Source organism: Hippocampus guttulatus, chromosome 3, assembly GCF_054856545.1.
Source record: "Hippocampus guttulatus isolate MCC_2025c chromosome 3, RoL_Hgut_1.0, whole genome shotgun sequence".
Classification (NCBI taxonomy): domain Eukaryota; kingdom Metazoa; phylum Chordata; class Actinopteri; order Syngnathiformes; family Syngnathidae; genus Hippocampus; species Hippocampus guttulatus.
The window spans coordinates 4,987,311-5,047,449 of NC_141263.1; the positions used below are offsets into that span (position 1 = coordinate 4,987,311).

Below are 60,139 nucleotides of genomic sequence, written 5' to 3' on the forward strand. Positions count from 1 at the left end.
GTTTTTTTCGCTAACTAACTCTCTCGTCTCCTCGTTTGTCTTGTTTGCGTGCTGCTCAGTGTGCTGCTGTGCGTGTCTCTTCTCTAACCCCTCCCCCTTCTCTAAACTGCAACGTGTGCATGTGTGTGTGTGTGTGTGTGTGTGTGTGTGTGTGTGTGTGTGTGTGTGTGTGTGTGTGTAAAACCCACCCCTTCCTCTTCTACCACGGATCTTGACCAATCACGTGCGGCTTTAACCGAAGGGGTGAAAAAAAACAGGAGAAAAAAAAAGTCGGCTCCTATTCGGACCGGCTCCCAATGAGGAGCCGGCCCCCATCGTTCACTTCAAAGAGCTGGCTCGTTCGCGAACGACACATCACTACTGTGCGTAGCTGAGGAGACGTGTCTGTGGGTGTGTGCGTAACACTAACCGCATCGCTTCTACAAAAAATAATAATAATAATAATAAGAAAGGTAACATTATAAAATATACGTTTGATCTACAACTGTTCTATTTGACAAGATATTTGCACTTTTGGATTATTTTGTAGCTTTGTGACCGTTAAATGTTCAGAAAATAATTTTCACCCGATACCGGAACAGCTCAAAACCACGTGATCAACTTCCGATCAGGTGATCGGACCGAGACATCCCAACTGCATATGCAGTGATTCTCAACCTTTTCTGAGCCAAGGGGCATATTTTAAATTCGAAAATCGCAGGACACACCACCAAACAAAATTGTCACAAAAAGAGGATACATGTCAATTTCATACTTTTTGCCATCCCATCGAATAGAAGATCATTGATTTTTTCTTTCTGTTACTATAGATTCCTGGTATAGGTAGATAAGATAACCTTGAATCGTCTCAAAATGGAGAAATTCCCACTTCACAGCAGCAAAGTTATGAGAGGAAAAAGTAGAAGAACAAAATTAATTGGAGCTGCTGGAAAGGCAGCCACTCTCGCCATGCTTGAAGTCAGTAGATGGACAAAGATACATTATTTGTTATAAAGAAATATATTTCTCACCAATTAAGTGAAATTTGATAGAGTTCCCGCGGCACACCGTTAGGGCTCTCATGGAACATTATTGTGCTCACTGGTCCGGAATCAATGATCTATATTACACACAGTAGCATCATCTTTCTATGTAATTGAATCTCCCTTCCATAGTCTTACGTAAATGTCATTTCCAGGCAACACAGTGTATGAATAGTTAGTACAGTTGTCACATGGCAAGAAAGCTCAGTGTGAGTATCTGTGACACAAATTCACATAGTGTACTGTCACTTTTATATGTGAACGCACAGTTATGTAACACTGTGCTTGATGTGTGGAATCCAGGGAGATTTTCATATATCACAATACACCTCTGTGTAGATGTGTCTGCCTGTGTGGTTTTATAAAATCTGTACAATATGATATGAACATCAACTGTGTTTCCGCCAAAGCAAAACAAGTTTCAAATGGCCATTGCTATTCTATAAGAGTGAAAACATTTGGAATGAAAGCAAAGTAGATAATATCTCCCTTCACAGGCTCACGTATGTTTTTTTTTTTGTAAATCTTTATCATACCAAACTGTTTAAAAAAATGTACACCATAATCAATAATCACAAGGCATACATATTTCAAACATTTTATTGTTTTTTTCCACATTAACAACTTCTTAAACCAAAGCGTAAGAAAGAGCATGCTCGGGCATGCAATGATGTCACAACATAATGATGCCACTGGGTGCGAAGTATAAAATAGAATAGTAGAGAGTTTGTATTCATACCATTCATAAACTCATGACATTTCAGTCTCCACTGAGAGTTAAAAGCTAACGTTTATTTTACACTGCTCTCCATGTCTCGTAGCCTTGTGTTACTAAATAAAAGAGACGAGAAGGAGAGACTTTACAAAGTGACACCAGATTTAGCAGGCTGAACAAACATGCGGAAAAGTCTCATCCGGCCCAAAACATGTCAGGAAGTGACACTGTAGAAACCCCACCTTCCCATTTTGAATGGTTCAAAGGGTGAATAAGGGACAGAGTCAAGTCAAAACAGTGCATGCCATTCCTGGTTTAAGTGGGGAGTGTGTGAGTTGTGTTGAAGGTTATTAGTATCCTCATAGCCTGGCATCATGATGCGGTTTATCGCAATTTACATTACGATTAATTTGAGAGGGAAACTGAATTAATATGAGGCACTCTGCATTCTCTCTGGCTCGCAAAATGTGTCAAATAGGAGTAATAATGACACATACACATATCATAGTATAATTAGCGGTCGTAACATAACAGTCTGGAAGCTGTACAAAGGGATAAGGCTGAATTCTTCTCTCTATGTCAGCAGTTAAATGTGTCATATGTTGGGTTGCCGTGCGAATGTGTGTCAATGTACAAGGAGTGCTGACATAAAAATTTCTCTTTGCCAACAAAGTTCCTTGAGTATAAATTTGGTGTTGGTGATATACAAAAGTTCACAAATCATACAAGAATGCTTTTTTTTTTCCCAGACCCAAACATTTGGTTTTGTGGAGTGTGGCGACCTCAAACAAGTGAAACAGGTAGTGATAGGATGGAGTCCAAACAAATGAAGACAGAATATTGATGTTAAAGGGATTGACAATGCATTTCAACACCCCACGCGGCCTCATGCAAAGGTTTCAAGTGGGTTTGAAATAAATTATATATATATATATATATATATATACTGTATATATATATTTAAAAATGGCTGAGCCCTTTAAATGGATCTACTCTTGCAGCATAGTTCTGTATGTAGCGCATAGTGCGAACAGGTGAATGAAATTGATCGATGGGAAAAGGTTGAAAGACAAAATGTTTATTTTTATGTGCAGTGCAAAAATGTAGTGTGACTTTCATGTTCTTGGTTACCATGTAAAATGATAACCTGTTTCATATTTTTTAAGTGGTGGGAAATAGGGGCGGCCCGGTGGTCGACTGGTCAGCGCGTAGACCTCACGTTACAGAGGTGGAGGGTTCGATTCCGGCTCCGGCCTTCCTGTGTAGACATGTTGGCCCCGTGCCTGCGTGGGTTTTCTCTCGGTACTCTGGTTTCCTCCCACATTCCAAAAACATGCACGGCAGGTGAATTGAACACTCTAATTTGTCCCGAGGTGTGAGTGTGAGCGTGGATGGTTGTTCGTTTCTGTGTGCCCTGCGATTGGCTGGCAACCGACTCAGGGTGTCCCCCGCCTACTGCCCGAAGACAGCTGGGATAGGCTCCAGCATGCCCCGCAACCCTTGAGCGGATCAGAAAATGGATGGATGGATGGATGGGTGGAAAATGGACCAAATCTACCCGTGACCGTCCTTTAAACCGTATGCAATGGACACCCATGCATATGTGTCCTTAAATGCCACAATCATGTAAAGCTGCGATCTTCACTTTATTGTGAATCTTATTCAATCATATTTTAATGGTTGCAAGCTCAAAATAAGAGATTAAAAGGAATGGCGTTCATGCAGAAACTGAAACAGGCCTCTTCACTAAGGTTCTGTGTCCGTCATTCAGGCTGTGGGCTACAGTGGAATAAGCAGAATGCCCATCTCAATAAGTAATAATATAATATACTGCAGTCATCGATAAGTCTTAGTAGATCATACGTGTTTTAGCTTAAATAAAGAAATGGATGAAAAGAATTGCTACTCCAATATTGAGTAAAATGACCAAAACCACCAGAATGGAGCTGGAGCCCTAGAAAATGGGAGGATGAAAAGAAACAAAATTAGTCCAGTTCTCTTTGAGGAATGCTTGTACAAAGTCATTTTCTTTGCTTCTTTAGCTTTTAATAATGTCTTCATTAAAAAGGCATAGTTTTGTCTTTCCTGTGCTGTGAAGAAATGGTTGCAAAACCAAGATAGAGCTGGACTTACTGAGTTTGATTTGAGGCTGAGAAGTTCTCCTTCCTGCTCCAGAGTGATGGGCTGAGACTGAAACGGTGGGGAGAGGGTGAGGTCCCTTTGCAGCGGCCAGTCCTCGAGCTCCGCCCCCGCACTCAAATTGTCCAGCATCTGGACAGAGTCCACGGATCCCTCTCGAACTGGTCTCAGGCCTCGGGATCGCAGCCTGTTGTTTTTTGGGGCTGGCGATTCCGGAGCCAGGCCTCGAGATAGCTGCGATTCCGGACACTGAAGCCTCATGTCTACTGTGTATTCATTTATCCTTTCCTCATCCTGCTCCGTGAGGCGTGAATGGACGGGGCTCCACCGAAGGGTGCTTTCAGCAGTCCAACCCTCGGTCAGGCCATCTTGCCTTTGGTCAGTTACAGCATGCTCATTAAGCTTGTGGTTGGGGGGATTGTGCTGCTTTCGGCGGTGGTTGGAGAAGACATGCTCTCGAAAGTTGTAACTGGAGGCAACGTGGTCACTGGGGTTGTGATTGGAGGCAACATAATCCTGGGAGGTGTGATTGGAGGAATCATGCTCAGAAGTCTTGTGATTGGACATGTTATGTTCCAAAGCTTTGTGATTGGACAAAACGTGAACGTGCCTGTAGTTGGAAGAGGCATGCTCACAGGCCTTGTGATTGGTAGACGAATGATCCCAGGTTTTATGATTGGATGATGCGTGTTCCCTTGACTTGTGAGCGGAAGTGGCATGCTTAGAGGACTTTTGGTTGGACACGGAATGCTCCCATTCTCTGTGGGAAGAAGTGTGCTCCCGGACCTTGAAATTGGAACTTGGTTTCTCACGGAGCTTGTGGTTGGTCAATGGTATTGGATCGTGACCGTTAATCTGGCCCTCCTGTTCTTCTAGTAAAGAGGGCGTGGTCGAGCGGCTGCTACATCCTCGATCCGGGTACGTGTCATCCGCCCAGTTTTGAGCACCCCCTTTCGGCAGGTCCATACCCCGTGACTCCACCAGCACCTGGATCTCTGACCCGCCCTGATCGTCCACGGCGCTCTGTCTCATGAAGCAAGCATTTCTGGGACGATGTACATGATTGGGTGGACTGCCGGTTGGGCAGATGGGGACACTCAGCACAGGGCTGAGATCGGGTGTTATTACCGGCGGTGTTGTGTCCGGAGTACACAGCTCTGGACTGTCTGTCCCGGTGGAGATGACCTCGTGGTCTTTGTCCTTGACATTCTGGTGCTGGGGCTTTTGACATTCGAGCCCTGGGAAAACAGTTGGACAGGTAATACTGTAACACCAATGAAGTGAACTGGCACAAACCCACAGTGAACTCATTAGATGGCAAGTGTGTGCAAGACTATGGAGCCGTGTTAATAGCATGCTGTGTGACAAAAGAAAAGTAGCAAACAAACTGAATACTGGACAAGCAGTCGCAGTTAGCTTCAGTCTTCAAAAGTATTCTCCTTATCTTAAGTCAACAGTCTCAAACTTGACTCTTAAACTGGACTGTGATTTTAAACTTGACCGGCAAATTGGTGCCGTTGTTAAATCCAGCTTCTCTCATCTTAGGCAGCTGGCTAAAGTAAAACCTCTCCTTTCGCATGAGCACCTTGAGACAGTAATTCATGCTTTCCTCACATCCCGGCTCGATTACTGTAATGCACTTTACTTTGGAGTCAGCCAAACCTCCATTAAGCATCTCCAGCTGGTCCAGAATGTTGCCGCTTGCCTCTTGACTGGCACTCGTAAGAGGGGGCACATAACTCCTACTCTGGCATCCCTTCACTGGCTCCCTATGCATTTTAGAGTTCTTTTTAAGATCCTATTATTTGTTTTAAAATCTTTAAATGACCTCGCGCCACCTTACCTCTCTGAGCCCCTCCGCCCCTAGACACCGCCTCAGGTCTGCGGACCAGACATTATTAGAAGTACCAAGAACTAAGCGGAGGCTCAGAGGGGATCGAGCCTTTTCCATTGCTGGTCCCTCTCTCTGGAATGACCTGCCACTGAACATTCGGCAAGACTCCTCGCTGCCCATCTTTAAAACCCACCTCAAAACTCACTTATATTCTTTGGCATTTGACTCAGCATGACCCAAATTATGATCTTAGTTATACTGTTTGGTGCTCTCTACCGTCTTTGATACTGATTTGTTGCTTTATTGTTGTATATATGATAGTTGCTCCAGGTACAGCACTTTGTATATAGCGATGGCTGTTTTAAAGTGCTCTTGAGTTGAGTTAAGTTGAGTATTGTATTCCACGGCAGAAAAGTTACAAAAGTATCTCGTTGGCTTTTTCTCTTTCTAACAAACTTGTCGATACTGTATCCTAACTTGTCATATTATTAGGTACATCAGCATGATCTTAGTGCAAGAGCTGCCCTTTAACACTATGTTTACTATTGTGCTTGTAACCTGTAGTGCTGTAGAAGTGTGTAATACCTTATTTAGGGAGAAATTGTTTACATGGAAAATGCCGCAGAAGTCAGACAAAATGGCACTATAACATGATTTGAATTAGTGGAGCCGCATAGTGCTTCTTAAAATGCAGCTACAACGATATGCCCATGTTTAAATGTAATAATAATAATAATAATAATAATAGATTTTATTTATAAGCGCCTTTCAAGACACCCAAGGACACTTTACAATAACAAAAAACACAAAACAATACGGGTTGAGCAGCGGCAGCCAAAACGCGCCAGCGTTCACTCAACCCGAAAGTCAGAAAGAAACAAGGGAGGGAGAGGGGGAGAAAAAAAAACCACGCTCGAACTACCCTCATTTGAGGATAATTTGAGTGAGGCAAAAAACTCCTGCACAAGCATATGACAGTTACAACAGGTCACAAGACATAAACAATGAAGACGGTGAAACAAGGGAATGTATGAGGGAGGGGGTGATGGTGGGGGACTAGCTTCCGTGCGTACTTTCATCAGGGGAAGGTCGAGATAGCAGATGTTGTTTTGGTAGCAGGCTGCCCAAGAATTTAAGACAGTCTTGAGTCCATGGCTTATGTCTCTAAGACACTTATGACAGATTTCATGGACATAAAACAATATTCAAGGTGATTCCGTACTTGATTGACAACTCACCATTGCCGTAGATGTGAAAGGAGGGTGAGAGCTCTTTGGCAGCTATACGTGAGAGTCGACATTCTTCCATGGCCTTCTGTGCAACTTTCTCAGCCGCCTCTGCCTTTCCACGAGCGTGGCTCATTCTGGTCACAACAGTAAGAAACATTTCACTCATAGAGTTCTGAGAGAAAATAGAAAGACGTTCTGTCTTTTACAAACTGAAAATGGACCGTGAAGTAGTATTTCATACTCTGATTATCCATTTACAGTGACAGTCTTTCTTCAGTGATCTATTACCGTTGGCACTGTGACAATACTTCCTCTGATAGATTACATCAGATTGTATTTGTGGAATCTATTTTTTTAATCAATGAACTTATTCACTTTTTTTGGCAGTACAATAACTCTGTGGGGTTACAATATGGAAGGGTTGGATATGTACTATATTTTAGTACATGTACAGCCCTACATCCATGGACATATAGCTATGGAAAAAATTAAGAGCCGAAATGTTTTCATCAATTTCTTCCATTCATCCATCCATCCATTTTCCACCGCTTATCTGGGGTCGAGTCGCGGGGGCAACAGCTTTAGGAGGGAATCCCAGACTTCCCTCTCCCCAGCCACTTCTTCTAGCTCTTCTCGGGGGATCCCGAGACGTTCCCAGGCCAGCTGGGTGACATAGTCTCTCTAGCTTGTCCTGGGTCCTCCCCGGGGCCTCCTACCGGTGGGATATGCCCGGAACACCTCACCAGGGAGGCGTTCAGGAGGCATCCTAATCAGATGCCCGAGCCACCTCATCTGGCTCCTGTCGATGTGGAGGAGAAGTGGCTCGACTCTGAGCCCCTCCCGAATGACCAAGCTTCTCATCTTATCTTGAAGGGAGAGCCCGGACACCCTGTAGAGGAAACTCATTTTGGCCGCTTGTATCCGGGATCTCGTTCTTTCGGTCATGACCCATAGCTCGTGACCATAGATGAGGGTTGGAACGTAGATCCACCGGTAAATTGAGAGCTTGGCCCTTTGGCTCATCTCCTTCTTTACAATGACAGACCGATACAAAGTCGGAATCACAGCAGACACTGCACCGATCCGCCTGTCGATCTCTCGCTCCCTCCTGCCCTCATTCATGAACAAGACCCCAAGATACTTAAACTCCTCCACTTGGGGCAAGATCTCCTCCCCGACCTGGAGAGGATACTCCACCCTTTTCCGACTGAGGACCATTGTTTTAGATTTGGAGGTGCTGATTTTCATCCTAACCGCTTCACACTCGGCTGTGAAGCGCTCCAGTGAGAGTTGGAGAGCCCTGTTTGAAGGAGCCAACAGCACCACATCATCTGCAAAAAGCAGGGATGCAATACTGAGGCCACCAAAACGGCCCCCCTCAACGCTTCGGCTGCGCCTAGAAATTCTGTCCATAAAGGTTATGAACAGAATCGGCGACAAAGGGCAACCTTGGCGGAGTCCTACCCTCACTGGAAACGATTCCGACTTACTGCCGGCAATGCGAACCAAACTCTGATATCGGTGGTATAGTGACCGAACAGCCCGTATCAGGGGGTTCGGTACCCCATACTCCCGAAGCACCTCCCACAGAACTCCACGAGGGACATGGTCGAACGCCTTCTCCAAGTCCACAAAACACATGTAGACTGGTTGGGCGAGTTCCCATGTACCCTCGAGGACACTGCTAAGGGTGTAGAGCTGGTCCACTGTTCCACGGCCGGGACGAAAACCACACTGTTCCTCCTCAATCTGAGGCTCGACTTCCCGACAGACCCTCCTCTCCAGCACCCCTGAATAGACCTTACCAGAGAGGCTGAGGAGTGTGATCCCTCTGTAGTTGGAGCACACCCTTCGGTCCACCTTTTTAAAAAGAGGGACCACCACCCCGGTCTGCCAATCCAGAGGCACTCTCCCCGATGACCACGCGATGTTGCAGAGGCGTGTCAACCAGGACAGCCCCACAACATCCAGAGCCTTGAGGAACTCCGGGCGGATCTCATCCACCCCTGGAGCCTTGCCACCAAGAAGCTTTTTGACCACATCGGTGACTTCAACCACAGAGATAGGAGAGCTCACCTCAGAGTCCTCAGACTCTGCTTCCTCCAAGGAAGGCGTGGTGGTGGAGTTGAGGAGGTCTTCGAAATACCCGGGATGTTGGGAGTACCGAGTCGAGGTCAGCTTGTTCATATTAATGTCTGGTGCCACTAAAAGTGTAACAAGTAACAATCTGACACAAAGGAAAACATGGAATGCCTAAAGCACCATTTCTGGCAGTACAATGCCAAGAAGTATTTATTCAAAAAATTGAGTACCGGTAAGTGATTATGGGTTCTCATCAAGACAACATTCAGGAAATAACTCTTCATTTCAACTCTTAGAAGCTGTTTTTGTTGTCATTAATATATTGGTCCAAACATACCTTGAGTTTTACCAGGTATTTAAAATGAATGGGAAACTGAAGAAACGAGGGTGATCTTTTGATTTTTGACATGGCTGTAAATACAGTAAATGTTATATTACCTTGACATGGCAATCTCAGCTTTCTGCTTGGCAATTTCCGCAGCCTTTTCTGCAGCTTCAACAGCTCGGTCCACCTTCTCTCGGATTTTACTGGCTCTCAGCGGAATCAGGTTCTTGCGCTTGCCGCTCACCAACATGTTCTGTTTGTACTTTCCCTCCTCCTTGGTGCCATCAGGAAAGGTAGTGCATCCGTATCCATGTCTTTTGTTCCCTGCCCATTCACCTGCGTAGTGAAGACCATCCGAGCGTCGACCCACCCCCCAGCCAGCCCTGTGGTCGCTCCGCCACTCACCTGCATACATTTCTGTGACAGTTGCATCCACAGGAGTACCCTGTTCATTCTCACTAGCATTGGAGTGGATGTCGGACGCAGCCGAGCTAACCGTACTCATGCCGGCCTCGCTGCAGAAGGAACTTTGCTTACTCAGCTGACTGGCAAGGGAGCTTTTGGATTCTGAGCGTCGTAGTTTCAGGCCGCTTAGGATGGATTGTCGAAAGCGACCTTTCCTCTTTCTCTGGCGCTCGGCTTCACTTGGAGCAGTTAGAGCAAACCCTCCTCGGCCCACAGGGCTGCCAGCCAGCCCAGCCACCACCCCGTCCGTGGGCGTATTGGCCACACCGTCCTCAAGCACAGCTGGGGGGCCGTGACTGTGCTCAGAACGGAGGGAGTTTATGGACGTTCGCAGAGGGAAAAGGATGACGGCCGCCATGCCGTATGGCACACTCTGCCGCACACCGTAGCCATGACGCATCCCAGCCAGCCACTGGCCCTGGTAGGTTCCTGGCCCAGGCAGAGACATGAATCAGAAGTCAGACAAGTATGGCTTTTATGACTTCATAACTGTCATTATGCCATGGAACAGGATCACCGATTGGTCAAAACTTAGTGTCAATTTGTGGAACAATTTCAGAGACATTTCATAAATTAAGAACATCATCCATCGATGCAGCTCAGTGGTAAAACCATATATGGGTACGCCGTTGGCAGACAAAGTCACTTACAAATGGGCTGTATAAAACATTTACATTCAAAGGCCCACTGTGAAGTAATTTCAGAAAATTCCAAATGAAATATTTTGAAGTCACAAGTAATTAGATAAAATACATTAAGTAAAGCATGAAAAAATATTCATTCATCCATTTTCCGATCCGCTTAATCCAGGGGTGGCCAACCAGTCAGAGATGAAGAGCCAATTTTTTTACTGGTAAATATCTATCTATCTATCTATCTATCTATCTATCTATCTATCTATACAGTATATTAGAGCTGTCAGTTTAGCGTGTTTTTATCGGCATTAATTTTTAATAAAAATTTAACGTGATTAAATTTTTTCTCGCGAGATTAACGCGGCACACGTCACAGCGGATTTTATGTTGCTCTATAAATAAACCAGAAACAAAACAAGCGCGCTGCAGAAGTCCACGCCCATGTCTGTTTTGCCAGCCACGGCAGCGCGAAACACCGAAAACGGATACTGAAAAAGTTTATGAATGGAAAGTTTACTTTTAAAAAGTTGCCAGATTGTTCCACTGACAAGACCAAAGTTACCTGTATGTTTTGCAGTCGTAAACTGAGCTATCATCATAGTACGTCGAGTCTGAAATACCACTTAATGGCCAAGCACACAGTTGATGTGAGGACTGCGCCCCCTCGTCTCAGACAGACAGCTATGGATCATTTCAAAACCAAGAAAATGGATGACACGACGAAGAACAAATTTGCTGAAGCCATCGTTAAATGTATGGCTACTGCATGCAAGCTAGTCAACATTGTTCACAGCTCGACTCAAGCTGAAATCATTCGCATTGCGTCTAACGACTCCACGACGGATTGCCAGCGAGAGCCTCCATTACAAGCTGTGTACAGAGATTGTACGTAGCGGAGAAGGCTAATGTACACCAAGCGGGAGAAGACACTGTTTTGGGAGAGAAATAAGAGACGAGGTTGATGAGCCTCTGGTGAATAAAGAGCAGGTAGCCTGTTGAGTACTATGTATGCCACTGACGCAATTGTTACTTGTTTGGAACTATTTTGTGTGGAAGGTTACCATGTTCCGTGTCCATATAAATAAAGGGGGTGGTGCTTCTCTGTGTTTGTCTGACAGTGACGGTGACTGTGAGCTGAGGCACGTCGAGAGTTCAGCGGGGCAGTTGTAGCGAACACACTGAAAATAAAATGTCTCCAGTATTGTGTTGTGCCTCGAAACAAGTGTAGTCATCCGAAATGATGTCTACACAAAACCATAGAGAGATTTCCGCGCAAGAAGGACCAACAGAATCAACATAGCCTGACTGCTGTGTTCAAAACAAACTTGAGAAAAACGAAATATGCAACCATGGCTTAAATCCACTATAGGCTGAGTACTAGTTTACCTTAGATGTGCACTTTATAATTTTATATTGCTCTATTTTGAGCAATATAAAATTGGTGCTCATCTCGGAGCACCAGATGACAGGTGACAGCCACACTGGCGTATTGTTTATCTGTTTAAATGTGTATCCAGCAGCACTAGTGAAAGTAGCAGCGCTGGGTTGTTTAAATATGTGGTTTACACATGTATTCAAGCTGGTGCGGGGCACCGTGGGTACGGTCACGTTGTCGCTATAGTCCGGGTGCTCCGAAGCTGTTGGTCTTCAAATGTGACAGACCTAACTATTTAGCACGGAGGTAGTGCTAACACATACAGTACAGCATCCATATTAAACTCGGGCGGGCCGCACTAACATTAAACTTTCATATCAAGGCGGGGGCCTCAAACTAGCGTCCTGTGGGCCACATTTGGCCCACGGATCGCGAGTTCCATAAGACATGTTTGCAGGTGCAAAGATGTCAAATGCCGGTCCAGAAAGTAAAAGCGCCGCCATTGTTTGGCTTTGGCTACAGGTGCTTCGACTCAACCGGCAGGTAACGTGCTAAAGCCAAACCGAGGCACGGTTCTTGTCCAGATGCCGCTTCCTTGATGTTGTCTCTACTCATAGATCCTGTGTACTATTCCACATGGGTGGAGGAATTATCATTTGTCGATTATAACTATTATTATGATGATGATTATTATTCCATCCATCCATTTTCTAAAAAAGACTCTAAATTGTCGCTAGGTTTGAATGTGAGCGCGGATGGTTGTTTGTCTATGTGTGACCTGCGACTGACTGGCAATCAGTTCAGGGATGCGCAAAGACAGCTGGGATCGGCTCCAGCACGCCTGCAACCCTCGTGAGGATAAATGGCTTGGATAATGGCTGAATGGATATTAATAGCATGGGACTTTCTGCTGCTAGCTGGGCCGGGCTCGCAACTAATTAATTGTTTCTACCATCAGCGATGAATACTTTCTTATAAACGTGATTTTTTTTATCCACGACTCTTTGAGCGGCGACGCGGTGCTCGACTGGTTAGCACGTCCGCTTCACTGTGCAGAGGTGCAGATTTCAGTTACGGCTCCGGCCTGCCTGTGTGGAGTTTCCGTGTTCTCCCCCTTGCCTACGTGCGTTTTCTCCGGGTTGTCCAGTTTCCTCCCACATTCCAAAAGGCAGGCAGGTTGATTGGGCACTCCAAATTGTCCCGAGGTGTCAGTATGAGTGTGAATGGTTGTTCGTCTACGTGTGCCCTGCGATTGGCTATCGCTTACTGCCCGAAGACAACTGGAATTGGCTCTAGTTACCCCAAAATGTACAGTCCCCTGGATGCAGGAGCAAACATGGTCGGATGGAAAGTATGGACTGTGTAATCAGTAATGTAGTTGATCAAGTGGACCGGATTGAAATTGGAGAGTGAACAAGGACTCTCTTTACCTAACAGTATTAAGTGAATGAAATCAATTGATTTATGATCATTATACAAGTAATCAATTGCAGCCCATCTTTTACATTTTTTCCTCATGCAGCTTTTAGTCAGCAGACTTGGCCCTCCTTTTTACCCCGACGTAATCAGAGGCACGTACCACTGCAAGCATGGCCGCAGTGAAAACATGGACTGCTTTTTTTCATCATATTTACATGCGTAAAGATGGGAAAGGTGAGTATTTATTTAATTTCATTTTCTAAATACATTGTATTGAAGATTTTTCAAGGTTTGTATGTAAAAAATGTCAGTTAAGAACATTCTAGGGAGCATTCACCCCCCCCCCCCCCCAAAAAAATAGGCCTAACTATGCCACTGATTCGGCTCATAATGTAGCTGCTGTGTGCCTGTTAAATTGACAAAGCACTGCAGTAAAGGGGCACTAAAAGCGAATATGTTGTATTGAATCCAGAGCGAGAGATGGAAGAAAAGGAGGGTCTGTGGTCTTGTTTTCTCAGAGGAAGGCTATTCGGTTAGATCTGTGCATAATTAGTATGTAGTGTGTAATTGGGACACAGAACGTGTCCCAATTACATTATATCTTGCATTAATTCCCAATTAGGCCACACAAACAGGAAATAATGCCGAAAAGTATATTTTAAGAATGCAAAGATCATCGGAGGATATCAATTAAAAACAGCACTTCAATAATGGTCACTGTACTTTCCTCAAAAGAATTGTTGCTGTCAAACCATTTGGGACCTAAAAAAGAAACATGCCTTGATCCAAAGGAATTCAAGAACAAATGAGAAATAAAATGATCGAAATCTATCAATCTAAGAGTTTTCAAAGTCATAGTCACACTCAATATTCCTAATAGCAAAAGTGCTACACAAATTCGATTGGTTATGATGATGATGATGATTATTATTATTATTATCATTTTCACAGGAGTGATCAGCCAACCAAAATTACTCCAAAAATCCACCAATGATGTTTCAAGGATCTTTTGGCCACAGTTAAGGTAAGTGTTCCTTAATTAACCATAAGGAAGATGAAAAAAACACTGCTGACAAAACACCCCAAAACACTCACCTCACATTTAGCCCCCTCAAAAGAAACTGATTCGTAAAGACTTTTGATGAAACATTCTGTGAACTGAAGTGAAAAACATTGAAATTATTAAGTGTGAATCTTATGATATTGAGCATAAAAATAACACATATGATTAAAAAAAATCAAACGTAGTGATGGCAGTGTAATGGAATGGGGCTGCTATGCTCTTTCATAATCTGGATGACTTCCTGCGATTAATGGAACAATTAATTCTGTCGCTTAAAAAAAAGGATTTAATTGGATCGGATATCAAAATGGGTGTGATCATCTGCATTATTCAAGTGTAAATTTGCAAATGCCATACAGTACAGTGAATTATGAAGGGGGCAATTTTTTTTCATTGCAGTTAGCGTAACATTTTTTTGCAAAGGTTTTTGAGGGGCTGCATCCAATTTTTCAAGTGCACAGCGCACCCACTTAATAAATTGTGGCACTCCATGAACTAAAGCCAGTAGTTGAGGAACCACTGTAATCATTATGTCACATCATGAATACTCTGTCTGTCACATATTTTAAGGTATTTAGAACTAATGGACACATTTTTTGGAACGACTGCAAGTGGAGGGCATGCTCCATACCACGTACCACTTGGTGGATAGACAGACAGTGAATCTTGACAAAATCAGTTGTAAAGTAACCCCCCCCCCCCCCCGTCCCACACACACAACCCCCCCGCGCAATTAAAAAAAAACACCCCACAAACACACAATAAATGTATTGCTGGCATTTGCATTTGTTCACAAAATGAATATTGTATAGTTCAGATAAAGCTGCTTCAACGGCTTCACCCACACTTGTGGTTGTAATTGGCCATGGTGTAAAAGTAGTGAGGGCAGTTTCCAGTACAGTGTTTTGGTTTTTCAGTTATTTCAGCTGCATGAGAGGAGTAAAATTATAAATAGAGTATGATGCAGGGCATTGCAGTTCAGTGCAAGCATGCAATGATTAGAATTCTGTTTGATTAATGACCGTCTAAAATTGGTATTTTTCCCAGAAGTGCAAACACACATGGAAAATATATAGGAAAGTATGCAAAGATGCTACGAATGTGTAATTTCAGTCCATAAAGCTCCTTGCCAATGTATTTGTTAGTGTCTACCATCTGGGGTAATTGGCTAAATTGTCCGCAATATGACCAGGAGCTGTCTGTGGTTCTGAAAGCAAGCAAGCTTGTGCTGTGTGGGCCCAGGAGGCTTCCAATTTATGTCCGTTTTGGCTCTCCTGTGTGTTATGTGCCTGGATTTACTGGCTTGGAGAAAATGTGTCAGCTCGTGCATGCTGAATTCCTCTGTCGGCGGTCCTCCACGTGAGCGGAAGACCAGGGCAGGCGTGTTATGTGACGCAGTGTTTTTTTTCTGCCCCCTTGCATTCAGCGTCTAGTTTATATTTTCAGTGTTAGAGCTTTTCGTAACAGTAACTTAACAACACCTTCTTTGTAATGCACAAGGCTGTGTTCCCTCCGTCTCCATCACTTACTGAACTCCAACATTCTCCTTTGCTTGTCATGTGCTGCATCACACATTAAGGGGCTCAAGTTAGAAGTAAGCAAGGAAACGGCTGATGGCAGGGTGGGCGCCAAACAGCCAATTAGACATATGTATGAGCGCCACGCCATGTTCTCTAGTGACATTCTGACCTGATGTCTTGGCGTCACCATGGCGACTTCATAGCACAGAGGGTGTAATACTGAGCAAATATGGAGTGTGTTGACTGTCTTTTTTAAAAAATCAGTTTTAAAATTAATGATACAGACACAGCCCCCCTGATGTCTGTTGTGAATGTGACCCGCATTATGTTTATGTTACCGCACTGGAGAAGTCGTGCACTTTACACCAGGCTCAGCAACTGGTACCATTTCCATCCACCCATTCTCGATATTGCGCATGAGCTGGAGCCCAGCCCAGTCAAGTTTGGGCGAGAGTCAGCAGTTAATCATTGGGCACGTATAGACAAACAAGTTTGCATCCACACAATGTATAGTCTTCAAGCATTTTATCATGCATGTTTGTGGTGTACCGAAGGACACCCAAGCAAACATGGGGAGAACACACAAATTCGCATGGGTAGGCCGGAGGGACGATTTAAAGCCCAAACCTAAGAACTGTGCAAACGATGTGCTCAGCGCTACACCACGCTCAACATGTTCAACTCGCCGCCTGAAAATTCATTTTTAAATCACCAATTGGTAGTTTGTGGCAGTAGCGGTTTCAAAGAGACGAAAATCAGAATGACGAGGAGACTCTGAATCAGTTTTACCTCCATCAGAATAGGTTTCAGTTCCGTATCCATCCTGGAGGCCGTTGCTCCACGTTCCCTCATAGCGGGCGCCACTGGCTGTGCTCTCCAGCTGTCCGTAGCGACCTTTAAACCCTTGCGTCCACTCCCCTCGATAATCCCAGCGGCCCTTGCTCTCCACTCCAATTCCATGCCGCTTGCCTTGCGCCCAGGTGCCCTGATAGTTGTTCCCACTGGGCCACGTGTACACACCCAGGACCTCAAAGCCATGACTCCATGCCCCTGCATACTCACCCTGACCCTGTGGCCCCGTACAGACCCCTCTACCGTGGGCTTTTCCCTGCTCCCACCCCCCACAGTACGACCCCCCATCATCAAAGTCAAACCTGCCTCCAGTGGACATGCATGAAACAGGTTTAGGCAAATCCTTAGAATGTCAGGAAAAAGAAACGCAAGGGCCTGGTTTACTCAGAAGCAGCTAGTCGGGAGGAGGCCTTGCTCGGATCAAGTCGCAGGGAGGCACAGGCCCCTTACCTCCTTCCCTCCAAATGTGAAATCCAGTTTCCTGTTAGGAATGACAGGAAGGCCTTACGCGCATCATCTATGATGCAGAAGAAATCTAAGCTTCACTGATGGGGCTGGAATGATGAAAACGGTTGTTGTACATGCTCGTTCCCATGGGCAAGCAGGCTAACGGTGCTCCTCATCCTCATCATCCGATGCCTCCTCCACCCATGGCGCAGTTGGGGAGCTCACCGGCCCATCGCCTCGATCGTGTGGCGAGGCGCTCCAGACAAGCGAGGGCTAGGCTTTTCCACCAGTCCCGCAGGCCTACAGACTAACGACAGCAGCAGCAGCAGCAATGGATCTCGGCTCAGTTAGCCATTAGAGCATCCCAACATCCCTCCTGTACCGGCAGACATGGAGACATGAAGCTGAGATCCAAACGCGCTGGTACGTCATTCAGAAAAATTGTAGGAAAGCAGAAAGTTGAAGCGATTTCTTTCTAGCATGGACCAGAAAACAAACATTTCAGGCTACAGACCGAGTCTTTGAATCGTTATAGCAGAGAGGCCAAAGCGAAGTGGAGTGTGATTATCTCCCGTTTCCTTCCTGTCTCCACTCTGCACAGGAGGCTCTCTCCTTAGGGTGTCAAGAGATGCAGAAAAGAAATATTCCACTCCATTGTCCTCTCCATCCCAGCATCCCCCTTAAGGCAGAAATATGTTGTATCCCTCAATTCCACCAGGTCATCTGGCCCTCTCTTGATTTTTGGCCTCTCGCTATTTTCCTCCATCTAGCTCTCGTCTCTCTTCTATCTACTCATTACAGGACTGTTCCACCCCAGCCGATACCCCTCCCCCACACGCACACATACGCACTCCTTCCCTCCGCTCTTAAAGAGATAGAGACAGAAGGATGGTGCCAATAGCAGCATGTCTGGAGCTCTTTGCTCCATCCCTTTGGGGATACAGTCTGCTTTTCCTGATTATCCAGCCTCATTTCACGCTCTCCCGCTGCTCCCCTCAGACTAAAATCTGGTCGTCAGCAAAATGATTCCCCAATAAGCGGTGGTTGGTAAGGTAATTGATCTCGGACTAGTATCTCCTCACCTAAATATTGCCAGCCTTTTTTAAACTAGAGGATGACAGTGTCATCCTCAGTGGGCTTTATCAAGGGGAAGTCAACCCTAAAATGTTTGTGACCTTAATAAGTTCTATGCAACGCCGCTCGTCTAAAAACAGCATTCTGATTAATATTGTGTTTGTGGAATATGAGTTGAGCAGCAAAATCCACCCATTTTTGTCCATCTCAGCGCGTGGCCATTTGGCTCTTGTTGTCAACTCAAAATGACATCACAGGTAACATCAAAAGCAATCCATTCAAGACAGAACAAGAGGAGGATTTTATTTTATTTGTATATTTTGTGTTCGGCTCCATGGCGTGGTATCTCGGGCTCGCTGCACAGCGGGAGGTCCAGGTGGAAGCGGGCGTTCCGCCGGAGAACCACTTGCAGGACGGAGGAACCGTCCACCCAAACACCAGCACGAGGCCGGCGGCCCTCCGAGGGCATGTCGCAGCTGCCGCCTGACATGTTGGTGATGGAGACTGGGACGACTGACTGACAGGTGGGTCACGCTAGTTGGACTTAGTCACGCTTAGTGCGGGTTAATGCAATTATGCATGAAGGTACATCAATATCTATTGTAGCTGTAAAGAAGTCAAAGTATATTTTTAAATAAATAAATTATGTGAATAATAAATACATAAATAAATAAAGGTAGCTAGATCATTTGTACTTGGTCATTATATAAGTGGCTTGCATGCTTAAAAAAGTGGATACCCTTTCTATAGAGTGGGGGTCGGTAACCCGCGGCTCCAGAGCAGCATACGGCTCTTTAGCGCCGCCCTAGTGGCTCTCCGAAGCTTTTTCGAAAATGTTTGAAAATGGAAAAAGATGGGGGAGAGAAATCTATATATGTATCTCTATATATTTTTTATATGATTTACATAGGAGGAAAAACATGACACAAACATTCTTAATGTTTTCTAATGCTGTAAAAATGTGTCGAATAAAATTTAAATTTCAACATTTCTGTCAACAAAGATTTGCGTTATAGCCTGCGACACAAGTTTGTATGAGCAGGGCGGGATGCCAGGCAGGTGGCTGTTGCAGAAAACCCCCCAAAATAAAACGGCCTTTCATGTACAATTCACCGAGGGTACTGGCAAAGAATGGGAATCTGGAGGGCCGATAAAAGCATTTTAAAACGGTACACGTGAACTAAATAGTTAACACGTTGCAAAAGTGTGCCAAATGCCTCCGCGTCTGGCTCTCCCAGCTGTCGTTGGGCAGTCGGCGGGGGACACCCTGAACCGGTTCCAGCCAATCGCAGGACACAAACAGACGAACAACAATTCGCGGTCACACTCACACCTCGGGACAATTTAGAGTGTTCCATTAACCTGCCATGCATGTTTTTGGAATGTGGGAGGAAACCGGAGTACCCTAAGAAAACCCATGCATGCATGGGGAACATGCAAATGCCACACAGGAAGTCCAGAGCCGGAATCGAACCCTGCACCTCCGCACTGTGAGGCCGATGTGCTGACCAGTCGAGCACTGAGCCACCCTAGTTATTAATCAACAAATAAATAAATAAAATTGATCTCATGCCATGTCAATTTGCGGCCGTGCTGGATCCTATCCCAGTTGACTCCAGGTGAGAGACGGTGTACACACCCTGTTGGGCATAATGTAAGATGCCTCCAGATGTCCACATTGATTTTGGTGAAAATTAATTTATCACAATTTTCAGAATTTTCTCTAATGAGAGTCAAAATGTAACGTGACCTGTTAAGATGTTTTTGATTGAAAAGATTTTTTCCCCCCTCCAGCAAATTCGACCTCTTAAATGCTGCAAATTCAACAAAGGGTTTTTGCGTTCTTTACAACCTATAAAATGTCTAGAAACACTGCTGTGCACTATGTGGAAAAGTGCATTTTAACATTAAATATATTTTCTTTTAAAAAAAATGTTTATTTTCTATTATTTGATGACTTGAAAATGATGCTGAGTGCCATTTGCAGACTATTATTAAAAATCTGAGGAATAAACATCACTTGCACCATCATTTGCAACACGATGTAGACCCATCCATCCATTTACAACACCACTTATCCAGGCGCGAGACAAATAACTAAACACAATGGACAAAAAAACCCAAATACCTAAACACAACATAAATGAACTAATCACAACAGACACATCAAATGAAAAATAGCAAAAACAAATTCACCTGTTTATTTTGCTGTTGTTCTTTTAATTTGCCATTGTGCTTAGTTAATTGTTGTTGTTTTTAAATTTGCTGTTGTGTTATGTTCATTTATTTTATTTTTCGTGGTGCTTAGTTAATTGTTGTTGTTTTTAAATTTGCTGTTGTGTTATGTTCATTTATTTTATTTTTCGTGGTGCTTAGTTATTTGCTCATTGATTTGATGTCATAGTTCTAATTTACTCTTATGTCAAGTTATTTATTTTCTTTTTCCATTTGCGTTTTCCACTTCAGGGCCACTGTGTTCGTCAGCATCCCAATGACCCTGAACATGGTTAAGTGGTAGAAAAGGATGGCGTTTGTACGATTATCCCTTGTGAGCATCCAGTTTTTATAGTTACCACTAGGTGGTACTGTGACCACCTCCAGAAAATGTTTTGTGGAAAGTTGAACACGAGACCATCATGTCGAGGTCATGTGGTGACCCGCCCACAAGCTCACAAAAAAAATGCAAAGGTTTGGCCATTCTGCGTTGTCCTAAAAACGATGAGAAACACTGACCCAAATATTACCCAATGTACAATAATACTGTTCTAATACTGGGCGTGTGAAATTGTATTCATCTATTAGCAACAGTATGGGGGTGTGTTAGTGCCCATCAACTGGTCACTCTCACATCTGTGAAGGCACCATTGATGCTGAAGGGTCCATACGGGTATTGGACCAATATCTACTTCCAGCCAGGCAACATCTTTTTGGAGGTATCCCTGCTTATTTCAGCAAGATAGCACCAGGCCACATTCTTTCTACACGTATGACGACAGCGTGGCTTTCGGGTAAGCGAGTGCATGTACCAGACTGGTCTGCCAGCAGTCCAGACATGTCTTGCATTGAAAATGTAGAGCGCAATACAAAGCACAAAATATGAAAGTGTTGAGCAACTGAAGTTGTACGTTAAGAAAGAAAAGGAAAGAAAACCACGTACAAAGTATCAAAAATTAATTTTGTCAGTTCTCAAATGCTTGAGTGTGACAAAGGTGACGTCAACATTCTCCTGTCCCATGTTGCAGCACAAATTCAAAATGAGTGAATATTGGAAACGTTTTAAACTTAAAAATCAGTTTTTACATTAAATATCTTGTCTTTGTAGTCTATTCAATTGAATATGAAAGTGCAATTTAAATAATGAGTTGAGAAGATTAGTTTGAAAAGGATTTTCAAAATATTGTATTATTCTTATTTTTTAAAGAATGTTCCAACCTCATTGGAATTGGGATTTGTAATTTGTAATGCCATGTGCAAAACGTGAACACACATATGAGTCACAATATATTAAAATAAGGGTAAAAGTAATTAAGATGACTTTAGTGGACATTTTATTCAGATTATGGACAGTTTGTCCATATTGAGATAACATTAGAAGCAAGTTTCTTTTGTATAACACAAGAGCCAGTTTTGAAAAGTGACAGTAACCGAAAAGGATGCAGTCCAAAAAAAAAAAACTGGCTTGACTGGTCATAGAGGGAAATTGGCATTATTTCAGCAGGTCTTAGGTGAGAATGTCATGGGCTTGTTGTTCCACGAGCATGGCCATGTTCTTCACGTCCCCGCACCAGAAGTCCAAACGCTCCTTCATACCTTTGATCTGAATTGGGGAGAGTGAGATAGGTAGATGGAGTCAACCAAGAGATATGCAATTCATGGATTTGAAAACCAACGAAGTTAATCAATAAAAAGAAAAAAAAAGTACTCTGTGAAGCAATCTGAGTCTCACCTGCTGCAAGTCCAACACTCTCGGTTGCACCCAAGTCATCTGCACCTTCTTATCCACCTCATCGATGTTGCCTTTAATGAGGCCAACGGACAGAGCCTTCATCACCAGAAGTTCCACCTGTACAAAAATCAACACATTTCCGGAGCTTTAATGCATTTCATTACTAGAAACATTTTCAAATTGTCAAAACAAATTCTTCCAAATGGGTCATATATGGGGGGGAAAAAGACTAATTGTTTATTCATAGTTGAAGTGCTCCACACATCAAGTGTGAAATTCCACAACCAAGTGAACTGTTTGCAAGCTGACTGTCATAAATGCATCTTAAACAACCTGATCAGATAGATCTTCACGACTTTGAAGCCACCTGGGCGAACATCTGCCATTTTCGAACAACAAGCCGACTACACCCAACCACGACATAAGGACATAAGATATGCAAAGCTCCAATGCTGTTTGGATGCAAAGAATAGCGTTGGGGAACACAAACACACAACGTAAGGTTACATGGTAACTGTCACTGACATGGCAAGAAAAAGCAGTATGAGCCTGCAAGGATCTGCACACAATGTGTGATTTTTGACAATCCATCAATTTGAGTTTTTAGGGACCTGGAATGCGCTTTTGCAGACACTCATGTTTGATTTTGATCTCAGAAATTATCCATTTATCATGAACACATGAGTGGAAAAAAATAAATACCACAGCCGACGTGCTAACCTGTGTATTATATATATATATTGCAAATTAGCGGGTACAGGTGTGCAAATCTCATTTATCTATTGAATATGATGCATGTGAAATGGAGATGATCTGTATTATGATTATCCCACAAACCTCATTTACAGGGATCTTGGCACTCTGAGCAATTTCTGTGAAGGTCAGCTGCCGGTGGTTTGCTGGACGTGTGAAAGTCATCTGCAAATACAACCAAAAACAGATTGATCATGAGGCAGTGTGTGTCGAGACAGGACTTTTTTCACATGCTGTAATGAAGCATTAATTACTGTAGTTCCCATGAACTGATCAAACTATCATCCATCCATCCATTTTCCGAACCGCTTGATCCTCACTAGGGTCGCGGATCAAACTATCATATACAGTAAATATTCCCATCCCCGGAATTCTATGGAAAGGAATATCCTTCACCCGGAATAAAAACCTATGCATTAGCATTTTGACTACGATATTACGTGTTACCGGAAGTTGCGTAAGCGGAAATTCCACTACCCGTAACCCGGATGGAGGTGTAATGCCGCGGGAGCTTAGATACACGCAACGCCCACCCGATGCGACGGAAAAGACAGACGCTGAAACAAGTTTTCACTTCGCGTTTTTCGATCATCAGATTCTAAACGACGACGTGTAAGTGAGTTTTTATTTGCCGTGCGTTTTACTGTAATTGTGAATGATTTTAACTTTATTCACTTACGTCCTGGAGAACGCGGCACTATCTTAAAAGCAGCACCCACTCGACATGACCGAAGAAACGTGTTCGCTTCGCCGTTTTCATTCATCAGATTCGAAACGAAGACGTGTAAGCGACTTTTTATTGGCGTGCGTTTTACTGTAATTGCGAAAGATTTTAACTTTATTCACTTACGTCGTGTAGATCATCGCATGAAGAACTGTTAACGACTGGAGCGGAGCGAGTGAAATGCATCCGTTTGAGCGAGGCTGGACACAAAGTTAAAAAGATCCAGCAGACACTTGGAGTCGGAAAGACGCAAATTTACGAAACTTTAAAAAACAAGGCATCGATTCAACTCCTGATGACAAGCCACCATCCAGCAAGGAAGCAATGCAAATGGCAACAAAAATCCTTCAGTATGCACAAGAATTACCAGACATCGGTGATCAACGGGACACTTACTTGCAACTAGCAAGAAAACTGTATGACACGCAGGCAAACATTGTCATAAACCAAAGAATGCATCCAACAAAACAATCCAAAATACACATTTTTTTCCCCAAGACAGAAAAAAATAAACATCAAAATACTGTATGTATTTTACTGTTGTGATTTTTTTGGGATACACCTGTATTGCAGTTTTTGTTATATAAACAGTTTTTGGACAGTATATTTTTGTATTTTATTGATTGTGTTGTTACACGTGCATTTTGTCAACATACTTGCAGTTTCATAAAGGACATGTACCATGCTCATTTCCCAAATGAGGAATTTCTGTTATCAGGACAAATTGGACAGCGCAAACACGAGTCCGTACTAGAGAATATTTACTGTACTGTATACCAGGGATGTCAAACTCATTTTTGTAGCGGGCCACATTGTAGTTACGGTTTCCCGGAGCGGGCCATTATGATTGTGAATTTTGTGAAACCGTGTAAATGTTTGATCACCTCCCCATATGACCTTAATTTATATTATATCACGACTATAGAGCGCACCTGATTGTAAGCCGAAGCCACTACAGTTTTAAAGGAAAAACCATTTGTACACACATAAGCCACACCTGTCTATAAGCCGCAGGTGCCCACATTGTAACATGAAACATTTACAAAAAAAGACAGTACACAGGCGGCCGTTTATATAGGCCGCTTCAATAAGCCGCGGAGTTGAAAGCGTGTGACAAAAGTCGTGGCTTGTAGTCCGGAAATTACGGTACATATGCAGTACACAACAAATTGGTGGATAACTAGTTTTGAAATCAGAAGTCAAGATTAATGGTTAGTTCAGCCATTGTTTACGTGAATGTAATAAGTACGTAATGAGATAATGCTTGCAATATCTCGATATAATGATGGATTACATATGACAATTTGACATTTTGGTTCAGACTTTAGCAAGCATCATGAAAAAGTTGACATGCTTGATTTGCAAACTATCCACTTGTGCACTTCAACCAGCACCTGAAAGTACATGCATCTCACCTCCATCACGCAGAGGAGCTGGATCTTCTGCATCAGTTTGGCTTCGTGTGCTGCAAGGTCAGGCTGAAAATCAAGAGAAAACGAAAGCGCAATTAACATGTCACCTGGCCATGTCTTATTCGAAATTGCCAACGACATGACAAAACACACATATTTTTACAATATACGATAGGGAACGATTATGAAAAATAATCAAGTGTGTGTTTTTCTCCCCTTAATATTGCAACTGCAAATTTAATATACGATTATTTTTTTCAATGTCATCTTCCCATGTTCTTGAAAAAAAAAAAAAAAAAGGTCATCTTTCCATGTGGGCATCCAGTAGTTAGCTGGGTCTGGCCCCTGGGTTTTGAGTTCGACACCACCTGTGGGTTTGGATTTTGCGTTTTGAATTTGGTTTTGTTTCTCATTCCAAATTGCAGCCTGTGCAATTTCAAAATTGCATTCTGCATACATTGCAATGTTGATTTGTATTTGTTTAAATGTTCAGCCCTAATATATAGTAGGCTATAATAATAGCTCGTTATAATTATACATTTGGGATATTTGATTGCTGTGGAAACTGGCACCTCGTTAAGTGATCAGATCTCTAAAGACTTTGTACAGGCGGTTGAATGACCTGAATAAAACAAACCTGCTGGCCCCATGCAGACTTGAAGCCTTGGAATTTTTCTACATTGCCTCCATTGAACGCAAACAGTGTGTCAATGAGCCACTGCTTGTCTGTGTTTCTCAGGGACTCCAGTACAGGATGCATCAACTGCAACAATAAGCCGCATGCCGTCATGACCACTATGCACTGATATTGTTAAAACGACATCAGGTCAAGATTTTGAGCGCAACCAACCAGTTCGCCAAAGTTGTACACGCCTTCTCCTAAAAGACCGGCTAGTCCCAGTGTGAAGGCTCTTTCCTGCTTCTCCGTCTCTGTGAAGTCAACACCAATATTACTTTGCCATCCAGCTTCCAGTTTGAATTCCTTCCATGCATGCGCTAACCTGGAAGGTCTTTAATGTCCACACAGCCAAGGTATCTCAGAGCATCCTTGTAATAGGAGGCGTGGTCCCCAATGATACGATAATATTTGCTCGAGAGGTCATAAAACCTGCCGTGCACCGATGTAACACCTGGCAAATTATTCAACATTTCCTCAACCTCCTCGATTATTTTCTAGAAGAGAAAAAAAACAGAGGCGATGAAATGCATGAATTTACATCAGGTTAGGGTGGTGTCAGATAAGCAATGTTTGCCGAATTAAATGTCTATCTTGAACACAATGTAACTCGGTAAGTTGTATTGGCAGACTTGAGGATTTTCAATATTGCAAAAAAGAAATTCCTGAAAATTAACTATCCGAGTTACAGTAACAACAAATAAAAATAACATCTTAAGTTTCAACAGAACTGAAATGAAGCATGCATTAATTATGCAAAATTTATTAAAAAGACATTTTAATCATTTGGCCTTTTTCCATTATTATTGATATGCAGATAGAATGCCAGACAACATTTGACAATGAAATTTAAAACTGAATTTTATCTGCAAAAATAAGACAGTGTACATAATGATAAATCTGGATTATAAAAGTGCATTCAAAAAAAAGTAGCATATCTGACACCAAAGCCCAAGCCTACTGTCCAAAAATCAGCACTTATGTTTATTTGAAGCTCCTGCCACCTTTGTTGCTGGAAGATCATTGATTTCAAGTTTGAGACTCCCGATGGACGTCTTGCAGAGAATGACAGCTTCTTCACTGCTTTTCACCTGGACCGCATGAAACACAGACATTTTGACTGAATTGGTTTCTTTACATATCTAGAATTATTTAGTTGTGATTGTATTAATGAACTACTTTTTCCTTGGTCTTCTCAAGAAAAGTGATGGCATCTTTGGGATCTGGAAACAAGTGTTTCATTAATCCTTCATAAAATACAAGACAACTCCAATATTTTTTATTTTTTTTAGAAAACAATGTTTTCTACATGACCGTGGTCTTACCTGTCATCTGTCTAGCAACATAGAGAATGATCTCCATGAGGGACAAAGGATTGATTCTGCAAAAGGATAAAAACTATGAACTGGAAGATCAAGAGACAACGCCATTAATACATTAACAGGCTGAGGGACTGATACTCCTCAGCAGTCTTTTAGTCATTTATCTTGCTCACCTGTGTTCAAAGTCACTGATGAAGTTTTCATAAAGCTGCAAAACAACAATAGGGCTGTTAAAATTGGTCAAATGTAAAGTACAGTTCTTTGTGTGTGTATATGAAATAGAAACAATGTTTCTCAGTAGTTAATACTTGGATTTGTTTCTTAATTTCCTTCTCCACTTTCATACAAACAGCCATTCACAGCTGCAACATACACTAAACATTTTACTATGGAATAATAATGCACACAATGCATTTAAATGTATATAACCAAGATGTTAAACGTGATCCTGGTATTTTTCTTTTCATAATGTACAAGATTATGCAATATGTTATGTGAACAATTTATCCAGAAAACACAGCATTCTCAATGAATCTCACTTAAAATTTCAGGCAAATAAAATCACTGGAACAATAATGCGGATAACAATGTATATTAGTATTGAGTATTTACCTGTATAAGGCCATCTCCGTTTTTGAAACAAGGATCTTTAACGAAGTCTGTCAATCTCAATGTCAGTTGATGCCACAACCTATCAAATGAACCAAAACACACTCAGACACGAGTGGCAAAAATAGTAGTTTTATAATATATTATGAGAATGCCTTAACTGGACGTGAACAACAGTTTTGTACTTTTGAATTTCCCACCGTGTGGAACTATACTGTTATATTTTGCAATTAACTTTAAAAGACGTCGATATTCATGGTTTCTAAGTGCGGCAGAGAAAGAACCACGATTAACTTATTCCTTGATTCGAGACAATTTAGGGAGTTATTATTCGGGGAAGTCATTTTTTTCCTGCCTATAATAGGAACGAAGATTATTCATAATATGGGCTAATGCTAGGTCGGCACATGACTCAGCGAGCAATTCAATTGAATGGGGTCGCTAACGCTAGCAAGAGCTAACTTCAGTTAGCAACATTTTTACCTTTTGTTGTGCAAATCCTCCAGCGTGTGCCACTCAGTCGCCATCTCCGGCGTTGAGCTGTTGCTCTGCTGCTGTTTGAGATACCCGGCAACGTCCCTCATGCTGGCGACACAATGATAGTAAACTAAGCTCGTGCTGATCTACGTGGATAGTTTTCGGCTAACGTCAAGTAGCTTGCAGTGTTGTTGGTGTCCTGGGCATGACACGAGGAATTATGGGAAATATTTTTTGCGTTCACTCTTATCTATTCACGATCACACATTATTACAGTGTTTAAATTTGTATTTCTATAGGCTAGGTTATTATGTAAGAGATTTATAAAATTATTCAAGTTACTATATTACTGTGCATTAATGACGGTGTACCACGTCACGCAAATAACAACACGGACCTTACGAACAGGTTTCGGAATTTCACATCCCTCGCTGAGGTGTCATACTGGCTAAATGCTAATTTTGTTTAGTTTAATACATCGTGTGTGTGAGTGTTTGAGTGAGTGTGTGTTATGGCTTATTCGATGACCTCTAGATTTGTCTTGTATCGCCGTTGGTTATCAAGAATAAGCAGAACTGTCTCTGCTAGCGGTCAGTGTACAGACACAGCTGGTGGACAATTCCTGCTATACACTGTAAAGGTTACCGTGCAACAGTCTAAAAAGTGAATGTCTTGTTTTATAGACCGTGGTCAAAGACGTTTCTGTCCGTGTCAAGATGAAACACCCTTTTCTGCGTAGGTAACACTACACACTGACAGACTCGAACATTTGAATTAAAGTACACTACTGTACTTATATAATACTGTACTAATGTAGACTAATGTAGTAGTAATAGCACTTGTAAAATTCTTTAAGTGGAATTTCAGAGGAAACAATGGTTGTAGGTGAAATACTGCTGTTGTTTTAAAGAATTCTGTTGCTTCAGAGTAAATATTTTTTTGTGGTGGGCGGAGTGGTTAGCACGTTCGCTCCACAGTGCAGCGGTGCAGGGTTCGATTCCGGCTCCGGCCTTCCTATCTGGAGATTGCATGTTCTCCCCGTGCCTGCGTGGGTCGGTACTCCGGTTTCCTAACACATTCCTAAAAAAGGTTAATGGACCACGTCTAAATTTTCCCTAAGTGTGATTGTGAGTGCGAACGGTTGTCTATGTGTGACCTGCGATTGGCTGGCAACCAGTTCAGGGTGTACCCCGCCTACTCCCCGAACACAGCTGTCATGGGTTCCAGCACACCATGCGACTCTCATCAGGAGAAACAGATTACAAAATGGATGGATGGATGGATGGAGGGATGATTGGATAGAAAATGTTGCATTGATTTGTGATCTATTTGAGATTCAGATACTGTACACTAACAAAGATATATGTACTCTTGCTATAATTTGCCAAATAGGGCTCGGCTGAGAACCACCAAAGAGTTGATATTGCAATTTCCTAGGAATGTTGTAGAAGTGATCAAAATGTAAACATTTGCAGATATTTATAGAAATAAAGTGTTGTACATTTACTGTATATCTGTATACACACACACACATATATATATATATATATATATACATATATAAAATACACTATATATATATTTATTTCTATAAATATCTGCAAATGTTTATTTGCAAGACAATTTTGATCACTTCTACAACATTCCTAGGAAATTGCAATATCAACTCTTTGGTGGTTCTCAGCCGAGCCCTATTTGGCAAATTATAGCAAGAGTACATATATCTTTGTTAGTGTACAGTATATATATATATATATATATATATAGAGAGAGAGAGAGAGAGAGAGAGATAGATAGATGCTGGCAGGGAGAGCCTACATGGAACTCCATAACCAGGTGGCTGGCATAGTCTACCGAGACATCTGTGCGCAGTATGGACTGGAAACCCCAAGGTCAAAATGGGAAACACCTCCGAAGGTGGTGGAGAATGACAGAGCGAAGATCCTGTGGGACTTCCAGATCCAGACTGACAAGATGGTAATGGCGAACCAACCAGATATCGTGATCATAGATAAAGGGCAGAGGAAAGCCGTTGTAGTGGATGTAGCGGGTGTGATCAGGTGTGACGTGCGATAGAAGAGTTTCAGCCAAGATGAAAGGAAGGGTGTATAAAACTGTGGTGAGACCAGCCATGCTGTTTGGACTGGAGACAGTGCCACTGAAGAAAAGGCAGGAAGCAGAGCTGGAGGTAGCAGAGATGAAGATGTTGAGGTTCTCTTTGGGAGTGACCAGGTTGGATAGGATCAGGAATGAGTATATCAGAGGGACAACTCATGTTAGAGGTTTTGGAGAGAAAGTCAGAGAGGCCAGACTGAAATGGTTTGGACATGTCCAGAGGAGAGAGGGTGAATATATTGGGAGAAGGATGCTGAGTCTTGAACTGCCAGGCAGGAGGCCGAGAGTAAGACCAAAGAGGAGGTCAATGGATGTAGTGAAAGAGGACATGAACATAGCTGGTGTGAAAGAAGAGGATGCACAAAACAGGGTTAGATGGAGGCAACTGATTCGCTGTGGCGACCCCTAAAGGGAAAAGCCGAAAGGAAAAGATGTGTGGATCAAACTGGTAGCCCTTTGCATTGTTCAGTTCCCAAGCAGTAGCTCTCAGTTCCAAAAGATTGGTGACCCCTTGGTGTCCAGAGAATAATATAATACTGTCTTGAGATCGTATTTTTGTATGTAAAATCTCCAAGGCTGGAACCGGATTTAGATTTGACACCTTTCTTAACCCCTATTCTTTAGGCTACTCTGGTTCCTCTTTGCAACATTTATTCCATATTGTAAAATAGCACAAAAAGCCAAAGAAAAATAAAAGTGAATCTGATGACGCTCATTGAAATCACGTTTTGTGAAATTTGCTGATGTCTGATGCATGCACAGCATACTCTATACGGTGGTTTGAAGTTTGTGCAAGTTTAGAGGCATGCCATGGGAACTTGCAAAACAAAATCTCTGGATTCTTCAGCTGTTTTCCCGGATAATGAATTGGACATCTGGCGTTTTCACTTGAAAATCACTGTAAAGTAGAGATAGTCTACCGAACTGGCGAACTCAGTTTCATATTCCCATGACCAATCTATCTGCACACACGTTATGCTTTGTGCCCCAATGCTTATTCCTTAAATGAATATTGTTTGAGGTTGAATCAGAAAGCAATCTTATTCTTTTCATTGTCCCAGACAAACCAACTTTCCTCGGTGGAATGCAACTCAGGGACTTTTCTCCCGGGGTGGTGGGGCAGCTGCCGAGCAGCAGACCTTGAAAGACATCGCTAAGAACATGCTAGAGCACAAGTACAAGAGAGTGGTGGTGATGGCAGGGGCAGGGATTAGCACTCCCAGTGGCATCCCCGATTTCAGGTAAAATGATTCACCATGCTTTCTTCTCCACATTTTTTTTTTGTTTACATAATTCACTGTTTATTCTGGGATCTTTGATGAATGGTCATTTCCTCGGCAGGTCTCCCGGTAGCGGTCTCTATGACAACCTGCAGCAGTATAACCTGCCTTATGCTGAAGCTATTTTTGAAATTGCGTTTTTTCATCACAACCCGAAACCATTCTTCGCCCTGTCCAAAGAGTTGTATCCAGGAAACTATCAACCTAATCTCACGCACTATTTTGTGCGGCTGCTTCACAAGAAGGGTCTTCTTCTCAGAATGTATACACAGAATATTGACGGCCTGGAAAGATGTATGGATTCATTTTTTTTTCATCTCTGGCTATTCTGATTTATTCCTTTTGAAAAGAAGGACATTTTACAACATGTAGCTGCATTCCCCTTCAGTGGCCGGGATTCCCCCCGAGATGCTCGTGGAGGCCCACGGTACGTTTGCTACAGCCACATGTACTGTCTGCCGAAGGAAATATGATGGAGAGGATCTTCGTGTAAGTTATAAACTTCAATATTTTGTCTCAGTCAATTTCTTAAATTTCCACGCAAAAGAAGTCTCAATGGTGTTGCTTTTCATTAGCCAGACTTGATGAGCGGAGTGATTCCCAAATGCGTGACGTGTAAGGGCGTTGTAAAGCCGGACATCATATTTTTTGGAGAGGAGCTGCCACTTCACTTCTTCAAGTACGTCACGGATTTTCCCCTTGCAGATCTACTGATCGTCATGGGCACATCACTAGAGGTGAGCTCTGTTTTGCAACTTCAAAACCGAATGGCAACCATTTTGATTTAACATACAGTACAGTCATGTGAAAAAGATTGCTTTGTTTTTCAGATGAATGTGATTCCCAACTTTCAATTGTGGCGATGTACTATTTTATGCATCAGTACTAAAAATAACCTAAACAAAAATAAACTTTCTTGTACTTTCTGGGTCTTTGGTCAATTATACCCCTTGAAATGAAATGCACCAAAAATACAAAGCAGTGTCTGAAAAAATAAATGATGCATCTTTAGCACCAGTACAGTAACTTCATGTGATGTAATACTGTACTGTAATTGTATTCATCCATCCATTTTCTGAACCACTTTACTATCACAAGGGGCAAGGGCGTGCTGGGGCCGATCCCAGCTGTCTTTTAATACCTTTCTGATAAGGGTAGGAATAAAATCTGAGCAGTATCAATTTTAGATCAAGTCTGAATTCTTCATACCGTTGTTCATTCTCCTGAAGGTGGAGCCCTTCGCCAGTCTGGCTGGAGCTGTGCGAGGCTCTGTTCCTCGGCTGCTCATCAACAGGGACTTAGTGGGTCCATTTGCAATGGCGAACAGTCGACCCCGCGATGTTGTGCTGCTGGGTGATGTCGTGAATGGCGTGCAAACTTTGGTCCGTGCCCTCGGTTGGACTCAGGAACTGGATGCTTTGATGGTAGCTGCTGCTGAGAAAGTGAGTTCCCATCTAGCTGGCAACTGAAAACACTGACCTCCACAAAGGATAAAGGATTGGTCCGGCAAAGTGATAAGAACAATGAATAGGAAGCTCGAGAGACAGAGAATTCATGAAACATTAACTGACAAATACATTAATTTTATATGTCTTTCCTTATCTGCAGAGTTCAACAAAGTCAAATGAAGAATAATGAGGAAAAATAACAATCAAAGGATCAACACTTTTCCAGAAGACTACGTGGACCACTGATTTCACATAAATGTAGGAACCAAAAATAAAAACCCTTTTTCACGTTGTCTCGTAGATTAGGATCGTTAAGCTGTAAACCAAACAGCAGAGCTCCTCACAGCACTGGATCCGTTCAATGGACTGCAGGAATTGTACACATTGTTGCTGGCTGTCAGACAACATTGCAGATGACAAAAATTAAATCAGTAATGAAACAGTTATGACTTGTGGAGAATATTTTTGGCTAAGCCACATGCTTACATGCAGTACACTCATGATAACATCGTTACTAGACTTTTCGTCTATCTCAAGCAATAATGATTAAGCATCACAGTGTCCAGATTTGAGAAAAATAATACATCTTTATTTTGAAAATCATAGTATGGGTAGGATCTGAACTTTCTGAAATGACACCAGACATTGTAGTTTGGGGGTGGCCCGTTGGTCGACTGGTTCGCGGCGCCTCACAATGCAGAGGTGCAGAATTCGATTCCGGTTCCGGCCTTCCTGTGTGGAGTTTGCATGTTCTGCTTGGGTTTTCTACAGGTACTCCGGTTTCCTCCCGCATTCCAAAAACATGCTTGGCAGGTTAGGGGAAGACTCAAAATTGTCTCTCGGTGTGAGTGTGAGCGCAAATGGTTGTTTGTCTATGTGTGCCCTGTGATTGGCTGGCAACCAGTTCAGGGTGTCCCCCGCCTAGTGCCGAAGACAGCTGGGATAGGTTCCAGCACCCCCCACGACCCTTGTGAGGTTAAAGCAGATAAGAAAATGGATGAATGGATGGATTATAGTTTGGAATATCAAAGAGAGTTGTTAATACATGAGTCAAAATGCTTAAACTGAATTCATGACCTAACAAAGACAAAGATTTGCAGAATGAATCATAACCTTTGGAGAGCCTGTAAATGTTTAAAGCAGGGGTGTCAAACTCGTTTTTGTCTTGGGCCACATTTCCCTTGGCCGTGATGACTGAAACTCTACAAAGAAGTCAAGAATAAAGTTTTATTCAACTATTGTTGAAGTAACTGTAATGTCAGGTTTAGTAACAAGAAAATACTTACAATATGTCACTGATTTATTACATGTGAAAATTTGAATTCTGTTACAGATTTTAGCCAGCATCATGGAAGTTGTCATCTTTGATTTGCTTTCGCGGGACACTTAAAATGATGTCGCGGGCCACATCTGGCCCACAGGCCTTGATTTTGACATCTGTCGTTTAAAGCAACACACCACTGAAAATTCATCATTAGATTAGGCAATGGGTATAAAAAATAATAGTGCCTATATGAATGGTGTCTGATTCCCTGAAAAAAAAAACCTTTACGGCGATTAAGTATCAAAAAAATCGCCATCTTTATCAGTTTTGAGCAGGCTGTGACGAAATGCCTGCTGAAACATTCAGACATTATGGCTGCTCTTTTTGGACTTGTTTAACATACGGTGTCGCCAAGTACCGTATTTTCCACACGAAAAGGCGCACTGGATTATGAGGCGCACCTTCAATGAATTGTCTATTTTGTAATTTTTTTCATATATTAAAAGCACTGCATTATAAGGCGCAATCTACAATGCATCCACTAGATGGAGCCACAGCCCTTCATTTGACTCGAGAGGCGTTCACAACCGCCTCCAAAAAACGTAAATTAACGATTACTTCAAAGAAAAAATCAAATATACAGTAATGCATCAAAACAAAATCAAGCGAGGAAATCACAAAATAACTTCTATAGCCCCCCCCTAGAGAATTTATTTTGGCATTTCCTTGAGCATAACTCCAACAGAAAGATCAGATGTTAGTAAAATGTAGGAGACTGGACTGTCTCAGAAGAGTTTGTTATTTGTTCCTTTGTTGTATACTGTATTCACAAACGAGGAAATCACAAAATAAATTCTGTAGGGGGGTTAGAGAATTTATTTTGTGATTTCCTCGCTTGATTTTCTGTTTTGATGCATTATTTTCAATTTTCGTAGTTTCAATGAAGGAATCGTTAATTTGCGTTTTTCCGAGGCGGTCATGAATGCCTCTCGAGTCGAAGGAAGAAAAAAAGGTAGGAGAGTGACAGACGTAACTGTATTTGTTGAGACTGTGAAAGACATTCATAAAGTGTGCGTTTTAAAAAATTAACACCACAGCTCTCCTTTTTTTCGGAGCTGCAACAAAAACTTATTTAATAAAGTAGCAACACAGTTCACTGAACCAACAGAAAGTTATAACATTGGAAGCATGGCTCCAGGAAGGAGCCATCTTGGAGTCGATGTATTACCGTAATGACCATACACAAGACGCACCGGATTTTAAGGCGCTCGGTGAGCTTTTAAGAAAATGGAAGACTTTTTGGTGCGCTCTATAGTGCAGAAAATATGGTATTGTCCTGAATAAGATAGGGAGACTCCTTACCATATCAGGTTTCATGTTCTCCCTCTGGGAAAGGAAAAAAAATTAGAAACACATTTACGACGGTGGTTGGTGAACGCAGCCAGTCAGCCTACAAAAGGCAAAATCTAAATCTTAATACAATATCCCATAAAAACAATAGATAGTCACGAACGTTTATGTGCACATCTCTTCTCATGCCCCCTTCATAGTCTGAAAATTATCCTGAGAATTACAATATTTTTGAGTTTATGGACGTCGTTAAGCCGTTTCCGCTTCATATGCACTCCTAGAGAGAAAACATTAACGTCAACTACTGCACCTAAACTACGACCAATTGTGAGCAAAATGTATGTGCACATTTCTACTCATGCCCATGTATGAGCATGCACACTTAATAGCCTGAAAATATTACAACAATCGTCCCAATATTTTGGATTTTATAGACGTAATTAAAATGTTATCTAAGAAGAGGCAACTACTTAATGACATTTATAATCTTTTTACTCTTTTGGTCAATAAATGGCTCTTCAGCTCCCTCAAGATCGTGACAGTACTCCTCTAGTGCCAACTCATCAAGATGCATCTTGATCAGTCAACAGACTCATGATAAATGCAACCTTGGAGCCATCTTGGGCGTAGGTGGAAGGTTGCTGGTCAAAATTTTTTAAAAAGTCCTGGCTCACCCCCGTAGCGCAGCCAACAGGGCAAGCGCACCACAGAGCTCTGTTAGCGTGCTTCCCCGTTGACCTAACAGTTGTCCTCGGCTGGCCAAAGCATTCCTAAATTTGTCTGAGTCTGCAGAATCCATGGTGGTCGGATTATTATGTCAGCGTCTGGACCGAAGTGAATAATTATTTTTGGATTGCAGGAATGCAGGCTCAAACAAAGTGCGATAACAAAAATATTTATTTACAGAAAAGTGCACTGACAAGGTACAAACAGAAATCGCTGGTCACAAGGAGCCAGGAGAAACAATGCATAAACAAAAGCGCTATGTCAAGAAGCCAATAATGCAAAGCTAAACGTCAAAAATACCGGTACCAAGAAAAAAATAACAAAGCTTCGAAAAAAAACCAAGAATAATGAGTGACTATGGAGAGTATGGAGAGGTCTAGAAAACAACACTTGAAGCACTACAGCGAGCAAGGTCAATAATCCGACAAGAGTCCTTAAATATATGGCAGGCTGGATTGGTAAACACTGAAGTGCCTGCTGGAGGGAAACGTCCTTCACTGGGTTGTTTGACCGCTGTAATGAAAATCTCCAGATATGCTCCAAAATTGACACGTTAAATGGATCACCGACAGCTTTGCCAGGTTTTGTTGCCTTTAAACCAGCTTCAACATACTGTCTTATGCATGGCTCGACAAGCCATGTGATGATGTCGTCGTAAGTCCTTGTTCCAGCGGCTTCAGTGGAAAGTACATGTTGTCAGAAACGGTCAGAGAAAAGAGGCCCATGATTATAAAGATTTATCTACTCATGATCTGCAGCATAACTTCAGGACAATGGGTGGCTATTTAAATGTATTTTGTTTTATATGTTCAATAAATAAACAAACAAACAAAATCACATCGAATCCAGGATGGACACAGAAGTGCTGGGTTGGGCCAGCGAGCATTCAGGAGATTGTAAGTGTTGTGAATCGTAACATCGCCAATCTTCACGGAAGCAGCAAAAATGTCATCTGTACAAGATTCTTTAATGACACGAAAGGCGGTGATGAACTGATACGAAAAGGAGTTAGGCGATATGTGCAGCTTGCTGATTTTAGCATCGCCAATCAATGTTATGATGCCTGGCAGATCAAGTTAAGATCCTGGTTGATGATGTTAGTCAGGAAAGATTTCCCTACAGAGTCACCCATGAGTGAGTCGTTATTCTTCACCCTGACAGAACCCTGGCCAGAGGTGACCACAAAAAAGCTGCCAACATTTATTACCAATGTTTCCACATAAAATGTGGATGCAGTAAGCACAGTCAGCCATGAATCAATAAACTCTTATTGCTCAGTACAGGGATACTTTCAATTTCAGGACATTTTATCCAACACCATACACAATTGAGAGATTATACTTAGTTTTTGAAAATAAAATGACATGCTACAGTGGTACTATGGGTGGAAGGGGCGTTTCGATAAGTGATCAGTTTCGAGAGGTAAAATGTCATCGTAAAAACAGCTCAGTACACAGTACACCGAATGGGCACTCACACAATCAAATAAATTCCAATATAAGAGCTGTGTCCAACATTTAGCCATTGAAGCCAATGCCCAGCTTTCAGTGGAACATGAATTGAAGCATATATCCATCATTGTCTTTGTAGTGGGATATTCTGTAAGGTAACTCCACTATATCATACTGAGAGCTGTCTCCAATACTTGAAACTCAGTCTAATGTTGAAGGCCCCACTGTGCTAGACTTAGTTCTGAATCAGGGAAAATTGCAAACAGGTTTGAGATGTACCTAAATTGAGATCTACCCATTCCTTGTATACGCAAAAAGCTACATTTTGAGTGACCTTGATGTGCGCGCCTGGACTGATCACCAGTCAGTGAAAGGAATGGCATGCACATGTAGGCAAAACTAGTGCTACCCTATGTTCATAACCAAAAAATCGTGACTGAAATCATTTGAAACTAACAAAAGTAAAAAGAGAGCATACAATTGCTCAGCAAAGGCCTCATCTGACCAGGGCACTCAGTGCCAATCCCACTTCGAATTTCCTGTTACAACGTTTCCATTTTCAAAGCACATCCGCAACATCACTATTATCCCGACATCAATGTCCTTTTGCCAAGCTGCGCACTGTCACAATATTGAGAGAAAAACACGTTTTAAAAAGGTTTCTCACTAGTTGAGCAGATTTTGGCCTTGAAATCATCTTTCTTGGCAGACGTCCCTTTTCGTAGATATGCACAGAAGATAAAAAGCTCCTTAAGACAAGCTCTCCAACGGCATGCCTCTGATTTGTGACTGTCTGAAACCGATTGTGCTTTTCTGTTCTCGCAGAAAAAGAACATTACCAAGTGACAATTTTGTGGTATGACAGATTGATGCATGACTGTATGTAGATTGTTTATGAGCACTCTACAATCAAAACAATCTCCACCAACCACCCACATCCTGACCAGTTGACAATGCAAACGGTCATAGTATTAATCAGACCAAGCACGTGGAGCAGCATTTTCTGAAGCATTTCTTGAAAAATTTCTTGAACTCTGTGTTGAAGATGGTGTAGATTATGGGATTGAGGGCGCTGTTGACGTAGCCCAGCCAGGTCACCGTACTTGTTAGTCCGGGAGGGATCTCACACCTCAAGCACACAGCTCGAGTGGTATGGACCACAAAGAATGGAGTCCAGCAGAAGAGGAAGCAGCCTGAATGAAAGTGTAAAAGCAGTATTATTACAAATAATTTATCATAGACTTGTCTAATGATCAATTGTTTCACACAGAAATGCATAAATAGTCGATAGCTCATTCACTCTGGTGAAGTAATGGAAGAACATACAATGCCACAGATTTCACAGCCTGCCAAACCACATTGAACAACATTGGTGCAATTGCATCCCTTTGTTCCATTTAGGACATGAACAATGCTGTATTTATATTGCACTTATATTGAACTGTATAGTTCAGTTCTTTTCTGAAACATTTATTTTGTGCAACGAAACACTTTACCCCCCCCCAATTTTGCTGCTGTAGACTGCAAATTTCCCGAGTGTAGGACAAATAAAGGTTATCTCATCTTATCATAAGTGGGAACAGATAACGAAAAATGTATACGACAATGCAGGTGACGAAAAGGGAATGGAATATTATGCAAGCAGTTTTATTTATGTCGCATATTTCATACATAAGGCAACTTAATGTGCTTCATCCAACCAAAAGTACAACACCTAAAAGCATTTCTATTAAAAGGAAAAGCAAAGAGAACAAACATAGCATACTAAGAATTATTAAAAGACTGGAGACAACAATTACAATCAATACCTTTTAATTTAAATATGGGGGGGCCATCATTTTTAACCTGGATTTAAAAAGATTGATACATAGGGCAGACTTTACTTCTGTTGGCAGTTTATTCCACTTGAGCGCAGCATGTCAGCTCAATGCCACTTCACAATGTTTGATTTGAAAGTAGGGCTCAACTAACTGACTCCAATCTACAGACCTCAGAGCCCTAATGGGTTGAAATGAAATGAGCTTTTCTTTAATGTATCCCTCTATCCATTTTCTAGCACTTAGGTTGGGCCGCGGGCGTAGCAGTTTTACCGGGGAAGCCCAGACTTGACTTTCTTCAACCACTTCTTCCAACACTTCCGGGGGGATCTGAAGGCGTTCCCAGGCCAGCCAGGAGACATAGTCTTTCCAGCATGTCCTGGGTCATCCCCTGGGTCGTCCCCGGGGACCAAGAACACCTCACCAGGGAGGTGTACAGGAGGCATTCTAACCAGATGCCCGAGCCACCTTATCTGACTTCTCTCACACACACACACATACAATATATCTCCACATCTTTACAATGCCAAACATCACAATATGTACAAAAAACCCGAAACCAAACAAAAACTCTATACAGTATAACTATGGCTACGTTCACACCGCACTAAAAAGACCTTTGCAAATTCACAGACAATTGTCTGTATGGTCTAAACCAAGCACTCTCGCCCTCACGCATCAATACCAAAGAGGTTGGTGTGTGGCATTAAAGAAGAACATTTCAAGTATTTCAGGATATGGCCAAAAGAAAAAAAAACAGTGACCTTTACCTTCCAATGCATCAACTAAAGAAGTGAAAATAGCGAAACTCACCGACGACAACAGGCAACACCCTCATGGCTTGCCTTTCCCTGCTGTTGATCTTGGCTCCTTTCTTGCTGTGCTCTTCTTGTCTGTAGGTCACTGTGGGTATGGAGTTCTCTCCATACTGACGAGGGTAAGGAATCTCGTACTTTATGCAGTCATCCATATCGTCAAGCCGTGATTGAGCTAAGTCCCTTTCAATCATCCTAGGTAGAGGCATCGACAAAGGCCCAGGGATGGCGCCCGCCAGCGAGGGCACGGCGGTGGAGATGACCGCATGCTGCAGCTTTCTGCAGGCTTCAATGCTGCTGCTCAATTTGGCCTTGCGAGCCACCTCCCAGCGCCGCAGGCCGCGAAAGACACCAATGTATAACAGGACCATGATGGGGCAAGGAATAAAGAAGGAGCAGATGGAGGAATAAACAACATAGTTATCGTCCTCAAGTTTACACTTGCTCGGTTCACGGTTAGGTACATTGTTGATTCCAAAGATAACAGGTGAGGCCACAGCTAGGGCGAGCAGCCAGGTGCCTAACAGCAGGATGAGTTGACGGCGGTCCACATGCTTGCGGTTATAATTTAGAGGAATGGCCACTGCTATGAACCTGCAAAACAAAACAAAAAATTGTGACTGTTATTATTTTCAGTCCAGGGTGTAAAGTCAGTTGTGATAGGCTCCAGCTCACGCATAACTTTAATGAGGACAATTGGTATCGAAAATGGATGGATGGATGGATAGAAAATCACATCGGCTGGAGAATCTTTTTTTTCTTTTCAAATGGGAACTGGCATTTTTACTCGCTGAATTAGAAAACAGATTCTGTTAACAACTCTAAAAGTGTCCATCCTATTTTCTCTTTAGAGACTTGCAGAGGAAGCGGTGCCTCATTGCTGCCCCTTGTGTTCTATTCCCTGCATGTGAAAGGTAAAAAAAAAAAAAAAAGACTTCAAATTATGTTCCATTTTAATTCTACAGTCTGTGCTTTACACTGATTTTCTTTTTCACAGAAAACAAACTACCACTGAAGCAGGGGTCGCCGAAGACTGGCCCAAAGACAAAATGAACGTCATAGCGCTACCCATCATCATGTTTTTCTCCTATTTAAAAACATCAACTACACCGTCAGCTCCTCCAGCAGAAGAGTTCCAGAGTGAAGCTAAATCCTGTACGAGTTAAGTGAGTGCCGCTTTCTAAGCCACCAACAAAAGCTTCTTCACCTCTCTCAAAAGGCAGTGTTGACGAACGTTAATTACTGTCTATGGTTTTTTAATTAAAGATTTATATAAACATGTGTACTGTTGTAATGTTTGTCTCAAATGTGTAAAGTATAAATACTGTTTACATATTTTAAATATGCTGGTACCTGTGATGTTTCTTGCTTGCAATAACATCAATGATCAGACAGACAACTGTCATGATTCTGTTTGTGATCAACAGGTGGCACTGTAGGGCTCTCCCTGCAGCTGCACACCTGTTGGTCGTTATGCAATTATTGCTTTAAAAGGACTCCCGGCACGACCACTCGGTGTCGGGTCATTGTTTGTTTGTGTACCTGTCATGTTTGTGTTTTTGCTACTGTCATGTTTGTTTTCAGTCATGTTTTGGTCACTGTTATGTTTTAGATTCAGTCATGATTTTTGTTTGATACTTTGCACTTTGTTTTGGATGTATTTTTCTCTATGTTTTAATACAATTCTTCAAGTTCACCCTGCTCCTCCCTCCTACCTGCTTTTTTGGGTCCTCCACCACCACGCAACGTGACAGACAACGACATCAATGACAGCGGCTCTTCCCATCCAGCTTACTCCCGCATGTACACACAGTTAACTGGTCTGTTGTTAACTGCCTATAGTCTCAGACCTTCACCAACAGAGGTTGCTAACATATTGTGGAACAGTAGTGACATCCCGGCTCACATTTAACTGTATGCAAACATTCGTAGGGGTTGGAGGGGCAAGTCCTACTTCATGGTTATTCACTTTTCGCAGGGGGCGCAGCGCGGGGAGGGGCAGGTAGGGGCGGCTTATTCCGGTAGAAATTAACGAGGGATTGTTGTGTGTGTATATACCTGTGTATATGTATATGCATAAACACACGTGTGTGTGTGTGTGTGTGTGTGTGTGTGTATATGTGTGTGTGTGTGTGTGTGTGTGTGTGTGTGTGTGTGTATGAGAGCGGCTGGATAGCTCAGTTGGTAAGGCATCGTTTTGGCATACGGGAGACGGTGGTTCGAATCCCGCTTGGGGCAAAAAATAAATAAATGAGCACATAACACCATCCAGTGTGGGTCCTTGGGTTAACATATCCTTCAGGTGCTGGGGAACCAGAGCACCTTGATGAAAAATGGGCTACTGGAACAAAGCGGAGATGGGCGAGATGCGATAACATGGCTCTGTTGGAATGCTACTACTCAAGCAACCCTAGTCAGAGGGGTTACATGCAGAGAATGTGGGCTAAATGGTTACTTCGAAACCCACAGTCACGGTTGACCACGAAACAACTTGTAGCTCAGTGTTCCAACATCCACAAACGGCAACTGCTGTCACAGCTTGAGATTGATGAGGTACAACGCAGGTTCCATGGTGAAGGGCCCCAGGCTGCCAGATCAGAGGAGGAGGTCATACCAGAGATTGGGAGGCAAGCCCCAATCAATGCAGATGATGAGATTGGGAGGCCAGCCCCAATGAATGAAATGCTGAGCGAGGCAGCAACTGACCTGAAAGCTAAGATCATGGCGAGAATGAAAGCTGGGCAACCTAGAAACCAATTACAACGGCTATGTGAAGTACCACCTGAAAGTCTCATGGAAAGTGTGAATGCAGCACTGAGGGCGATCCCTACCGTAACGATCACGGAAAGCAATGAGCTGATATACGCTTCAGCATCAGTGATCCTAGAGATGCTTGGCTATAAGAGCAACCATGGAAGCCATGAGATACGTTACCCACCATGGAAAAGACGGTTGGAGGCTAAGATCAAGGCAGCTCGGAAAGATGTGAGTCAATTGACGGAGGCCCAGAGAGGTGTGATGAAAAGGCCGATACCCGAGAGGTACATCCAGATGACCATACCTGTAGCACTCGAAACTGCCAAACAAAGGCTCCGAGCCTTGTCCAGCCGCCTAAAGCGGTACACGAAAGAGAATGAGGCCAGACGAATAAACAGGCTGTTCGCAACACAACCTGCGAAAGTGTATGCTCAGTGGCATGGTCCTAACAACAGAGCTGACCCACCAAGACTGGAAACTGAAAGGTACTGGAAAGGCATATGCCAGAATGCGGTTGCACATAACAGCAGTGCACAATGGCTGACCTGAGAGAGGAGCACAGCAACCTCCCTGAACAGAACCCAGTTACCATAACAGTGGCAGACATACAGGAAAGAGTCTCAGATATGAAGAACTGGACAGCACCAGGCCCGGACATGGTCCACACCTACTGGCTAAAGAAACTCACAGCACTCCATGAGCGCCTAGCAGCACAAATGAACCAGCTGCTGAGGGATGGGACTCACCCAGGATGGCTAACCGAAGGGCGAACAATCCTGATCATGAAGGATCCCTCAAAGGGTGCAGTCCCATCCAACTATCGGCCAATAACCTGTCTCTCCACAACATGGAAGCTCATGTCAGGCATCATTGCGGCTAAGATAAGTGGACACATGGATCAATACATGAGCGAGGCACAGAAGGGCATTGGTAGAGATACCAGAGGAGCCAAACATCAGCTCCTGGTTGACAGAACAGTCGCACAAGACTGCAGGTCCCGACGTACCAACCTGTGCACAGCCTGGATTGATTACAAGAAAGCCTATGACTCGATGCCACATACATGGATCACTGAATGCTTGGAGTTGTATCAGGTGAACAGGACCCTAAGAACCTTCGTTGCGAATTCGATGAGGATGTGGAAAACCACACTTGAAGCCAATGGCAAGCCACTTACCCAAGTGTCCATCAAATGTGGCATATACCAAGGTGATTCACTCTCCCCACTGCTGTTCTGCATAGGACTGAACCCCCTAAGCCAAGTAATCACCAAGACAGGCTATGGATACCGCCTCAGAAATGGAGCTACAATCAGTCACCTCCTCTACATGGATGACATAAAGCTGTATGCTAAGAGCGAAAGGGACATAGACTCCCTGATCCACACAACCAGGGTCTACAGCAGCGACATCGGGATGTCATTCGGGCTTGAGAAATGTCGTCGGATGGTGACTAAGAGAGGAAAGGTAGTCTGCACTGAAGGGGTCTCACTCCCTGAAGGAACAATAGCAGACATTGAGGACAGCTACAAGTACCTCGGTATACCACAAGCCAATGGCAACCTCGAACTGGCAACAAGGAAAGCGGCTACGGCCAAATACCTCCAGCGAGTGAGGCAAGTCCTAAGAAGCCAGCTCAATGGCAAGAATAAGACCCGGGCAATAAACAGCTATGCCATGCCAGTGAACAGATACCCTGCAGGAATAATAAGGTGGCCAAAGGAAGAGATTCAGACCACGGACGTTAAGACCCAAAAGCTCCTAACCATGCACGGAGGGTTCCATCCCAAATCCAGCACCCTGAGACTGTACGCAAGCCGAAAGGAAAGAGGCCGGGGACTAGTGAGTGTGAGAGCCACTGTCCAGGATGAAACATCCAAGCTCCATGAATACATCAAGGAGAAGGCTCCAACGGATGACGTACTCAGAGAATGTCTCAGACAATGGGGAACAGAAGATGAGGCGCTGGAAGAGGGACCATCATGGGAGGACAAGCCCCTACACGGGATGTACCACCGGACCATAACTGAAGTGGCCGATCTCAAGAAGTCCTATCAGTGGCTAGAGAGGGCTGGCCTGAAGGACAGCACAGAGGCACTCATCCTGGCTGCTCAGGAGCAGGCCCTGAGCACCAGAGCCATTGAGGCCCAGATATACCACACCAGACAAGACCCAAGGTGTAGGTTGTGCAAAGAGGCACCTGAGACGATCCAACACATAACTGCAGGGTGTAAGATGCTGGCAGGGAAAGCCTACATGGAACGCCATAACCAGGTGGCTGGCATAGTCTACTGAAACATCTGCGCGGAGTATGGACTGGAAACCCCAAGGTCAAAATGGGAAACACTTCCGAAGGTGGTGGAGAATGACAGAGCGAAGATCCTGTGGGACTCCCAGATCCAGACTGACAAGATGGTAATGGCGAACCAACCAGATATCGTGATCATACGTAAAGGGCAGAGGAAAGCCGTTGTAGTGGATGTCGCGGTCCCAAGTGATGGAAACATCAGAAAGAAGGAACACGAGAAACTCGAGAAATACCAAGGGCTCAGAGAGGAGCTGGAGAGAGCCTGGAAGGTAAAGGTGACAGTCGTGCCTGTGGTGGTCGGAGCACTCGGGGCAGTGACCCCCAAACTAGATGAGTGGTTGCAACAGATCCCGGGAACAACATCGGACATCTCAGTCCAGAAATGTGCAGTGCTGGGAACAGCAAGGATACTGCGCAGAACCCTCAAGCTTCCTGGCCTCTGGTAGAGGACCCGAGCTGAATGAGGGACGGACACCACCCGAGGCGGGGTGAGACGAGGAATTTTATATACTGTATACAGTATATATACTATATATATATACAGGTATATATATATATATATATATATATATATATATATATATATGTAAATGTAATGAATTTGAAAAAAAATAAGTACAAAATAAAATGGATGAATTATTAGTTTGTCAGGTGGTTCTATAGCGTTGTACAGCAGTGACCCTGAACAGCCAATTTGTCATGACCCATGTTTTTGTTGTTTAGATTATGCTTAATTTAGCTTCATTGTGTGTCATATTTTCTTGTGTTGCATGTTCAGGTTTTGTCATGCTGGTTAACTTTTTGTTTCCACCTGTTTGAGTCATCCCTGTCCCTTCTGTGAACCAATTGACTTCCTCAGCCACTCGTGCTTTTTCCTAATGTTCCTTGTTGTCTCATCAGTTTGCTCCTATAGAATTCCCTGGTTTCTTACAGTCTTTGTTGCTTCATTGCTTGTTGTTGTTGCTTGTGTTCCTGTCAGATGTCACATATCCATGTCATATTCTGTTGCCAGTCGTGGTCTATTTCCAGTGTCAATTTGTTACACTAAAACTTGTTTTTTGGATTTAGGCTAATTTAGTGTTGTACATAATTCCATGTACCGGTACCTTGTTTGGCTTTATGTTCTTTTGAAAATCAATTGATTCCTCATGCTTCGTTGCACTTGCATCTACCTCTACCTTAAAGATACTTGACTCAAAAGACGTTTACGGTACCATGGTTTCAAACAAATTGTTCTTCATGGAAATTGGTAGTCAAGCTCGACTGCACATGACCGGTACCAACAGGATTGGATTTAACAATCCAGCACCATGCACTGTAGAAGTGGTCCTCGACATTTCAAAGTTCTGAATGGCACACAATATATATATATATATATATATATATATATATATTTTTTTTTTTTTCCAGCAAAGTATACAGTACACCATTAGTCCATTAAAGGATTCTCCCGGTTGTTTGTGGAGGAAAACTTTTTCATACAGCTCTTCAATTGGATTTTATCATATACTCTTAAATAGTGGTGGGCAAACTACTAACCCGGATCCGGCCCGTTGGTCTGTTTAATCCGGCCCGCCGAAGATTGGTGCACAATTTAGGTTTGATTGCATTCATTTCGTTTGGACTTGTAATGACAGGTATTTCAACACCAGGTGGCGGAGTTACTTCAACTTGCAGAGCACAGGGAGGGAGGGGAAGACGAAGAAAGAGGGAGAGAGTAATGACCATGGAAGGCAAAGTGATATGTATCTGATTAAACGAAGCGGGTAACAAAGTACGAAACATTCAGGAGATGCCTGGAGTCGGAAAGACTCAAATCTACGAGACTTTGAAAAACAAGAAAGCGATTCTTACTCAGTCCGATTCTGGCAATTTCCATGCTCAGAGTGAATTGCTTGTGGCTCGAGTAAATGAACATTTCCTAGAATGGTTTGATTGTTAACATGTTAAAAACTTTCCGCAAACTGGACCGCTAATAAGAGTCGGAGAGCAGTCAAATGTGTAGAGCGTGAACAACAGGGGGCTCAGTACACATCCTTGAGGAGAACCGGTGCTGAGTGTGATGGTGGAGGAGAATGTTACATTATTACTGGCATACAAAGACATTGTGCTATCTTCGTTATTTTCTACTTCTAACTTTTGGTCCGGCCCTCCACAATATTTTCTGCTTCTCATTTGGCCCCCCCGGGAAAATAATTGCCCACCCCTGCTCTTAAGTGTACCCAGTGAAGTGCCTCGTAAAATGTATTTTCAGTCTGACTCTTGAGATACGCGCATTCTTACCTGTCCACACTGATGGCACAGAGGTTGAAGATGGATGCCGTGCACAGCATCACATCCATGGTCATCAGGCCATCACATACAAACATATTCATTGACCAGACTCCACCCTGGAACTGCTCGCGCGCACACACACACACACACACACACACACACACACACACACACACACACACACACACACACACACACACACGCACACGCACACACACACGCACACGCACGCACACACGCACACACGCACACACACACACACATTAACTCAGTGGTTCTTAACCATGCCCGCTTGGCCATCACTGGCTGGTTCATTTTGTGCACAAGTAAAAAAACTTTTACTTTATACTTATACTAGTTGTGTTTACTTTTTTCTGTTTTTAATAAATGTGGGTTTTTTTGTCTTGAATTTGTAAAAAAAAACATTTATTTTTCACGAATGAAGGGTTCGGTGAATGTGCATATGAACTGGTTGGGAATGGTACCTCTAACAGGTTAAGAACCACTGCATTAACTGCTAAAAATCTTAGCAGCCACAAGAAAAATCTATAATCCTCTTTTTTCTTGCAACACTACAGCCTCAATTAAGGAAACATTGTTCCAGTGGAATATTTCTTTTCTGCATAGCTTCCCTTCCATTTTTCCCAAAATAACTTTTCCAATGTCGAAGTTGGTAAATGCCAGTGTTGTGTCCAAGGACCGGCAACCCGAGGCCAAGGCCAAGGCCAAGGACTTGACTCCGAGGCCAAGGCCAAGGCCAAGGACAAGGATCAGCATGCATTTATTAAATGCATGCTGATCGACCACCATTATTTATTTTAACTCATTCTATTTTTTTCTATTGTGCATTTTCAGTCTGAAAAGGGCGGCATTAATAAAGTTTGTTTGACTGACTGATATGAAAATCATCTGCCAAGTGCAGTGCACAACAATAACAAGATCACAGTTGCAGCCAATTAAAAAGGAGGTGCCACCAGTGTTCCCTGAGTCCTATATTTTTGCAGACAGGTGACTTTTAACACTTAATGGGAGGTGTGATTACATAGCCTTCACACGTCTGAGCATATATGAGTCATACTTTACTTATAACCATTGTGAAGTCAAATAAGGGAGCAGGCAGACTCTAATTCGCTGTGGTTTTATTCATTGGCGGCTTCAATGTAGTAAAGTAAACAACTTTGTCTGGTACTGTATTATAACATACGAAAAAAGCAGTTTACTTGATAATTACTGTCGTGTACGCTCATGTAAAATCGTGTGCGTGTGTATGTGTGTGTCTATAGCTCCTTCATATAACTTGTAGGGTGGAGCCTACTTGAGTTTTACCTCTGCGTAAACGAAGAGTGGCAGAACCAGAACCGCCAGCAGCAGGTCTGCAAACGCCAAACTGACGATGAAATAATTTGTTGTAGTTTTTAAAGCTTTCTCCGAGTAAACACTCAGGCACACGAGCACGTTGCCGAAGATGACGATCATGATGAGTAAGATCCCCAAAACAAGAGCTGGGTAGCTGTGAACCACCGGAACCACCAGCTGCGTAAGGTTGATAAAATCCGAGCAGTTGTCCAACATGATGGTGAAAGCATACGAAGAACGAGTTTAGCCGGTGTTGCTTTCATTTAGGAATCGTGTCCATTGGGCATAAGGGAAATTCGGCTGTGCTGAGGAAGCGATCCGGATCGACACTGACTGGAGTCGGAGAGCGCTGCGCGTACAAAGACGCTCAACTCACGAGTGAACAGAACCAAAACACCGTTTCGCCATCGATTTGGACAAGATGCAGCGAATGCTGACGACACGGTTCGGCATCCCCGCCAAAGTCTCGTGATTTACGAGTATTTTATCGGCTGGGGCGGCGGACACCTATTTGTGCTGAAAAAAAAAAAAAAAGAATCTCATTTGCTATGTTAGTCGACTCATTGCGTCGATTCTATTTAAGAAAAAGTATTTATGAGTATTATGAATACTTGTATATTCGAAGTGTAATGTAAAAATACAGTAATGGTTACAGTATATATCTTCTTTTGTTTCTATTCGAGTGCCACTTTTTGAGGGACATGTACTGTAAGTGTCACCTAAGGGGGCACATGACAGACATTTTTTGTTACAGTAGGTATGGATGAGCAGCCAATGAATGCAGGCAAGTGAGGCCGGTGTGCACTCACAAATACATTTCACGAAAAGAAAACAAACGACAACGTTTTTGCATTGATCAAAAATGCTACTTCGTAAAGAGTCTGAAACAACATGATTCAAAGAATAAAGTAATAAACACTAGGATAAAACGACTCGACTTAGCTCGACTTGACACCTTTGGAAAACCAACCTGAATGAAACAAGATGTGACTAGGACAATGAGCCAAAAAAAAAAAAGATTAAAAGGAAACTAAATAAAAACAAACTGATGAGACAATGAGGAGAACCTGGACAAGACAAAACTGGCTGAGGGAGTTGACACAAGGAAACGCGTGGACAAGCACAAGTGGACACAATAAAACTTCACAAGACATACAGTGACAAAAAGGGCACCGGGAAAACTTAACCAAGCAAAACTCATCAAAACCAACTCAAACCCAAATCATGACAAGGGCCCTATAAAACAATACTCTATTTTCAGTTTCCGAAGTGAGCGGCCCAGTGACTCTGAATAATTAAAATACTAATACAGGTAATAATAAGATAAGTGAATGAGGACCAACAATCAGGAAGCATGATTACCGATTGATTGAATACTTTAAATCACAGATGTCAAACTCTGGTCCTCGAGGGCCACTATTGTTAATATTTTGAAAGACAGGTGTCAATCAGGATCGTTATCAGGCTCCTGCAGAGCTTGCTGATGAGCTGATCATTTGAATCAGGGAAAGATAGAAATGTTGTTTGTCAGCCAGTCCAGTGTGTACCCAGCCATGACCATAACAAGGACAAGGCGGTACAGAATCCGGATAAAAATGATGAATGTATAATATAATGACATTAAATCGCACAATAGTGGGGTCACACCCAGAAAGTCTCGTGCTTTTGGTCCGAACAAGGTTTGCAATGTCAGCAAGTAGGTGGCGGCGGGACGCTAGCTGCTCATTTCCCGGAATGGTTTTAAAAAGAGGAAAAAGTGCCTTCCACCGTAAAACAATGATTCTCATGCAAGACAATGCACCAATCCTCACTATAGAAAAGCTATGTCTGCAACGGGAAAAACAGCAGAACCTCATTAAAAGGAAAATATATGAGGTAGGACGGCAGTATTTTTCCCAACAGCGACTATGGGAGCCAATTCTTGCACCCTTAAAAGATATACAGGCCGAAACAAAAACCTAAACTTGAATTTCAATGGATGAAAGCGTTGTTAAGGGGATATCAAAGAGAGGCTTTTGAAGCTACATGTGAATACTGATGAGACGGTTTGGTCTCCTTGCTAGTGTCTAACGACTAATGAGTCCGACCACTGACACAGATGATTTTTCTTAGAAATCATGTTGCTTTCCTCCACCTTAAATCATCATGACAGAAATCTAACAAGTTGTTTACATCCTCTTTGTTTTTTGTTTTGTTTTTAAGCTGTTGAGATTACTAATTTGAAATATTGTGCGAATTTTTCCCCTCCAGCCCCCAAAAAATAGAACTGGCGATGATCAAAAATGTTATTCGCTGGAAATGCCGTTGGATAGTTTGGAAAAGGAACCAGAGCATACATAATTTCTATGAAACACATTTTTATTTTATTGTTACAGCCATGGCAAAAAAATAATAATTAAGAGACCACCCTTTGTTTCTTCAATTTCCTGTTCATTTTAAACAACTCCAGTACAACCAAAGGTACATTTGTTTGGACCAAAATTTCAATGACAACAAGAATAGCTCATAAGAGTTTAATTCAAGAGCTTCTTCTTCTTCTTCTTCTTCTTTTCCTCACGGCTTTTCCCTTCAGGGGTCGACACAGCGCATCAGTTGCCTCCATCTAACCCTGTTTTGTGCATCAAGAGCTGATTGAGACATTTTACACAGGTTCTTTTGATAAAAACCAAATCAAACTTACATCAATAACAATGATACTGTACGGCCAAAAACAGTGCTTTTTGGCTTTCCATGTTTTCCTTTGTGTCAATTAGTTCCTTGATGCATTTTTAGTGGCACCAGACATCAACACGAACAAGCATTGTAGAAAACATGGCGGTCTCTTCTTTTTTCCTGGCTCTTGTTTGAAACGTCACCAAATCATATGAGGGAAAATACTCATAGACTAAAACCACTTTTTTTTCTCCATTGTTATTTCTGTTGTTCAGGTGTCCACTTGCGACAGGCGGCGGTTTTCCCGTGACCCTGAACGGGTAAGAATCTTACCCGTTCATATTATGCATCCATTATTAATACCATCTTACTGTAAGATGGTTTTAAAAATGGATGCATAATATTAAGACCAATAGTTTTGCATTGATTCTACCTCTTCTGTTCGTGGTTCCTCCGGCTAACTGCACGTGATGGAGGTGCAAATGTAAGTGACAGTAATTTCTTCAAACCTGAATTGCCTCTGGGGGAGTAATAAATCCTTCAAATCTGAACACCATCTGGCGGAGCAAATAAATGTCGGATCCCAAAACGCTTTGATTAAGGTTCACTTTCACCAAACAGTCCTCGAAGCCACATAATTAAAAGTTCCCGACAACTTTATCAAAGTCGGCATGTCGGAAGCTCCAGTGGGGAGAGCAGACATGTCATCAAGAGAAAAGTAAGTAAAAAGAAGACAATTGAGGAACTAGAAACTTAACCGTCGCTGTGAATTTGTGAATTCTGAAGCAAGTAAATCCTGATATGTTCAGTCATATCACAAAACATTTGGAACACCCTAAATACGGCTGACATGATTTTAGAAACATAGGAAAAATAGATCTACTGTATATATTTTTGGGACAAACAATCAGTTAGACACACTGTTATATTTTTAAAATGTTCTGGCACTCATATACAATTAAAGCTGGTTAGGGACACTTTTCTCAGCAATAAAATTGCCACCACCTGTGTTTATTACAGTGAACGAGCATCGAGCAATGTCTACATTTTCAAACCCCCAAATTTCCCTTATTTGATCAGTAAGGGAATATTTTAAAAAAAAGCGGATAGATGATTTCTTTGTGTTCATTTTAAAAACAATTCAATGAAAACAACCAATTTTTAAAAAAATATTATTTTAAGTGTTGGCCTACATATGACCTGTACAGTCAAGAAACAGGAACACTACAATAAAATAATAACATCATCCATCCATCCATTTTCTGATCCGTTTATCCGCACAAGGGTCACGGGGTGTGCTGGAGCCTATCCCAGCTGTCTTCGGGCAGTAGGCGAGGTACACCCTGACCTGGTTGCCAGGCAATCGCGAGGCACACATAGACAAACAGCCGTTCACACTCACAATCACACCTCGAGACAATTTAGACTTGTTCCATTAACCTGCCATGTATGTTTTTGGAATGTGGGGGGAATCCGAACTACCCGGAGAAAACCCACACAGGGACGGGGAGAACATGCAAACGCCAGACAGGAAGGCCGGAGCCAGAATCAAACCCTGCACCTCTGCACTGACAGGCCGACGTGCTAAACACTCGTTCACCGCGCCACCCTTTTCAATTTTCATTCAAGTTAAAACTAAATCAAATGAAACAGAAACAGTTTACAGAGAATGGGACAGACGCTTTAAGCTTCTCTTTTAGTGCAGCCCCGCAACTTGACCACCATTTTTTGAGGTCAGTCTGCCTGTCACTGTGTTGACTGCAGTGCCCTGCAGTCAGTCTCATCCTGGCACAAAAACAAAGGATACACCCTTTGTAGCGCAACTGCCGCATATCCTGGATTTGATTGGAAAAAAAGATCATTATTGTTTTGTTTTGTTTTTTTAATGACTTGTTTTGAAAAATTCATATGATGGGCATGTGTTGATTTATGCCTGAGATCTGACAAATTACTGAGGGATGTCTATGTTCGGGTTGGAAATATAGTGTCATTGAATAAAACCAACAAATGACAGTAAGTGCCTTTGAGGGAAGAAAACAAAGATACAATTCATTTATGCAAAGATCACAATGAATAAAGCCCATATTTATAATCAGAGAAATAAAAAATTCGAAAATGAGCACGCACTGATAATGTTTGCTTTTGTCACTCTCCCTTATTTTCTGCTTTTTTCCCCAAAGGGGACTTTTTGTTACTTTATTTTTTCCTGTTCTTCATCCTTCAGCTAAATGTACTCCGAACAAACCGATTGAGTGGAAGTAGTAGTTCAAAACCAGAACCAAAATGTATGGATTTTCATTCATGTTATTTGTTTTGTGTTGCATTGTTGTTGGGCATCTCACTTGCCAAACATGCAATTTTTGCATTTGATTCACTCACAACAGCTCTTTGCGGTTACAGTTTTAAGATACAGTAACAGACTGCCTGAAAGTCCAATGTGTTCTTTTGTCTGCCCTTGACTTGCGTCATCAAAAATTCTCAATACAACACTCAGGGGTTTTCAATCCAAAGCATACCGTCCTCCTTTATTCAATTATTTTGTATTTTCTTTCTTTCTTATTTCGTCCATCAGCACCCACCAACATTATTGTCAACGTTCCCTTCTTCGCTGTTGTTTTTCTTCTTTTCATGTAGATTTTGTTGATTTATTTATTTAGTTACATATATTTTTATAGACCAAATTAACACTTTCATGCACCCTGTAACCCACAGGTGTCAAAGTCAAGGCCCGGGGGCCAGCTCTGGTCCGCCACATCATTTGATGTTGCCCGCGAAAGCAAATCAAACATGCTGACTTCTGTGATGCTTGCTAAAATTTTCAACCACTTTTCAAATTCTCATACGTAAAGTATAAGAGAGCTATTGTAAGTTTTCTTGTGACCAAAACCCTCGTAACAGTAACTTAAACTACAATTGAATAAACCAGTATTCTTGACTTCCTTAAATGATTTCACAGACATAACGGCCCTCCAAGGGAACCAGTAACTATAATGTGGCCTGCGACAAAAATGAGTTTGCCAACCCTGCTGTAAACTGTAGCAATTGCTGCCCCTGAAATGGTTAAAAACTTGATAACATAGTGTGGTTGAGGCCATTATCTCTCAACCGGAGTGATAGTGGATTTAGCGCAAGAATTCTTCGACACCTGCAGTAGTTGCACCACCATCCAACCTTTTTGTTGTTCAGAATCTGGTTCAAATGGGTGTTATAGCATTCCCGAATCACCCATGTCAACATATTGCAGTCCTTTGTTGTCCCTTACTTAATTTTTCCTTCACCTTGGATTTGTGGAATATGAATTCAGCAACACCATACACCCGCTTTTATCAATGTCATGGGGCGCAACCGAAATCAGAATGCCGTGTTTAGACTAATAAGTGTCATGTTTCGGTTTGGGACCAACAGGTGGCACTGTAGGGCTCCCCCTGCAGCTGCACACCTGTTGGTCATTGTGTCATTAATTGTCATTTTAAAAGACTTGATGCCCGACCACTCAGTGTCGGGTCATTGTTTGTTTCTTTGCTGCTGTCATGTTTGTTTGTTCTGTCATATTTAGGTCATGTTCAGGTCATGTTTCTGTTACTATTAGTTTTGAGCTTCTGCCATGATTTTTGTTTGATACTTTGGACTTTGTTTGGGATTTAGTTTTCTCTATGTTTTAATACAATTTGTCAAGTACACCCTGCTCCTCCCTCTTGCCTGGTTTTTGGGGTCCGCCACCACTACGCACCGTGACAATAAGGTCGTGGAAGAACATTTTTGAGTTGGCTTTCCCTTTAAGGACGGACAGGAGATGGGGAACATAAAACTGGTGGACAAACTTTGCACTTGTGTGGCAAGAAACAGTTGTTTATTCATTGCCTGAACCGCTTATCCCCATGAGCCCATCCCAGCTGTCTTCGGGCATTAGGTAGGGTACACCGTGAACTGGTTGCCAACCGATCGCAACCATGACAGTAGAACTCAAGTGAGTGTTCAGAGGAGTACGATAAGAATAAGGAAAATAATGTATTATTGTAACTTATTGTAGGACTGTTGCTATTAAATTATCATTTCTGCCATTGTTCACCAGATGTTTTTCCTCCAAACATAGACTGTAATTAAACGTTTAGACACACTGGCATTCATGCTATGTGTCAACAGAGCGGTCTTCAAGCAGTGACAGTTTACACATCAGGGGGGAAAAAAGACAATTTTCCTTGCACCTCTCGTTCCCTTTGGGTGAATATTTCTCAAGAACAACACATTCTCAACACGTCATTCTGTGATGAAATATAGTAACATGATGAAACTCTGCAACACCACCGTCTTAATAGCAAATGAATAGAAAGTCTGTTTCAAGCCATGATTCATGACTTTTTAATCTTTGGTTCTAGTGCTTGGTCTGTCTGAAGTCTGAGCAGCCAAATAGGGGCCTCAGAGACTCCCTGCAGTACACCGATGACGGATTCCAGAATGAGGCCGACGGAAGCAGCGGCCGACGTAACTGCCACCGTTCCTCCTGCGGTGTCCTGACTCACCACGCCCTCCAAGGGAGTCCCTCGATAAAACCCTCCAGCAGAAGTGGATTAGAGCTCAAGTTGTCAGGATTACGGTACCAAATGGTGAGGAGGTGATCACACAAATGTAGAAAATGATAAAGTTTGGGACAAAAGATTTTAGTTTAGAAAAGCATATTACAGACAAAGTACAACAAAGGTCGCTGGTAACTAAGCCAAGATAAGACGTCCTGAACACAAAGCCCTTGCAAATGGCAAGGAGAATCATTAACTTCACTTGTCATAAAAGGACAAGGCAATCCAATTACGAGAAAAGAAAATGAACATTACTCACAGGAAAGTCTACATGTGAACAAGAGCGCAAGGGAACAAGGTCATGAACGTTTCGATATCAAACACTTTGTACGAGTGTGGACATACAATATATACACTGTACACTGGCCTTCCTGTATGGAGTTTGCATGTTCTGCCTGTGCCTGCGTGGGTTTTCTCTGGGTACTCCAGTTTCATCCCACATTCAAAAAACATGCATAGTAGGTTAAGGTGGACACTCCAAGTTGTCCTTAGGTGTGATTGTGAGCGCGAATGGTAGTTGTTTGTCTCTGTGTGCCCTGTGATTGGTGGGCAACCTGTTTAGGGTGTACTCCGCCTGCTGCCCGAAGACAGCTGGGATAGTCTTCAGCACACCCGTGACCCTCGTGAGGATAAGCGGCTCAGATAATTGTTGAATGGATGGAAGTTGAGGTTACCATGTTGGATTTGCCCCTTGGCAAGCGTTCCAGTTTTTCATGTGGCCCCCTGCAAAATTTATGGCCCACCCTGGGTTAGGCAGTGATACACTTCCCTTGTTATTGGGGAAGTAATGGCACTTAGATAAGTTTATTTTTATTTTATTTATTTAGTTGGTATCAAATTCGCAATTAAATCACCAACTCCGCTCCATGTACATGAGGTAAAGTAGGTCAGTAAGAAATCCAAATCTTCTGCATGTCTCAAACAGAAATTTACTTTTGGGATGCATGGTAAGTACTACTATATGTAGCTTTAAACACATTGATAACAGCAATGTCAATGAGACTGAATTCATATTTTCAAAAACATTTTCCCGACACTAACCAGTTGTAGAATGAAAGTCTTTTGAAACAAACATTTTGAGAATCTTTATTTTTTTTGTCACTGGTGAGTGGCATTTTTCCCCCCACTGATTGCAGACCTTCAGTTCCTGTGTCATGGATAGAGATTTAATAAATGAACAGAAATAATTGAAACAAGAATCCATGGAAAATAGGATCAAACTCCACAGACAAAGAAGAAACATGTGATGTTTTGGATACTAGACCCAAAATGATTGAAAGAATAACCCTCTGGCCTTTGACTACGCTAACTGGAGGAGTGGGGACACCTCCCAGTGATAAGAGAAGAGAGTTAAGATGGAAAGTCATCAGTGATCAGTAAAAAAAGCTCTAAAGTTGATTTTCCCTTACAAAGAGCTCTGTGTTTTCGAAATCAGGAATGCCTGCCCTTTTCAAAACATTGTAAGATACTGTTGTGATTTTCAGCTTGTTCCCTCAGAGCCTGCCACAGCAAGTCATTTGTGATTTGTTTGACACCGCTTTTACCCTCATGACGAACCCCCCCCCCCCCCCTTTTTTTTACTAAATCCTGGTTTGGGACTGGCCATGGCCAGGTATTGGAGCAGCCACTGGTCAGGTTTGGCTACACTCATGAGAGGGTCAAGTGTAAGATGGCTGCATCCAGTCAATGGAAACAATTGAGAGAGTTAAATGCAAGCAGGCCTCTCAGCAAGGTGAAAATTTTCAATGGATTATCTTAAAGCTTGAAAGGTCAGTTTTGTGTAGAAACAACTCAAACCCTCCATAAATGGTTCATGACCTCGCATGAAACAAAGCACTGGTGAGTAAATGCATTGAAAGCCTGCTGAGAACTGGACCAATCTTTGAAGTGAATGCAAGCTCGATGTTAGAATCTTGGACAAATGGCACAAACACCACCAGTGCGTTCATCACTTTTCTTTCGCGCTTGTGTCCTCCGCGAAGCCCATTCCAGCAGACTTTGGGCCAGAGACCTGGTTCACCCACAAGCCATCGTCAGGCAAGCAGGGCAGTTTCAAAACGTACATCCATCCATTCGTCAAGGTCAAGGTCATCTTTATTGTCAAATATGCTCTATGTACAGCATACAGCACAGATGACATTTTTTCCTCTTAATCCCCAGTGCAAACATGCAGTGCATTAAAAACACACACAGCTAAAACTCAACTGTATAAAAAGACATAATATATAAATCTAAATATATAAATAGCAATGAACATTCAAGAGACAACCGTCAACCAAGGCCACTTGTGACTATTGCGGGTTAAAGTTAAGTCGTGCATTGTGCAATAAGCGCAAGTCAGATGCTGAGGAGAGGGTCACAGTCTGTGGCAGGAGGCAGGGATAGGGGCAGAGGCAGAGGGGGAGAGTGCAGGCAGAACATGGAGGGAGTTGAGTCTCCTGACCGCCTGGTGGAAGAAACTGTTCTTGAGCCTGCTGGTTCTAGCAATGAGACACCGCAGTCTCCTCCCCGACAGCAGCAGGCTGAAGAGGCTGTGAGATGGGTGGGTGGGGTCACCTGCGATCCGGATGGCTGTGCGGGTCAGATGAGAGTTGTAGACATCCACGAGTGGGGGAAGAGAGACACCAATGATCTCCTCAGCTGCTCTCAAGATGCGCTGCAGACTCTTTCGGCAGGACACGGTGATGCAGCTGGTCAAGATGCTCTCAATGGTGCCTCTATTGAATGTCTGCATGATGGGGGGTGGGGCTCTTGCTCTCCTCAGTTTGCGAAGGAAGTACAGGCCCTGGTGGGCTTTTTTGGCCAGTGATGAGGTATTGTGGCTCCAGGACAGGTCTTCAGAGATGTGCACTCCCAGGAACTTGGTGCTGCTCACCCTCTCCACAGCGCCACCTGGGTTTCATGTTTCGGTTTGTGACCAACAGGTGGCACTGTGGGGCTTTTCCCTGCAGCTGCACACCTGTTGGTCGTTAGATAATTAGCGGCTTTAAAAGGACTCCCAGCCCGAACACTCAGTGTCGGGTCATTGATTGCTCTTGGCTACTGTCATGTTTGTTTGTTGCCATTTGTTTGCTGCTGTCAGGTTTGTTTCGGTCATGTTTTGGCCACGGTTCTGTTTTAGCTTCAGTTGTGATTTTTGTTTGCTACTTTGGACTATATTTGTTTTGGATTTAGTTTTCTCTGTCTTAATACAGTTCGTCAAGTTCATCCTGCTCCTCCCTCTTGCTTGCTTTTGGGGTCCACCACCACCTCGTAACGTGACAGAATGACCCGACCAACTGGACCCCGCAGGTACTAAGGACTGGTCCCTGTTCCACCATGTGCCTGGCGGAGCATGCCTGCGGCTGACACCCTTTTCACCTTCAGGCAGCGCTGGTGATGCGGCTGTCCAATGTCCCCCCTTCAGGCAGCGCTGGTGATGCGGCTGTCCAATGTCCCCCCTTCAGGCAGCGCGGGTGATGCGGCTGTCCCATGTCCGCCCTTCAGGCAGCGCGGGTGATGCGGCTGTCCAATGTCCCCCCTTCAGGCAGCGCGGGTGATGCGGCTGTCCCATGTCCCCCCTTCAGGCAGCGCGGGTGATGCGGCTGTCCCATGTCCCTCCTTCAGGCAGCGCAGGTTCTGCGGCTGTTCCATGTTTTCGTCTCGTCAAGCCACGTCTACGGTAGGCCGAGCCCCGTCCGCGTCCACGTTGAGCCAAGGCTCGTCACGAGTCTGTTCGAGCGGATTCACATTCACCTCCACGACGAGCCGTGCCACGTCCACGCCCATGTCAGGCCGAGCCCCTGTTCACGTCCGGCTCTCCCATGTCCCCCGCTACGTCGAGCTCCGTCCACGTCAG

At 43.0% G+C, this 60,139-nt stretch overlaps 4 protein-coding genes across 7 annotated transcripts; 1 reads left to right on the forward strand and 3 right to left on the reverse strand.

The window, feature by feature from the left end:
- Positions 1–1,606: 1,606 nt before the first annotated feature.
- Positions 1,607–17,898, reverse strand: jph3a (junctophilin 3a). The gene is made up of 5 exons (XM_086107016.1): positions 16,613–17,898; positions 9,460–10,240; positions 6,949–7,073; positions 3,871–5,114; positions 1,607–3,691 (listed from the first exon to the last, which is right to left on the reverse strand). The coding sequence occupies exons 1-5, from the start codon at positions 16,992–16,994 to the stop codon at positions 3,611–3,613; spliced, it is 2,613 nt and encodes an 870-aa protein (XP_085963142.1). The 5' UTR covers positions 16,995–17,898; the 3' UTR covers positions 1,607–3,610.
- A 3,829-nt stretch (positions 17,899–21,727) lies between these two features.
- On the reverse strand, positions 21,728–28,328 carry psmd13 (proteasome 26S subunit, non-ATPase 13). Its single transcript, XM_086106290.1, has 13 exons — positions 28,122–28,328; positions 27,642–27,720; positions 27,203–27,237; positions 27,033–27,088; positions 26,887–26,930; positions 26,712–26,798; positions 26,033–26,204; positions 25,882–25,961; positions 25,669–25,794; positions 25,035–25,097; positions 22,980–23,060; positions 22,143–22,259; positions 21,728–22,013 (listed from the first exon to the last, which is right to left on the reverse strand). The coding sequence occupies exons 1-13, from the start codon at positions 28,220–28,222 to the stop codon at positions 21,918–21,920; spliced, it is 1,137 nt and encodes a 378-aa protein (XP_085962416.1). The 5' UTR covers positions 28,223–28,328; the 3' UTR covers positions 21,728–21,917.
- Positions 28,329–28,332: 4 nt separating this feature from the next.
- sirt3 (sirtuin 3) lies at positions 28,333–41,295 on the forward strand. Of its 4 annotated transcripts, none has more exons than XR_015100387.1 (8): positions 28,333–28,551; positions 28,799–28,854; positions 31,292–31,471; positions 31,572–31,804; positions 31,899–31,999; positions 32,086–32,247; positions 39,806–40,503; positions 40,581–41,295. XR_015100387.1 is itself a non-coding variant. In XM_086106289.1 (8 exons), exons 1-8 carry the CDS (start codon positions 28,627–28,629, stop codon positions 33,143–33,145), a joined length of 1,047 nt encoding a protein of 348 aa, XP_085962415.1. In that variant the 5' UTR covers positions 28,354–28,626; the 3' UTR covers positions 33,146–33,404. The 4 variants fall into 4 exon arrangements, 1 of the variants encoding a protein (XP_085962415.1); XR_015100386.1 differs by having other exon boundaries at positions 28,334–28,705; XR_015100385.1 differs by having other exon boundaries at positions 28,342–28,705; positions 28,799–28,850.
- On the reverse strand, positions 36,452–49,596 carry drd4b (dopamine receptor D4b). Its single transcript, XM_086106291.1, has 4 exons — positions 49,046–49,596; positions 47,729–47,841; positions 40,380–40,975; positions 36,452–38,942 (listed from the first exon to the last, which is right to left on the reverse strand). Exons 1-4 carry the CDS (start codon positions 49,289–49,291, stop codon positions 38,725–38,727), a joined length of 1,173 nt encoding a protein of 390 aa, XP_085962417.1. The 5' UTR covers positions 49,292–49,596; the 3' UTR covers positions 36,452–38,724.
- Positions 49,597–60,139: the final 10,543 nt, after the last annotated feature.

Excerpts from the sequence above, each read along its gene's own strand:
- jph3a (XM_086107016.1), bottom strand. The coding sequence starts at position 16,994 with ATGTCCACTGGAGGCAGGTTTGACTTTGATGATGGGGGGTCGTACTGT. Across the intron at positions 10,241-16,612 it reads TGAAACCTATTCTGATGGAG|GAACCTACCAGGGCCAGTGG; the intron begins GTAAAACTGATT and ends TGCCTGGGCCAG. Across the intron at positions 5,115-6,948 it reads CTTTCACATCTACGGCAATG|GGCTCGAATGTCAAAAGCCC; the intron begins GTGAGTTGTCAA and ends CTGTTTTCCCAG.
- psmd13 (XM_086106290.1), bottom strand. The coding sequence starts at position 28,222 with ATGAGGGACGTTGCCGGGTATCTCAAACAGCAGCAGAGCAACAGCTCA. Across the intron at positions 25,795-25,881 it reads TGTACAACTTTGGCGAACTG|TTGATGCATCCTGTACTGGA; the intron begins GTTGGTTGCGCT and ends TTATTGTTGCAG. Across the intron at positions 25,098-25,668 it reads AGTCTGCATGGGGCCAGCAG|CCTGACCTTGCAGCACACGA; the intron begins GTTTGTTTTATT and ends CTTGATTTTCAG.
- sirt3 (XM_086106289.1), top strand. The coding sequence starts at position 28,627 with ATGGCTTATTCGATGACCTCTAGATTTGTCTTGTATCGCCGTTGGTTA. Across the intron at positions 31,472-31,571 it reads AGTGGCATCCCCGATTTCAG|GTCTCCCGGTAGCGGTCTCT; the intron begins GTAAAATGATTC and ends TTTCCTCGGCAG. Across the intron at positions 32,248-32,739 it reads TCATGGGCACATCACTAGAG|GTGGAGCCCTTCGCCAGTCT; the intron begins GTGAGCTCTGTT and ends ATTCTCCTGAAG.
- drd4b (XM_086106291.1), bottom strand. The coding sequence starts at position 49,291 with ATGTTGGACAACTGCTCGGATTTTATCAACCTTACGCAGCTGGTGGTT. Across the intron at positions 40,976-47,728 it reads TGTGCCATCAGTGTGGACAG|GTTCATAGCAGTGGCCATTC; the intron begins GTAAGAATGCGC and ends TTTGTTTTGCAG. Across the intron at positions 38,943-40,379 it reads GGTGTTGCCTGTTGTCGTCG|GCTGCTTCCTCTTCTGCTGG; the intron begins GTGAGTTTCGCT and ends ACTTTCATTCAG.